This window comes from Coffea arabica, chromosome 2c, assembly GCF_036785885.1.
Source record: "Coffea arabica cultivar ET-39 chromosome 2c, Coffea Arabica ET-39 HiFi, whole genome shotgun sequence".
NCBI classification, from domain to species: domain Eukaryota; kingdom Viridiplantae; phylum Streptophyta; class Magnoliopsida; order Gentianales; family Rubiaceae; genus Coffea; species Coffea arabica.
In genome coordinates this window covers 10812969-10884368 of record NC_092312.1, presented here as the reverse complement: position 1 = coordinate 10884368, position 71400 = coordinate 10812969, and the positions used below count along the sequence as shown (strand labels likewise).

The 71400-nt window shown below is 36.0% G+C and overlaps 5 protein-coding genes across 9 annotated transcripts; all 5 read left to right on the top strand.

The window, feature by feature from the left end:
- The first annotated feature begins 9389 nt into the window (after positions 1–9389).
- On the top strand, positions 9390–11129 carry LOC140004504 (F-box protein At1g61340-like). Of its 2 annotated transcripts, XM_072074315.1 has the most exons (4): positions 9390–9529; positions 9727–10003; positions 10324–10398; positions 10511–11129. In XM_072074315.1, exons 2-4 carry the CDS (start codon positions 9773–9775, stop codon positions 10760–10762), a joined length of 558 nt encoding a protein of 185 aa, XP_071930416.1. In that variant the 5' UTR covers positions 9390–9529; positions 9727–9772; the 3' UTR covers positions 10763–11129. The 2 variants fall into 2 exon arrangements, with proteins under 2 accessions (XP_071930416.1, XP_071930415.1); XM_072074314.1 differs by lacking the exon at positions 9390–9529 and having other exon boundaries at positions 9536–10003.
- A 5450-nt stretch (positions 11130–16579) lies between these two features.
- Positions 16580–21947, top strand: LOC140035027 (uncharacterized). Its single transcript, XM_072074313.1, has 9 exons — positions 16580–16845; positions 18084–18847; positions 18965–19153; positions 19283–19391; positions 19498–19556; positions 19640–19736; positions 19999–20361; positions 20494–20829; positions 21355–21947. Exons 1-9 carry the CDS (start codon positions 16680–16682, stop codon positions 21450–21452), a joined length of 2181 nt encoding a protein of 726 aa, XP_071930414.1. The 5' UTR covers positions 16580–16679; the 3' UTR covers positions 21453–21947.
- Positions 21948–33675: 11728 nt separating this feature from the next.
- On the top strand, positions 33676–39303 carry LOC140035026 (external alternative NAD(P)H-ubiquinone oxidoreductase B2, mitochondrial-like). The gene is made up of 10 exons (XM_072074312.1): positions 33676–33764; positions 34682–34964; positions 35265–35471; positions 35771–36021; positions 36874–37093; positions 37234–37338; positions 37839–38111; positions 38195–38316; positions 38665–38784; positions 38914–39303. The coding sequence occupies exons 1-10, from the start codon at positions 33676–33678 to the stop codon at positions 38999–39001; spliced, it is 1758 nt and encodes a 585-aa protein (XP_071930413.1). The 3' UTR covers positions 39002–39303.
- An 11626-nt stretch (positions 39304–50929) lies between these two features.
- On the top strand, positions 50930–57576 carry LOC140035025 (protein TRANSPORT INHIBITOR RESPONSE 1-like). Of its 4 annotated transcripts, none has more exons than XM_072074309.1 (5): positions 50930–51329; positions 52020–52555; positions 54165–54657; positions 55342–56103; positions 56936–57576. In XM_072074309.1, exons 2-4 carry the CDS (start codon positions 52035–52037, stop codon positions 56092–56094), a joined length of 1767 nt encoding a protein of 588 aa, XP_071930410.1. In that variant the 5' UTR covers positions 50930–51329; positions 52020–52034; the 3' UTR covers positions 56095–56103; positions 56936–57576. The 4 variants fall into 4 exon arrangements, with proteins under 4 accessions (XP_071930410.1, XP_071930409.1, XP_071930411.1 ...); XM_072074308.1 differs by lacking the exon at positions 50930–51329 and adding an exon at positions 51360–51551; XM_072074310.1 differs by lacking the exon at positions 50930–51329 and adding an exon at positions 51683–51852.
- Positions 57577–63507: 5931 nt separating this feature from the next.
- Positions 63508–65969, top strand: LOC140035024 (uncharacterized). Its single transcript, XM_072074307.1, has one exon. The coding sequence runs from the start codon at positions 63872–63874 to the stop codon at positions 65630–65632; it is 1761 nt and encodes a 586-aa protein (XP_071930408.1). The 5' UTR covers positions 63508–63871; the 3' UTR covers positions 65633–65969.
- Positions 65970–71400: the final 5431 nt, after the last annotated feature.

Here is a 71400-nt window from a genome sequence, read left to right as displayed (position 1 = left end):
AAAGGAAGGTGACGACCAATTGGTTGAGATAGAGACATGGATGAAGAGGATTAAGGAGAATGGAATTAGAGCAAAGCATAGATGGATAAGGCAAAGAATTATAGAGTTGGGAAGATGCAAAATGTAGAAGAAAAGGACAAAGAAAAGAGAATGTGAAATAAGATGATTGTTCCCGAACAAGCAGGTAGTCTATGCACCCAAATTAAAATGAGTGGCTAGGAGCTACGGACCTTGATGCTCCCATTTTCCGGAGACTTTTTGGATTTCGTTTTTCTTCTTGTACAATGTCTACTTGAAAGCAGCAGAGAAAGAGATTCCACATAGGATTGATGGCTGAGTGTTCACCAAGATGGGAATATAATTGTGCAACTGGATTGGTCCTACTGTAGTCTTATGTTACTTTATTAATATTGGACGGTAATTAGAGAAAAAAAATCATGAATGATTGCTGTTTTAATGGTGATATGGAAGATATGAATAAAAATAGTAGTGATTTAATTTACAAAATTCAGAATTGGTAGTTGATGCGGGAATTCTTGTGGAAACCAAATGGATAGATTTGAAGCAGAGAAAGTCTTTATTTCTGATAACCAGCCTGAAAGTTTAAGGGAATTATCACGGTCAGAAATTCAAGATGTGTTTGATGGGAAAGGCAAGGATAGAAATCCACAAGAAGTTCAAGGAATGGAATATGGCTGCTGTACAGAAGTCTTCAGTTAAAGAAGCAGGAGAAGCCAATGAAAGAAGCCAACTTCATTAATGCTACGAAAGAATCTGTTGGAAGTGGCATGGAGGCTAGAAACATGAAAACACTATGATGAAGGGTGCCAATTCTGCAGTATACCCCAAAAAGTCGTCAATTTCTTCTACTGTAACTTTCTCAGATGCAACTGCCACCATTAGTACCCTGAGCTAGATCATGCACTAGGGAGCTTGCTAGTTGCCTTGTGCTTCAACCAATGGTTGAAACACAGAAGCTACTGGTATTATGACAATGGATATGCCTAATCAGGAGTTTGACAAAGACAGGGTGGAAGAATCATTTGTTGAAAACCAGGTTTGGGCTGCATATGACAATGAGGATGGTATGCCTTGCTTTTATGCTATTATTCATGAAGTGTTGTCCAGAAAGCCCTTTAAAGTTAGGATTAGCTGGTTGAACTCCAAAAGCAGCAGCGAATGGAACTTGGTCCATTAAATTGGGTGGCTTATGGTTTTACATACCAATTGCCATAATGGTTGGTTGTGATTATACAAAATTGAGAATTTTGATACCAACTGTGATATAGGGAACTTTTAAAAAAAAAAAGAAGATAAAGTCGATGATAGAAATTGAATTATCCAATTAAGTATGGAATTTTTAAGGAAGCTAAAATATTAAAGATAAAGTCAGCTATAGAAATTGAACAAATATTTGGAAGATGGTATACAAATTTTAATACAGTTGATATTGTTAGCGAATCACGCACTACGCACGACTCTTCATGATCACAAAAACTACGCAAATTTTTTTTTCTTGAAAACTGAAAGTCCTTAATTCAATGGATACATATATCCGCAAATTGCAGAATTTATACAGGTTTTAATGCTAATTATACAATGGATGGCTTCGACTTAATTTCAAATAACGACATAGCAAAGCTTTGTCAAATTCTAATTCCGTTTGGAGTCTAGACCAGATGAATTTCCAACTAAAAACTGAGATAGAGAGATTTTAGTTATCCAAGGAAACCGACTTGAAAACTCGCAAGTCATAGTTGGGTCAATTGCCAACGAGTGTGAAATGTTCAGAAATAGTGAGAGTTAAAAGAAACTGATTGTTTGAGCTGGTGTTCAGTTTTGATGAATTTGGAAGGAATGCATGAGCTATCACCTCAACTGCGTAGGTAGTTTTCTCAAACTCAATACTCCTCTATTTGATTTTTCTCCTCTCAATTATACATCAATTCTTACTTTGATTTTTAAATTATGAATTGGGACACTTTAGTTCTTATACTTTAGCAAATATCTCACTTAAGGATAATTGTTAATGAATCCCCAAAATTAACAGAATACTAGTCAAGTGAGTAACAAAAAAAATTAAACAATAACCAAAAAAAAATCCCAAATTAGAGAGAAAAAAGGGAGTTTAGGAAACAATTTGAGAATCATAGTATAGTTTAGCAACTAAAATGACTCAATTTAAAGCTTAGAGATCAAAGTGGGAATCACTGTATAGTTTAGGGACTAACATATCCCAATTTAGAGTTTAGGAATCAAAGTGTAAGTCGAAATACAATTGAAGGGTGTAAAATAGAATTAACCCACCAAAGATAATACTACTTTGCTCCCCACCCCCTAACCCTACATATTTATCTAAAGTTATTTATTGTCACTTTTAAAGTTTCTTGCAATAAACAAATTTCTAGTTTAGTTTCTTTCTTGGGTCTGTCAAATGAATACCCACTAGGCATTTTTTAGATAAATATTTAATGGGCACTTGTTAAGGTGTTGATATTTTCAAATTTTAAAAAATATAAATGTGAAATAGGACAATAATTGTTAATATACATTCACCTCATAATTTAAGTTAAATTTGATGTCATTTAGGTATTTTAACAAATGTCCATTGGCAGTTTGGCACATGTTCAAAAACCTTTCTTTTATACGCTTCTTAAAACAAACCACCGTCTAGTCAATCTCTTATAGTCACTTTCTTTTTTGACAAATTTTATGAAACAAACCAACTTCTTATCTCCATAAAATTAGTATAACATAGCAAAATAAGGAAATTATACACAAGGAAACAACAGATAAACTAAAGGAAATCTAACTTCTAGTACATTTTGTTTGTATTAAATTGACTTCAATTAACACGCATATATTAGGCAAAAACAATTACCAAAGTCATGACTTCTTCCAACATCCGTACTTTTAACAATTAACCCTCCCCAAAATCTTGTGTCTTCAAGCATCCATTTTCCCGCAAACTCCATTATTGTAAGGAAAGTTTTTTATTTTTTTATTTTTTTTGTTCCACCGAACTCCATTGTTGCAAGGCAAGTTTATTACTCCAATTTTCTTTAAAAAATTTTCCGTTATGACAATCATCAAGAGTCGATAGGCAATCAGATATGTGATTATTTTCGTGCAGAGTCATTGATGACATACTTCGAGAAAGAACTAATTTTATTCAATTATTGATGCATTTAATCAAATGAATGAGTATCGATCACAATTTCGCATGCCTAGCATTAATAAGGACTAGAATGTTATTTTGTATTTTACTTTAGATTTGGCTTTGACTATTTTAAACATTTGATTACTACTTATGGCTTTATTAATCTTCTTTATTAATTTATTAAGCTTTGTTTGTTGTTTCAATTTTTCACCATTATATGTTTGATGTTCACCCCCCCCCCCCCCTCCCCGGTTAAGCCAGAATTCCGTCTATGTTGGCAGCTGAGTTGCTATAGCTGACCATCTGTATCATTATCAAAAAAAATAATAATAATAATTGTCAAAACATTTTCGTACAGATTTTGCACGAGATGTTTGATTTATCCTACACTGCAAACACTTTATTCATAGATGTGCGCCTTGAATTCATGCGATGTAGTAGTTATGAAAGCAATGTAAGATGATAAACCAATTATTATTATCGAGGGAATGCATTGGGATCCTACCATACACCTCAAGGATGATGACGACAAGTTGGCAATTCAGATGCCAACAAAAGATGAAGAGTCATAGCCTTTGAAGGAAGGTGGCAGTCAGGGACAGGGAGAAAAAATGATTCATATCCTGAGAATGTGAAATCGGGAGAAGGAAGCATCAGCTGATCGGTTGATCACAGTTGCAGGGACTCTTGAATCTAGTGATATCCTTGGAACTAATCCTGGGAAGGAAGTTGAGACCATTAAGCATCCAGCAGCTGATAAAATTCCTTCTGCTAGAAAAGAATAATATGGTTCGTCACCAATTATCATTCCAATTGTCCTAAAGATGGTTGAGTTTGATCATATGGCCTTACCGGAGGAGTGAATATACATGCAATCTTATATATGCAATCCCACCAAAATGATTGAAATATATATATAGGCAGTAGCTTACGAAGGTAATTGTCAATTACCCACTGAGCAAGATTTAATATTTTACTGTATATACTGGCTATGTAGACCAATGTGCAAATCAAGTGCAATTAACATTCAAAATTTAATATTTGAGTATTAATTGGGTGAAAGTGAAAAAAAGAGAAAAGATCCCTGCGGTGGAACAGGGTACTCGTCTAAATTAAAATATACAGTATAACAATTTTTTGAAGGAAAAATAGTATGGACTGCATACTTCCTACTTTGACCCTGGACCCAGTCCAGCGGTATCGTTCTTGGGAATTTTGCAGGCCCACTTCCTGTGTTAAAAATCAATCCCTTGCGAAGACTTTTGGGGCCAGTGGCTAATTCATCTGTTACTGTTAACGCGGGGCAGACTTGGTCGGAGTGGGAGGGCCCAAGTAGTTAACGGATCGGGAGTTTTGAACATTTTTTATCTCTAGTTGTTTTTGGATGCTCCAATTTTTGAGTCATTGCATATAATAGAAATATATGTACCTTCAACCGCCCAAGGTTTTAACCTTTCCAATGAGCTCACAATTTGTACTGCAATATCTGTGGCAATCATCCCAGTTTCTTTCTTGATTTATATAGTAAGGGATAATTTCAAAAAAAGGTAATAATAAAGTCAAATGGCTATCAAACAATTTAAAAATTGCTACTAAGTCTTACACGGTGGTTTTTGCCCTATCATTAATACCATTACAAGGGAGGTTTGTGAAATTATCCCTTGATTTTAACATTATTGTTGATATTTGATTAAAAAAAATCTAGTGTTCTTGTTTAAACTTCTTTTTATTCAGGGCAATCTCTCATTTTTCTGATATTAAAATTCAGCTGTCTTTGGAAGTGCGTAGAATTCATCTTGTTCCACTGTCAATCTACTACTTCTTTTAACCATCGAGACATTTTTTCTTGGTCACAAATTAATCCTACTCTTTTTATACTAGCACCATTTTTATTTTTATTTTTTTTACTAATGCCACGTCAAGCGCACGAGCTATAAAATGGATATGTGCAAATGGGTAATTCTTGGGTTTTGATTTCGGTAAAAGACATTTTATCTGTTTTTCCCATCATTGAATGATGGAAGAAGTATCCCCAAATCCATATTTTATACATCATCTTCGGGGACTAATCTGCCAACCAAAAAAGGATAGTCAAAATTATTAAAGGAAAACTTTATGTGCTTATTTTTTAGTGTTTGAACCACTGGAAGCTAGCGGATTCTTTCAAGCCCGATCAGTGACCAAGACAATCTCTTTAGTTGTTTTGACATACTTCTTTACCAAAACTTGATCCGATCAAAAAGCTTAGAAGGCTCCTTTTCAAGAGTACTTGGCACAACTTGAAGTACCTTTTCTTTTCTTTGCTTTTTGTTTCCTTAAAAAGTTGGTGTCCTTGATGTTGTTAATTTGTTAGCCAAACTGTTATCGTTCGTACTCCCATGCAGTCGTGCTTAAATCATTGGTATAATTTTCACTACCCTTAAATCATAGTTGCGTTCCATCCCACTTTAGTTAAACTCTTTAATGTGGTCCATGATTGATGCCTATATATTTACTTCTGGTATGCACTTGTTGATTAATCATCTCCTTTAGACGTGATTGCTTCTTGCAAACTGCAAATATGCTGCTTGCCTCCCCGCTTCCATCCCTCTGGTTTTTCTTTCTTTGTTCTTACTCAATCGTCTTTTTTGTCTATCTTTTAAAGCTGTTAAAAGAACATATATTTAAAACTCGAATATTAACGAGTGAACACGAGTCTTGTTTGAATATGTTAATGAATAAAGTTTAAATGTGTGATATTTGGCTCGACTTGACTTGTTTACATCTTTATTATCTTCTCATGTCTAATGCCAAGCTCTTGCCCATTACTGTAAAGCTAGTTAGGTTTGTTCCTTGATTGAAAAGTTATTATTCCTCGTAAAACATCCCAAGATAGGTCATCTTGGAATGAACTACGCTTAATACGTTATGTTTACCATGCATGAGGCAGCACTGGTCATCAAGCAACATAGTAGGAGAAACCTAACAAGGATAGGATGATTATTGGTCAAAAGATTATCATTATACCATATCCAGGGCCTCTAAGCATATGACGCAATAGTAATTAAAGTAATACTTCCTCCAACTTCGTGCGCAACTAAGAACATTTTTCGCTGTTAAAAACTTAAAAATATGATAGGTTAAAAAGACATTTGCCAAGGAGACCTGTCTTTATATGTAGACTAGTGCAAAAACACATTCCCACAGGTATGCTTAAATTTACGAAAGTAAAGTGGGTAGTCATTGTTTATGTTTATCATATATTTAAGATTAAAAAAAAAAGAGTTTTAATTTGGACGTTGAATTGTATGAGGTGCAATAATTCAAAACATAAAACCCTTCATTATTGAATGATGTGACAATTTGGATATAAATTGATAGAATGGTTTTCCCAAGACATTGACTAACGTTATCTAAGAAGCATTATTCGGGACTTCCATTAATTAAAGTGATATTACACATAAAAGGTACCTTTGTACTTTATATCTAGCACGATTAATAGGAATAACAAATTTTGTTTACGAGCCTGCACACTAATTACATGAAACAATGTGAGAAAATCTGTATGCATACCCAGGGTCTGTTTGATAACATAAAAAAGTGTTGAATCTGAATTTTTTTAGACATTCAGATGTTTTGAATATTTGATAAATGAAAATCCATTTGCTAAACTTGTTAAGTAGTGCTGAACTTGTGTGTATTTTTTTCAGCAGAAGAATCCTAACTGAATGCTTAATTCTGATAAGAATCAATAGAATTACTTCAATTACCTTATCTTATCTACCAAATCTACCCTTGTGTGTTAATTATGTTCAAAATTCTTATCTAATTAAACAATCTAATATTCTCTATCTAATGATTTTATATTTCTTTTTTCTCCCTTTTGAATGATTTTCACATCTTCTCCATACTCCTCATATAATATATTTCATCTTTTATATTAATTTGATTTAAAAATAAATATTGTCATTTTCATACCTAACATTTTTAGCTAATTAAATCATAGGTCATATTTCTTTTTTGGATGAAAAAATATAAGGGCAAATTTGTCAAATTAAACTTATTAAGCATTCAATTATAAATGTTTATCAAACAGTTTAAATATGTTTAACATTAAAATTCAGACATTCATATATTTCTTTTCAGTGCTTAAAATTCAGCAAATTAATTGTTTCGGTATTCAGATTTCAGAATTCAGACTTCAGAATTCAGATTCAGTTTCATCAAACGGAACCCTAGTCTGGCAAGACTATTTCTTTACTCCAATTTGTAAAGAACAGAGTATAAACACTTAAAATCATAGTTTCTTGCAGACAACGCCTAGATACGAATTCTTTTCACAGTCTGTGGAAAATTGATCTTAGCGAAAAAATCAACTTTTAACCTTCTACTGAAATTCGTTTGCAAAGCCTTATGAAAAGTAGAAGTTTTGTCTCACGTAGTATAAAGTATAAACACTTAATTTCAAGTGATTTTTTTCTATTTTAAAGTGAAATTAACTCTCTTCTCCACACTTTTCTTCTATAGTAGTAATTTCCCATTATTCAGAAAGTTTACATAGCTAGTTTAAAGGTAGATTAGTCGTGTGCTTTGCATGTGATATTTTATTAGTACAAATGTGTTGAACAAGTAATTTTTCCTTTTCTTCCTTTCTTCTTACTCATCTTCATTCTGCCCTCCCATCTTCCAACCTAAGCTCCTCACCCGTTGCTATAATCTTGGCTAGATTAGTTTCTTGATTAAAAAGTCATTTCCTAAAATAAAGATCGGTTATATTTGAATGAAAAACGCTCAATGCATTAGGGTTACCTTACATAACGCAAAATTGGACATCAAGCAACACATAAGCTAGAAGAAAGCAATCTCGGACAGGGCAATTGCTAGTCAAGAGTTTATCATTAATTTTACCACATCAAGAGCCTCTAAGAGGTCCCAAAATCAGTGGTAGCAACAGCAGTTACACTTCATACAACATAGTACTAATTTTTAGCTCTTTTTTTTTGTTTTTTTGGGAAAATAACCGTTAGCATTATGAGTGTCCTTCTTCCTCAAAATTCCGCCAGTGAATCTCATGGTTTTCTGTTAGGCCTAATAATTGGATTAATAATATGAGAGGAATTGACCATTAAGAATATTAAGCAGTTAACAAATATATTTGCTTCTATCATAAACACATTTTTAGATTATTTTCTTATCTCATCTATATCATATCAACAAATATTTTTAATCACTTTTTTATCTCACATATATCACATCATAAAAAATATTATAATAATTATTTCAAATAATATTTCAATTAATCTATCCAAATAGATCCATTGTAATATTTTTTTAAAGTTATCCTAAACAATCTCCTATCCTAACTCCATGTTACAAGAGAGGGAAAAAAAAAACACAAACAAACAAAGACACTACCATAATTTGCCCACTTGCCCGCCAAAGTCCAGAGGGCCACCCATCGGACAGAACCACGATTAAAGTAGGGCGTGTTGACCTGCTTTTGACCCAAACAGCCCCGTGTAAACACTGCTACAGCAGCCACTCACTCTTCACTCTTCTTCAGCCGCCGAATTGGAAGACACCTACTTCCCACTACAAACTAGCACTATAGAACTGGCCACCGATCTTCTACTCACGTCCCTCTCACGTGTGATCCTCCAACAAATCCTGACCATCGATCCTTCGCTCAACCACCCATGACTTCCTCATCCGTCAAAGTACAGTTAGATTACACGTGTATGGTCATAATATCAACCAGCCAAATGACCCAGTCCATGAACCCATAAACGTGTCAGATAAGCTACCGACCCCGACCAGCCGACTTGGACCGACCATTCCAGCCACGTCACTGGACCACCCAAGTTACTTCCTCCAACCTCTCCTGCTCCGCCACGTGTCTCTTTCCATAACGGCTAGTTCTTATTTTTTCCCTCTCGACTCTCTACTCTCTATGCATTGCATTCCTTCTTTTTTTTTTAACCCGCCAATCCCAGGGTGCTCCACGATCTCCAGTAGTTTCTAGTGAAAAATCAAATCTTTTACCACATCCATTTTCTCTCCTGGATATTTATCTAAAAGCACCCGACCCAGCCCACAGATATTTTTATCCGAGATTTCCAGTAGTTTCTAGTGAAAAATCAAATAAAATCAAAATCTTTTACCATATCCATTTTCCCTCCTACGTATTAATCTATAAGCAATTTAAAAATTGTACCGATGTGTCAGCACACAAGATTAGAAAAATCCTCAGTTTCGTACAACTATAAATATCTTGACTTACAGGGTTATAACTGGTTTTATTTGTTTCCTTCTCAGCAAACGGCAGTTACAGCCAACCTCAATTTACTCTCTCGCTAAAATTTAGGTATTTAGGTCAAGTTTCGCCTCAAGGTATCTATCTATCTACCGCCTGTCTCTGCCTCTTATGTTTCTAGTTTTCTGTTTCATAGATTTTATCATAACGATTTTAGATTCTGGGTCTGTGTGTTATTTATAGGTAATTTGTTCGAGTCGGAAAATTGGGTTTTCTTTTCTTTTCTTGGTGTTTTGGGTGCTGATTGATTTTGTATGCTTGGTGGAAAAATCAGATCTTGGATTCACGGAACTTTGTTGAAGAGACAGAACAGGACAAAGATGGCATTGGGGAAGAAATGTGGTTGCAATTCCCAGAGGGGAAATGGAGGGTTTGGGATGGGGTTGGTCAGGAGCACCTCATTTGGGCGGAAAAGGGTTGCTTTACCATCCAATGATGTGATGGAAATTGATTGCTTTGATAGAACTCCCACCAAAAAACGCTGCAGCTATGAGGCCTCATTTTTCACTTCAGACAAGTCTACTCTTGAAGCATTGCCTCAAGATGTCCTGGTGAGTTGAGATTTTAACTGGGGGTTGTTCTTAAGCTTTCTGTGTTAATGATACTTGGATATGCAGTTTGTACTTTAATTATGCTGAAATGTAGTTATTGGCTTGGTTTTATGGAGTAATTTTTTATAATTGCTTAAGAGTTGAAGTGAATGTTCTGCCCTTTTCTTAGGGGCATTTGCATTTACGGCCACTAATTAAGTTTTGCTTTACTGGTGAAAGATGAGGGCTTTTTTGGATGGTCATATTTGGAAATTAATCTTAAGGTTACCTTTTGGGCTGAATGCTAATACTCAAGGATGGGATTTGTTTTTGTCCTGCAGATTAGGATATTATGTGGTGTTGAACATGATGATTTGAAGAGGCTGTTTTTTGTTTCCAAATCGCTAAGAGAAGCGGTAAGCTTTTATATATCTCTATGAATTGAATTAATTTAAAATTTGAGTGCTTTCTTCAACTTGTCTTGAGCATTAGTTGATTTTGATTTGGATTTCTTAAACAAAAATGCAGACTTTGATTGCAAAGCAATGGCATTTTGCATATAGTACCCCCAGGAAGACCCTTGGATTTCCAAATGCTATTGATTTGGAAAATCTGGATGAGTTCAATGAAATCGAACAAGCTCCAAGGCAAGTGAGAATTCCGAGGGCTCGATTGAGCAGCAAGAAGTTGGCTGACATTTCGGTGGCCTTATTTACTTCTGCTGGCGAAGAGAATTGGCCACGAAGAGAGCTATTTGTGGCAATGGATGCAGAAATATGAGTTGAATAATCTATGAAGATCCAGAACGGTCTTCTTCTTGTTGTACAATTGGTAACTTGGTTAAGCTAAATAGATAGAAGACAGAGACAGAGAGAAAAATCTGACGTGCGGGTCAGATTTTTTGATAGTTTGTACATGACAAAACAAATCCATGCAGGCCCATTTTCTTCAATTCTTTCATTGAAGATAGGATTGGCTTGTTTATACTTTGTTTGTACATGTAGAAGAAATGGTTTAGGGATTTCATTTAAGGAGCTGTAGTGGCCCTTTTTATTCTCAAAAGCGTGTATATATGAGCCTCCTAGCTCTTTGGTAAACTTATTCGAATTGGTTGAATGAATACATCTCTTCCAAGCTGATTTTGCAATTTGATTGTTCTTCTGTTCTCCCTACACAATGTTGTTCTTCCTCCTCCATGTAATCACTACGGTGCAGTAGAACTATGTAAGAGATTATTCTTGGCCAATTTGAGACGTCAGCTGAGATTCTTGTTTCATTTAGGATATGTACTGTATATTTTTTTGCCCTTTTATGTTCTGCATTAATGCATCTGTGTCTGAACTCTGCTGATTCTATTTGGTCAATACCTTTTCAACAATCAGGTGATGGGGGGCTACCTGTTGATTTCTTGTTGAAATTATCAGTATTAAATCCTTTTGTTTTCGGGGACGGTTATCGCCAAGATTGTCAGGCAGAGATTAGTACATTATGAAAAGGAAAATGAAGGATCTACCATTGTGTTTATTTCCATTCCCTACTTGTTTTGGTGAGCGGCGTCTTCAGAGAACATGGACCTTGCGCTTTCTGCATTAATAATAAGATGTTAATTTCCTATTCTGATACCGAGGATTTCATTGAGGATCTGGCTGTATCGGAGTTAATGGTTTGAGGGAACCTAGCTGGAATCCTTGAACCTTAATTACAGGATCAAAATTTGCGCCGCAATGATCTATCCACGCAGTCAGGGTTTTAGTTTTCGGTGCTAAGCTGTCCCATTCTAGAAAAGCATGCTGATAAGCTGCCAGCCAGATATCACCAGAGAAACACGCGGCTTCGGAAACTCCTACTTCGTCTTCCTTTTACCAACAAAGAATCTACTTTTAAGTCCCAATTATCCAACCATTCATAGATTGTTACCATTTGACTCGTAGGGAAGGTGGCCCTTACATGATGAAGGTCTATTTGCGGTTACTTTCTAGCACCTTGCAAATTCCATTTGTACTAATCCACAATCCTTTAGTTAGCCTTACCTTTCAGAAGATTTTCTTGTAGCTGGCTATGATCATGCATGGGAAGTAAAACCAGAACAAAGAGAAGGAAAAAGAAAGACCAATGTTGCATGCTTGAATACGGTAGGCACAACACAACCGATGTACATACCTTGACACTTAGAATTTAGATACAGGATTATGCCTACTTTTGTTGGTCAAGAATATCTTGTTTGATTAGCAAGTACTGGCACTCGTTTATAGTGTAGTACCTTATAGTCAGCATATAAAATAAGATTAATCTTATATACATTATCAGTGTATACACTATCACTATTAGATATATCACATGTGCAAAATTTGAATTTAATGTGTCACCCATCCAAACATAGTAATGTATACATTTGACGGTGTATATAAAATTTACTCAATATATGACGTACTTGTTTTATTGGTTTGTATGGAAGTGATTTTATATTAACAATAATAACCATACTATTCTCAATCTGGAGTTCGAAATTTGCATAAAAAGAAAACAAAAAATATAAATGAAGATAGATAAATATTACTTCAGGTGGAAAGAAGAAGAAACATGAACTTAGCATCATGATAAAATAATAATTTTTATTTCATTTTCCTTGAACTTTTTATAAACAACGTACTAAAGGTTAGAGCAAATGACACACATTGTCACTAAACTGTTTAGACTTCTCTATTTTGATCACTAAACTCTTTATTTAACTAAAATGATGCGTTTTGTGACTACAAAGTGTACACTCTCATTAGATTAGTGACAAGAAATGTAAATATTTACTACGTGGCTGACAAAAAATTATACCTGTTTTTTATTAGTTCAATGATTATTTTGGCTACATAAAATGTTGAATTACTAAAACAAAGAATGCCTACTAGTTTAGTTACTAGTTTTGCCATTTGCTTCAAAGGCTATTATGATGTTTTACATTTGTTTGGATTGTGAATTATTAGAGATATTTTTACTGTAGCACTTTTTGTGATGTGATGTATGTGAGATAAAAAGGTAATTGGAAAGATAAAAAGGTGTGTTGGAAATTGTAATAATGATATAAGCAAATATATTTTGACAAATAAACCGGCAATCCAAACAAACATTTTCTTACATAGTCTATTTGTTTTTCACATTGGTATTTCGGGCTCAAACACTAATGTCATTTTGTCCTCAAAGCATCATAAAAGTAGAGGCAACTACCAACCTGGATATTGCAAATATAACTGCCAGTGTTACTGGAGTTTGTGACCAAGGAATAAACAAACCTAGTATTTCTTGATTGGTGATTAATTTGCTTGCAATGGGTTTTGTCGTTCTGGTTACGAGGTTTTGTTTCAATGGTGCTTGAAATGATAATATTCTGAAGTTGTTTGGGGTTTCATTTCAGCTATTATATTGCTGGTTCCGACTATATGCTAGTTTAATGAACCCCTTGGAAAAGCAATTACCGTTTTTACAAATCTCATGCACACGCACACATAAAATAATGTTCAGTTTTTCATATGGTAGATTGCTGAGTTGAACGTATCCGCATTCTGTCAAGTTGAACATATTCATGTTCTATCAAATGGACTATCCATCTTTTCGCCACTTCTTAAGAATTTGTGTTTTTAAATTTTTTAAATTCTTTTACTGCTTTTTTTTTTGTAATAATTAATTCTCTTCCTTTTTTACTGCCTTATTTATAGTAATTTTTAATTAATTTATTAATTTCCACCTTATATATATATATATATATATATATATATATATATATATATATATATATATATATATATATTCATATCACTTATGTCTTACTAAGGCCTTATTTGATAACTCAATTTAGTACTTAAATTTAATGGATTCAGATCTTAACATATTCAGACTGTTTGATAACAAAAAATTGAACATCTGAATTAATTAAGTGGCACTGAATTTCCTGGGCAAACCTTGCTCTCAAAATTAAGTGATAACCTATTCACTTGTCACTGAATATAATATATACTCAAATGTATTAGATTTAATACTTGAAAATTCAATGACCTAATATCAAAGGCAACCTAAATCTTTTTATCAATCAACTTATAGTTTTTCTTTTTTAAAATCCTTCAACAAATTATGGGCAGTTACGCTTAAGTAATGGGTTAGGAACTAGTTAAACGAATATTTCTGGGCTATGCTCCCAATTGCTTTTGGGGCAATTTCTATGCCTTGATTATTTTGGGGCAATTCCTGTACCTAAAACTGAAAAGTTAGTATTAGTCGCATGGACAAATCTTTTAGGGCTAAAGGCACTAAGCCGTGGTTCTCTTCTGCAAATGAAGGCGGAATTGGCAAATTGCTTCCTCTGTTAAATACTAAAATGTCAAATGTTTCAATTTCGTCCTTATCTCCATTTTCTTTTATTCTTTTTTCCCCTGCCCAAGCTTCTCATGTCATCCATTTTTAACAATGCAATTTTTTATTTTTTTGGCAAATCAAAAAGTAAGTTCCCAAAACATTCCACTTCTATTAACAAAAAATTATACCATATTAAGTAAATTCGAAAACTTTGCTATAGTTAACCTTATTCATTCTCAGATTATGGATATCATATCAATAGATGGAGGTAAGTTACAAATATGGTAAGATGTCTCTTATACACATATCGTGTAAATTTAAATATTTAAACAGAAAATTTTGTTTTTGAAGTTATATGGTATTCTTTCTTTTGCAATCATTTTATGATTTTTTTGGCACTTGAAGTGATTTTATTTTAAATTCTAAAATAGATTTCAAGGGCACGTGATTTTTTTAAGTGGTTGGATTCCATTTTTAAGAACATTCGCTTGAAACAAAAAGCCAAATCTTCTTTCCGAGTATTATTTCTACTAATTATTGTTTTGAGATCATTAATTTTTTTTGCTAAACTATTAATATTGATTGTTAGTTGAGGGAAGAAAGTGCAATAAAAGTAATGTTACGGGAAAGATGCAAATGGCACCAAACCACTAGCGGAGGAGAAGGAAGGGGTTAGTGCTTTTAACCCAATCTTTCATATGTAAGTCAGATACTGATGGCCTCGCTACTTCTCGAGAAAACTAAAACAAGTATGAAATAAAAAAGATTTTTGTAATAAAACAAGTACGAAAATTTTCATCCTCAAGAAAACTTAAGAGTTAGTAGTGCTAGGGATAAATCTTTTATCTGTAACTTAACATACTAATGTCTTCATTATCAAAAAAAAAAAAAAAAAAAAAGCATACTAATGTCTTTAATTAGACATCATTTTCTAGGCAGGAAAAAAAAAAGATTTTTGTAACAAAAAGAAGGGACAATTTCAAAAACCTCCATTGAAGCTTTTAATAATTTCACTTAGCACCCTGAACTTTGAAAAACATCACTTCTCTACTTTTGACTTGTTGTAACTTGTAACAATGACAATCCATTTCAAAATATATTATTACAAAACCCAATTCTGAATTGAGAAATATTTTCATTCTAAAAGTGCCCTTTGTTGTCCTTTTTTTAAAAAAAAATAAAATAAAAGTACATTAAAAAAGGCTTGAAGTTAATAGACAAATTACGTGCATGTGCAAATTTAGTGGGATGTAATATAACAACAGGCACTTTAACGTATAAATAATTTAAAACTCATTTTAGAATTGAGAAGATGTTTTCATTCTAAAAGTGCCCTATGTTGTCCTTTTTCTTCAAAATTTAAAGTATATCAAGAAAAGCATGAAGTTAGTAGACAAATTGTGTAAATGTGCAATTTTAGTGGGATACAAATATAACAATAAGCACTTTAAGGTATAAATAATTTATTTTTAGGAGTATATTTAAGGTGTTTCCAAACTAAAAAATATTATTAGTTATTACAATGTGTTTAAATTTCTGAAAATTAGAAAAAAAAAGTGTTTAAAATTATGTTTATAAACTCATTTGAGGTGTCTTCAAAGACCAACAAAATTATTCTTTGACTAAAAAGTGTTTGTGAATTTCTAAATTTTATATTTACTGTGCCAACTGATTTCTCCATTTCTTATTAATTGCATGATCCCTTACTATTGTATCCTTTGCAAGTCATGAATTTGGGAAAATTATGAGGGGGAAAATTGTCTAATCCTTTTATTTATATAGTTTGGACTCTAGTTAAAGAAATTGGCGAGGAAAATTGGAAAAAAAAAAATTAGGGTTGAGGGCTTGTGACACTTTTCTATTTAGCTTTATATATAAATTTTTTTTTTTTTTTAACTTTTTACTAATGCACATACCATGCACGTCATCAATTCCATTAGTATTCTTAAATTTTCGATCCAAATCATCTCTCCATTAACCATACCTTAAAGGGATGAGAGATTAAACATAATGGATCAAGACGACCACAAAAGATGATTGACTAAAATAACTTTTTAAATGATGCACCTAGAGTGCACCTGATTAGTTTCTTTTAAGGTTATTAGCTTCATTATTGAGGCTCCCCAGTGGCGCCATCAACTGCAATCCCAGATTACAAGTGTGACGCAACCAATAAAAGTTAAAAACACATGTCACGTGCCATTGCACAGGCAAGGCGGTGCTCAGGTTCTCTATAAATACCCAACTCAACGTAACGGATATGCCAGCAGAATACTGGCTATGTATAGTGAAGTGAAGTGAAGTCGAAGCGAGCATCAGCTTACCTGAGAGAATTTGCGAGAGACATTATTGTTGAGCGATGGCGTCATCTGCAAAGCGTCCTCAGCCGATCGAAGAGGGTTACGGGGCGCCGTGGAGGGATGCCAAGAAAGGGAAAATTGAAGCAGCAGAACAAGCCTCTGCTGATTTTCATCCGGCGCTGCCCGTTCGTCGCGTCCTCCTCAATCCGGCCGATTGTGATATCGGTATGAATTCCATTTCTTGATCGCCGATTCCTTCAATTTCGCAAGATAGAGGGTTGAATTTCGATATCCTATAAAAGGATTCTTTGCATGTTTTTTTTTTTTTTTGAATTTGTTGGGATTATTTTGTTTTGTGGCTTGTCTTTGTGTGCATTGGGAAATGATTACATGCATTGGTTAATCCGTCAATTTTAGGTTTCTGTTCTGTTGCTTTAGTTTTTTAATTATGACAAAAATGTGTGTGTGTGTGTGTGTGTGTGTTTTTTTTTTTTAAAATTTAGGTAAGAAGTCATTCGATTAGGCTAGTAACTTGGGTTCAATTTGCCTTCTCTTATCGTTGTTTAAGAAAATGGTAGAAGAATGGGAGGATGTAAAAATCAAGAGCCCCTTTTCCCCGAGAGTCAAAGGAGGAAAACCAGGGTTTAGGTATATGACAAATAATGCTTCTGAGTGGTTTCGGTGAACTTTTTTAAAATTTTTCCCTCTTCATAAGAGACTGTCATCTTCCTTATTGCAAAGGACTGAAAGAAAATTTTGTTAGATAATGGTGGGTTGTTGGAAATTCTTGCCATTTGTGTATACCTTCTTTTACTGATAAAATGCCTCTTGAATTATGTTCTTGGTGAGGCGGAGGGACTTGAACAGATCCATTCTGTATAAAAAATTGGCACATATGACAATTAAATCTTTGTGTAGTTTCCCTCGTATGATGATTGATTAACTTAATAATAGGTGCATCAATGAAATTGTTTCTCAACCTATGTATATGTGTACACAAGTACACAAAAATTGTGATCAAACAGTAACTCCATTTGGAAAGTTACCTTGTACCTTGTATCATTTAGCATTTACATCAGACATGTCAGGACCCTGAATGTTTAAATTGAGGTAGAGGTCAAGTATATAGAACATTTTTCAGTTAAACTAATCAGAGCTGGGATTTTTTTCAACTAAAACAGTCAGGGCTTGGATGCATTCTACCCTATGAAAAGAAACCGTCAGCCATATTCTTTTTATTATTATTATTATTTTGATATTGGGGGTGATACACTGCTAGTTTTCCAGTTCGTATGTGAGATTTTCTTCAATTGTTTGCAATCAAGAAGTGTTTCTTTGTGATAATCTAGGGTACAACTCAATCACAATGAACAGCTATCTTTGATCTAATTTTAGGAGTAAATACTTTTCCATTATTGGTTTCACCTTTCTATAGCTTGATGTCGGACATCACTCTTTGACAGATTTCAATATTGAAGAAGATGGTCTGCGTGGTTCAGCACTTTATGAGGAGGGATTTGCTTATTGCTGGTCTGGTGCCCGGGCCAACGTGGGAATCATTGGGGGAAAGTATTGCTTTGGGTGCAAAATTATTGCACATCAGCCAGTTGATATGGATGACACTCCACTGGACCAGCAGCATATATGTAGGGTTGGCATCTCAAGGGGAGATGATGCTGTTGGAAATCTTGGGGAGACCCTACACAGTTTTGGTTTTGGGGGCACAGGAATGTTTTCTAATGCAGGAAAATATTCAGGTTATGGAGAGCAGTTTGATGATGGTGACACTATAATTTGCTGTGTCAACCTTGAAAGTAAACCCATGGCTTCAATTGGTTTCTCAAAGAATGGGAAGTGGCTGGGAACTGCAATTCAGTTTCATGCAGGTTTTGGTGGCCTCGAAGTGGTTAATTGTCCAATCAAAAGCTTGCAATGGGAATCAGCACTATTTCCTCATGTTTTGCTAAAAAATGTTGAAGTTCAGATGCAATTCAGGACTGAAGATGGATTAGTTCCACAAGAAGGCTACAAACCCTGGGCCTCTGCAATTGAGGATCGGAAGGTGATATTGGGACCTACGTTTCAGAATGTAAGTGATTGTGAACTAATAATGATGGTTGGATTACCTGCTGCTGGCAAGTCTACGTGGGCTGAGAATTTGGTCAGGGCTCATCCAGAAAAGCGATATATTCTGCTTGGAACCAATTTAGTCCTGGATCAGATGAAGGTTATACACCTTTCATATTCACGTCTTAGTATCCTTGTTTTAGTTTTAGAGCTTTTTCATTTTTAAGTAGCATTTTTCTCTTCTCAATTTTCTGATAAAAGCTTGAATTTCATAAAGGTGCCTGGTCTGCTTCGTAGACATAACTATGGTGAACGATTTGATCGTCTGATGCAACGAGCAACTGCGATTTTCAATACTCTTCTGTCCAGAGCTTCCAAGGTGCCTCGCAATTTCATAATCGACCAAACAAATGTCTACAAGAATGCACGTAAACGCAAGCTGAAGCCATTTTTGAACTACCATAAGGTAACTTTTTCTTTCTCTTCAAAGTATGATTCTTTCTTTTCCTGGAGATTTATGTTAAAAAGTTGAAATTATGCTTCCCCATGCTTGCGTGAATATTGTGATATTAAAGGCTGTGTTTTCTTGAGGCAGATTGCCGTTATTGTTTTTCCGAGACCGGAAGAGCTCAATAATCGTTCAGATAAAAGGAACAAAGAAATGGGAAAAGAAATTCCTGCTCAAGCTGTAAATGAGATGTTAGGTTTGTCTAGATCAGTAGTTCCTTCTATCTAAATTGCCATGCTTTGGCCTTTCCTTCTTCATCATCTGTTTCCTTTTTGTGTTAACCTGTAATCGGTGCGTGGCAGCCAATTATACTTTGCCAATGAGCAAGGACATGCCCAATACAGATGAGTATTTTGATGAGGTAAATTGCATTCTTATTCTTCCTTCCTCTATTCATGTTTGGGTTTTAGGCTGCATTGTAACCTGTACTTTTTGTGCTGTAAGGTTTTTTTCCCAGAGCTCAGCCGAGCAGAGTCGCAGAGATATTTAGATCAGATGAAAGCAAATCTCAATGCGAGTGTGGTGGTTTCCTCTCATTCTGGTAAAGGCATTGTCCATTCTCATGATAGTCCTTCATTGTCCTATATAGATCTTCTAATCCTTCATGTGGAGCCCCTGTGCAAAATTATCAATGAAATTCTCATGAAACATCTATTCCTTCCTATGGAATAGAAAACATATATTCCAATGGAACCCCTGTGCAAAATCAATGCAGTTTACCCAGTTTGTCTCTCTTTTGTGGTGTCCAAAATTGCCACATGCAAATGATATGTTTTCGTCTTATAAATAATTTTCGTTTTCAGATGGCATGGGCTTTGCTGGACCTTGGTCTAATAATGCATACTCGCCTTATCCTCCTGTTGGAACACCTGCTGGAAGTAACTCATATTTGTGTCATGGAGGGTATTCTCATTCTGGTGGAAGTGATTGTGGAAATAGATTTGCTGCTTCTCTGGATGTGAATGAGCCTTACAGGAGCTATGGAGCAGGATATACGTCCATTGCTATTGATAATAACAGAATGCACATGACTGAACCCTATGCAAGTTTGGCTACAGTTCCATTCAACTCTCAAGATGTGTATGCTAGTCAGCCACGAGGAAGTTCTCATGAAATGTCTATTCCTTCATTTGGAGCCCCCCTGCGAAATAAAGGAAGTTTACCTGGTTTGCCTCTTTTATGGTTTCTAAAACAGCTACATGTTAATGCATTCTTTTCTCGTCTTTCTTAGTTAAATTTTTTCCTTTTGGATGGCTTTGCTGGACCTTGGTCTAATTCATGCTCACCTTATCCTCCAGTTGGAACCTCTGCTGGAAGTAACTCTTATTCGTATCCAATTAATAGACTTGAAAGCTATGGCAGTCATGGAGGGTATTCTCACTCTGGTGGAAGTGATGGTGAAAATAGATTTGCTGCTCCTGTGAATGGGAATGAGCTTTATATGAGCTATGGAGCAGGATATACGTGCAGTGTAGCTGATAATAACAGAATGCACATGACTGAAACCTATGCAAGTTTGACTACAGTTCCGTTTAACTCTCAAATTGTATATGCTAGTCAGCCACAATGTTCATCACAGGAGCTCTTGGGTACGGGACCACCTACATTTGGGTCTACTACAGCAGGACCATACGGTTAGTAGCTTCCTTCATCACACTATATTTCTTTTAAGCAGAATTTATGAATTCTTTGTTGTTCTGTTATTGTGACATCCTTGGTGATTTCCAGTAAAACTTATATTTGGAAAAATCTTGTTTTCATTAATTTCCAAATATTTGTAATAGGAATTAGGAAAATATTCAAGTATGATATCGAGTTACATTTTCTTCTAATATCTATGTGGTAAAACTTAATCAACTTTCAAATTGGTAAAAGTGGGTCATGAGTGCCATACACCAATATGCAACTTTAATTTTATTGCATCTTGGACAAACTGTGATGAGTTTCCTTCCTCGCTGGGTGGGATGTTTTTCTTTCTGTATTTTTGAGCTAGAGATGGTGACAACCTGTTGAAGAATATCAACTTAGTCGTTACTTTGTTTCTCATGCTTGGTATAAACATTTCTTTTTTTTTTTTCTCCATTGTGATTCGAATGTGTTATTTGATTTCTTCAACGTACAGTAATGTCCAAAGAGTTTTCTTCTTATTATGATCCCAGGTTCTCCATATGGAGCTCCTGTTCCAAGGCCTTCATATGGAAACTTCCCCCCCGGTAAAGAGCATCATGGAGGTTATGGCCCCCCAGGCCCATGGTAGCATTGATTTCTTGGGGATGCCTTTCCAACTTCTTGAAATCCAAAGCGTTCTTGGATGGGTTGAGTTGGTGGCGCAGTTTTAAGTGAGAAATTGACCCAAGGTATCAGAAGATCTTGGAAGCAATGAAGAAAAAGGAACTGAAGATGTATGGAAGAAATACTCATAGAGCCCATGGAAGGGCATCGATAGAATGACGTGTTAGGTTTTCAAGGAAATGCTTCTAACCACCTCCTAGTATGTCCATACATTCCAAGGTGGATAGGATTTTGCTATGTGCTTATTGTAGGTTACTTTCTTTTATGAGTATTTATTATATACAACGTTAAAAGTTTGTGGGAGTTTAGAGTATTGCACATTGTCGCCTGACTGTTGTCCTGTGAAAAATGACAGTAGTGCTGTCTGTAAACTAAAGCTGCGGTTATTTACATACAACGTTAGGCCGTTCTATATCTCCCGTTGGTTTGAGAAATGAAACAGAGAATCCTTGGGGCCAAATTTTGACTGGCTGTTTGGGATGCTTTTACTCTTGCCTAGCTGCGTTCTGATGGGCATCTGTCGCTTCCTCATGCAGGAACAACAGTATTCAAGGAGTCGTAGTTTGGTTTTCTCCATGATGGTCCAAGCTAATGTGTAGGATGGTAATGGTGTCTGAATGACCAAATGACCCTATCAGAGAAATCTTCTGTGCAATGTATTTGTATGTCAACTATAAAGTTTATGCTCTTTATGTATGTGGATAAAGAAGAAAAGAACCGAGATGAAGAGCTTCAAACAAGAAAATGTTTAATTCTTTGCTCCACTACCAATTCCGTTCTTGCCATTCTATTCAGAACCTTCTTGTCTATCATTTATCTGAAAATTTTCAACCCAAACGACAGGGGAGTGTTGGGGGGTGGGGAAGTCAATGAAGAGCTCATGAAAGTGCTCTCATTTTAGCTAGTGGAAATGTGCCTAAACCATAAAAGCTAAAGTTTCAGATATTCATCAACATGTGGCTTGGGAGAGAAATAGAAGGGCCCTAGCCATGTGCTGACTGCTGAACCCCCCGGAAAGTTTCTTGATTTGCCAGATGTTAAACATTAACTTTGAGGAACTTCTTCTCCCAGTTTCAATATCTTCAATTCGTCATCCGACATGAACTTCTACTCTGGTACAAATCATACACCTTTTAACGTGCACTATGTATCAATCGAACTGGCGGCCAGGATTTGCTGTCTGCCACTCTAAGTGTCTAACTATTAGCCAAAAACCAGTCAGTCATCCATGATCCTGCAGCCCCATATCCTCATACAGCTCAAGAGGGAGTTGCATCAAGCAAAGCAATCCCGACTGTCATTGCATGGCCCCCTCCCCTTTCCTCTCTGCTTTTTCTGGCCTGGCCAATGGCCATGGATGATTTGTTCCTGAAGCAATGATGAGATAACAGGACGCTTATCATTAGAATATTATCCGATCACTTTACGGAAAGTTTGTTCAGCAAATCTGCCTGCCTACTCGATCTATCCAAAATCATGTAGCATTAAAGATTCCGTTTTCTGTGCAGGAATTAAATATTTACGCAATTATTGGTAGTTATACGATACCGTACATTGGGAAAGGAAGAAGTGGAACCTATTCCAGGGATCTGCATGACAAAATGATCGAAGTATATAAGAGCTATTACCAAATGAGTTGCATAATCAAGCCATTATTACTTTATGTTGAAAGGTTTCGATATCATTATTGTCTCAGAAGTTGTCAATTTACTACTAATTTCACTGTAGTGTTTATCCTACCTTATGTAGGTCAGGGTTCATACCATGCATTCATTTAAATCCTTAAATTTCTGTACAATGTTTATCCTACCTTATATAGGCTAGTATTCATATCATGCATTAGTTTTGTATCCTTAAACAAAAAAAAAAAAAATTAACCAGTCATTACCGACTTCATCAACTATTGAATTGGAAAACCCTTGAAGCATAAGGCCATGTTCAATAATTCTTGAATAATGTCTTTGCCTTTTCGAAACCTTTCTATGCACATGCTTAGATTCCATATTGTCCAAGAAACTCGACTATGTGACAATTTCGCAATTTTAACTCTTAAATATTTGCTCTTTTTTTTTTCCGTTCACTATATTTATAGAATCTTCTAATTGATGATTTGCAATTTAGAATATACATTCTAAACGTGTTTTAATATATCAAATTGTTTAATACTTGCAATAACTCTCAGTCAAACCGCCATCTGACAACCAATAACTTCAATACAAGGATATGTCATTTGTATCATCAATACTAGGAGGAGAATGCCCGCGCATCGCGCGGGTATTTGGTGCCTGTGGTTAAAGAAGATTTTATGGCAGTTCAATTAAATATCGAAAAACTCACGCACATTGAGTAACAATATGAAGTAACAAAGTATCTAATGTATACTGGAAGATGGAGAAGGAAATTATGCATGCTATCTTTCTTAATTCATATATTTTAAAATAAACACTTGTATATGAGTTTTTCATTAACAAGACTAAATGAACTTTAAACAGATACCCAAATGATTAATGGCAATAAACAAAGTGCTTATCCACTTAAAGATGCATCTACACAACATTCTTGTTGATGAAAGTAGCCAACTTTTTTAGCAACAACAAAGTCTAGTCTCAAAAGGTTTGGTTTCATCCAAGGATTCAGCAATGGATCATCAACCCCGTAGATTTTGGGTGAACATAATGCCAAATGCTTTTAACATAGGCCTTTACCTGTAATTTCATTATACTAATTAGATCTTTCCCCAAAAAATAAGGACAATTGAGAAAATCACATCAAGATCGAAACCGTCTAGTATCTCCAACCAAACCCTTGATGCCATGTTATGTGCTAAATTGTCACCAGCACTATCCCCACCAAAAAACACCCTATCAAAGCTAGCATAATCCCTAAGCCATACCTCAGGACCCTCACTATTTGAATAAGGGGCAGCTCATTTGACTGCAATCTAAGAATCGTCATAAGCAATAGGCAAAAGATGCTTGGGGGCGAGCCGATAGTTAATTGAAACTGCTACAACACCAACTTCTGCAACTACTACATTAAGGTACACGTGATATGTAGGAGAGAATGCATATTTGATCAAAAAGCCTCCACCATGTAAATAGACCAAAAGAGAAAGTTTTGTATCTCCAAACCTATTCCAACAAAACATATCATTTAAATTGTATATAACAACTAACTTTGTGGGGAAACAATAATATCAACATTAAATTGCGCTAACAGAGTATCCAATTTTGGAATAAAAGCATTTAGCTAATAATAGAAATTACGATTTTACAAAGCAAACCATACCATTAAAAAAAATGAAATCTCACCTCAAGTTGAACCACCAAAAATAACTTCACCAAAGAACCATATTGAAATCCAAAGTATAATGGCAATATAAATAAGTATTTATCGGAAGACGAAAGGAACATAACGGAAGAATGTGAAGGGGCAGACATTTGAAGGATTGAAGTTGAAACTAATGCTCAATCATAAATTCCTTAATAAACCACATTGTCCTTGTTTTAATTGAGATGAAAATGACGTTTGAAATTCTTCAAGTTATAATAGCAAAGTAACAGTAATAATTGACACAAATCAAAATGAATGTCTCTGCAAGGACATTTAAATAATTACACCAATAAAGAAGTTATTATGGGTTGTACCCATTGTAAAAAAGATGACCAAATAATCTCACATTCCCAAACTACCCAAACCTTTGAGCAAATCATCACTGCATCTTTTAGAATACAAGGACATTTTAGTAAATACAATAATACACATGTTATCTAAAGTAGTACCCAATACTATAACTACACTCAAAACAACCTCACAATCCCAAAATACCCCTACTCTTACGGTTGAAATTCAAAGCCATTCTTTGACCGAAACTCATTCTTATATAGTATAAGGATACAGTTAAATCAAGTCGAGATCAACTTATATTAAAAAAAAATTCTTGAGCTGAACTCAGCACCACAAGTAGATCTTTTGTATCTTCATGAGATGTTTTGTATCTATCGCTAATTTCTTGAACATTAATTACAATTTTTCCAAACGGAAGACGCATAGTAAAAGAAAAGAAAAAGTATGGACCCAAAAGATTTTCGACCTTCGAAGTTGGAGAACCAAAAAGCAAATGTGTACTCCGTCATGTCTTTTCAAGCTAGCTTAATGGTAACCTTTTCGAGCAATTACTAGTTCTTTGCTTTTTCTTGGGGACCCCTTTGCTTCTAGAGGCAAAGCAGTACTTGATCAAAATTAAGCAATTTTTTGAAGGGATGTTTATAACTTTAAAAGAATTATCACCTTTTATGAAACAAAAGCTTGTAGTTCGTGTGTTGTGATGATATAAAAAGGAGCACCGATATACAGTCAGTCAGTTAGTTAAACATCTAGTACAATTAGAGGCTTAAGAGTTAAGACTTAAAGCCTGAACTGCATTTAATGAGTAAAAATTTCCATTGGGAATCTAGGTTACCATCTTTTCTGTTTTGTTGGTGCATTTTGGATGGAATCATATATAGAAAATCATTGTTGTTTTTGAGATATTCTTTCGACTTTTCATTGACTGTAAATGAAAGTGGCAGACAAGAAAAACTTTAATGGTAGATTTTCCATTTGGAAAGAACACGATGCTGTTCCAAGTTACCAATCATTTCTTAGTTTACGATGGGTGAATTTCAGGACTGAATTTGCATTATACGATTCTTCGTTGTTTTATCTTCGGCAGAAGCCTGTATTGTTGTATGTTATGGCAAATTGTAATTTTGATCTACGAGTTTAGAATTAGAAACTGTGATGGCTGTTGATTTTGTTATTCTGGTAATTAATTTGGTGAGGTGATGATAGTTTAACCGTATGTGTATGTGTTTAACAGCGTCTATAAGTGTAATAGTAGGATTTTTCCGGTTAATTAATTGGAGATGCATGGTAAGTTGTTCTCCATTAATGAACTAAAAACACTGGCATCCAAGTTACATATTCATTAGGCAATGTTGTACTAATTGGGCTTTGCATTTATGAGTTGTTTGTCTTAGCTAGGGCGCAGTTGGATCGGTTTCAACAGTATCATAAATTTGTTAAATTGTTTGGATATCACATTATTTGTAAAAAAAATTATTTGCTTATATCACAAATACATTTTTCAATCAAAATTTTTATCTTCTTAATCACTTTTCTATTTCACAAACATCACATCATAAAAAATATGACAGATAATAGTACAAATAATATATTAAATAATCTCCTATTCAAACACGCTCCGTAATACTTGAGCTAAATGTACGGTAGTATGATAGTTCGATACTTTGTACTAAATGTACAAGAAATCAAGGATTCATATATATATATATATATATATGTAACACTAGCTATTGGCTTCACTTGCTCCCCCATCCCATGTCTTAAAAAACAAGCAACAAGTGTGACTGGTTGACAAGAATGCCTTAAAAAGTATTGCCACCAGTCCCATGCCTATGTCCCCATACCCATAGGCATAGCATACATGTCGCTACACTTCTTTTCTTTCTTGAATGCTTTTAAACTATGTAAATGCTGCTACAAGTTTAATCAACCCATCAAGAACTTGGCAGTGATAAGATAGCAGGAGATGGGCGCACTATCAAATGCTGATCTCTTTCGTTAAAATGGTATTCATGGCATTAGATGAATATCAGAGCCAACAATGGCTTAGGGCCAAAAAGCAGCCTAACTGGTTTATTTCCAGAAGATAATTGAACTACAACAGATTAACCCAAAGGATATTCATGACAACACAACAATTGCTCCGTTCAAGAATATATGAAATAGTATTCAATGACAACTACCAGGTGCAATGTTCGCAAACAAAGATGGCAGAAATTTACCAAGGGAGATGCATCATCATAATATCTCACCACGTACGGGGCTTCTACAGGGCTAGATTTCTCATCTTGTATTATTGTCTTGGGTGAGGGTAATATTCAGCAATAGTTATAAAGTCTTTGGTTTTTTTTTTTTTTTTTTTTTTTGGTTTGATAGGTATCCTGCATGTATATACATGCATATACAGTTATACGTTTATCAAATTAAAACTGTGTTAGAATCTGGGGAAATTCTACAATGTGGTATATCACATTATGGTAAATCATATTGTAAAAATAAGAATGTAAAAAAAAAAAAAAAAAAAAAAAAACTCATGAGGTACCACAAATGTGATATACCACATAGTAAAAGAGCCACGAGCTGAGAAGTATTGATGAAGTTGCAGAAGCCAAAGATTATCTCAAGAGCAAATCTTATATACACTGACAGTGTATGTTAGTGTATATATCATCACATTTAATTTTGTATGGGAATGAATACATTAGTGGACAAACCAATGACCCACCAAGAACTCCATTCCCCCTTGTTTCTTTATTTTTCTTGAGTCAAGAACTCCATTTCCCATTAGTCTCCTAATATTCTTTTTAGTATTATTGCATTTAGTTTCTTCTTTTGGCCTCTTGATTTTTCCCCAGTTTCAATTAAATTCAATGACAAGGTAAGATTTGAACCTCAACATATTATCCAGGAAGGAAGGCTTATTAAACCTGTCATTATAGTCTTTGACAAATCCAAAACTCGGCCCAAGGCCTCTCAGCTGTCGGCACATCCGCATCTAGTGTCGAGCTTGGCGCTTCCGGCAGAATGGGCTTCCATTTGAGATTGGACTACCAAATTAGTTTTTAATCCTTTAAAAAATTGAGTTCCAAAAATTTACTCCATTTCGATTCTATACACTTATCGTGTAGAGGGGCGTTAATAAGGTTGAGGTCCTATGTAGCTATGCTCAACAATTTCCTTGCATTGGCAGGATAATGATTTTTTTACACTAACAGTTATAGATATATATTACGTTTGCATGATTTGAAAAATCAACTTAAAGCTTAATAAAAAAAAATGCTAATAATTCTTTGTTTTTTTGGGTTGTGGTTGGAAGCATTTTGTTAGTAATATTCAATGCCTTACTTGTAGAACAAGCACTCAGTGTAGTTGTGTTTTGTGCAGTTTCATCCGATTGCTTGCTGTACGTATTCAAATTTTGGACGTATGAATATTGAATATATGTCAAATATTTTATTTATATACATCACTTTTACTACAAACAAATACAGTAATGTAATGTAATCTTAGGCCAAGTAATTTAAATGACACGAAAGACATAACAATCAGATCGAATCGCGCATGGAACCCAAGCCCTTTCCATTATTTGTATGATCATTCTTAACCCATCATACATTGCCACCCCCATACCAAAACCCATAAAAAGCATTTTCTTGCCACACTCCCATCCACCCTCGCTCACAAGATACCAATGCATGGAGTGGATTTAAGTCTCGTCAATCACGTAATCTAATTCTCTTCCTCTCTCGACCGAATCCCATTACTTCCAAGTCCCCAAGTCTGATCTCTTTAGTGCTAGCATCCATCAAATTCTTGCTATAGACAAAGGCAATTCAAATGATCAGATCCTTTCCCCGTCAAAATTTCCCCCTGAAAACAACACAATATGTCATTCCTAGGAAAAACAATTTCCTCTCTCGTCAACGACCCATTATTCTCCACCATCATCACTCTCTGCATTCTAATCTTCCTCTACTTCCCGACTCTTTTCCTCTCCATCATCTTCTCCCCGGTCCTAATTTCCACCTCAATTCTCTTACTTTCCCTTCTTCGACTGGGCGCAATCCAGAGAACCATGACCTCCCAAGAGGAAACTTTAAAGGAAAATGATCCCGTTTCTGCGGAATTCAGTGTCACCCATGATGATGACCATCATGTTGATCGCGAAAATGGATTGGGTTCAGACTTTTGCAACATGCCGACGTCGTTTCGTACCGATTCCTTCGTTGAGTGGGACGTCGGGGCGCCACTGGAGGTGATATATGAGGAGTATGAAGGTCAAGAAGACGATGAGGACGACGTTTTGGAGGGAAAAAGAGATGCCCAGATGGCCGTCATTGAGAGGTACGCATCCCTGTCGAAGTTTTACCCGGAAACCGACGATTCGGATAGCTCATCGGATGAGGATTTTCCGGCGATCAGAGATTGGGACCCGCAGGAGAATATGTGTTTCCGGTGGGAAGGGGAGGATAGAGATGGGTTGATAGAGATCAAACTGGAAGGGAAGGGGTACAGTGATGGTGAAGAAGAGAATCTAATTGAGATCGATCTTTCTCCAGCGATGTGATGGGCTTCCCGGCGGAAAATCAAAAGGTTTTCCGATGAGGTTTAGATACAATTAACCTTGATCAACGCAAAATAGATACGACGTACGAGTAGTATAAGTAGGATTTAGAGGGTTTTGGGTAAATACTGAGTTCACTGTTGTATAAGATCATTGTTAAGAGTGCTTTACTGTTAACGAGGGGGCTATGAATGACTAATATGCCCTTAGCTTTTTGAGAAATCCTTCTTTCTCTGTTTTCCCTCCCCATCTTGGACCGCTAGATTAAAAATTTTTTTAAAAAAAAAGCAATGGGAGAGCAAAAGCCAAAAGGTTGTTTTGTAAAGTACTTTGCAAGTGAATGTGTGGAGGCATGTGATATCCTAACAATAAGGCGTTGGCAATTGAATTGACATCCAAAAAGTTGCTGAAACTGGCACTCAACACACCATCTGGATTTCTTTCTTTGCTTTTATCTTTTCGAGTCTTCTTCGTTGCTTCCTGATAATGTGATTGCTACCAACGCTGGAAAGTCAGGCAATGAGCCCCCCATATATCCCCACTTTCCTCTGCTTGGCTAAGAAAGCGTGGTATATTTCTACTCATGGCTTTCATTCTTTAGCAGATTGGAATATTTCGCAGCTTTTTAAACCAAGAAATACAGAAAAGCAAACCGACTTTGATTGGTCCTGCAATAATGACATTCTTGAAAGTTTTACGGTAGTTCTTCGCTTTAGAACATGATCTGCTGCACACTTGCGGGTATTCGGGTTAAAACTGTGTGGGTCTTTGATTGATTTTAGATTATGGCGGAAACTCTTATCCATTTCTTGATGGCTTTGCCTCTTGATCTTTGTTGTACTTTAGCGATTGATTTGCATTAACATATCTTGATTGATCTTTTTTTTTTTTTTTTTGGGATTACCTCCAGCTGTGCGCATATTCTTGCAAAGGTGAGCATTATTGCTTTCTACAGTGTATTTTTTTTTTTTTTTGGAGAAAGGCGTCCATCATTGCCAGTCCCACTATCTTTCAGTTCTCTAGTCAGATGCCTTGACCATAGCCACGAATTAGAGCTCCATCAAAATTATGCCATTTTAATCACTACTTCCTGTTCTTGGGTATAGACGGGAGTTCAAATTCTACTCTACTGCAGTGAAAAAAAAAATTTAAGGACGGTGTCAAAGCACCTTTTTGATCTAATAAGATTTGTATACCTGTTAATCCCTAAGACAAGTTTTTTTAGGTTCTTTTCTGTAGTTTAGAATAAAATAGGTTATATAATAATTATCATTTTCTGAAAAAAAAAATAATAATCAGGACTTCCTATCTTATACCGGCTCTTTCTTTATATTCTTTCAACTACATTTACTGTTAAATAAAGGAGAAAAGACGGTAGCGAAGTGTGCTCCCAACAAGCACAAAAAAAAAAAAAAAGAAAAAAAAAAAAAAAGAAAAGATTGACTAGGGAATTTGCTAAAGCCTTTGTCCCCATCCTATCCCATCAGCCATGAAATATCCAAACGTAGCCCACTTAAATTGTCGAACAAAACATCGCCAAGAAGAAGAAACCTTTATTCATGATGTTGAAGCTTTGATGGATTTATCATAGGGATTTCGACCTCAGTTGGCTCCATTAAATGACATAGATGTCTCTTATTGTATCGTCTTCTTTCTCATTAGGTCTCTATTTTAGCTACAAGGAAATAGTAAGTGTAAAACCCGGATATTATTCTTCATTTTGCTAGTGGAAAATCTCTCGTTTTGTCTACTATCTGATCTCTTACCTTTGACTAGCTAACAAGAAAATATCAATAATGGGTTGTAGCATCAAAATGGTGTAATTTTACCATCAAATTGAGGATAGACTTATTGGGCCTGGTCCAGTGGATGAGCCATGAGCAGTGTTATAATCCGGACACTTGGGCTATATTTATTCGCATTGCGGCCGGAAATCATACTTGTGAAGGTGAAGTACTCGTCCTCACCCTTCAACGTTCCAAACCCCCAAAAAAAAAAAAATGAAAGTAGTTTAATTTTTTCTTACTTTTCGTGTTAAAAAGGAACTTTAAATGAGGAAAATTCTTGAATAAAAATTTGAATTAACTTGCTCTACTGGATACTTAGTCCAAAAATGTGGGAGACGACAAACTAGCCTTCAACAGATTAATGAGTTTTCCATCCTTTCCTCCTCTTTAGCTGTCTGCCGCCATTGAACTTTTCCACAAAGAAAGCAACAGACAGGAGCAGACGAAACTTTCTTGAAATTTACAGGGGTCTGCAATCACTTAACGTTAAGGCCAAAAAAAAATTAATTAATTAAAAAAATATAATATAAATATAAGGAAGGATAATAATTATTGATGTATGCACTCACATGATAAATTAGTATAATCTAAGTGTATTAATGGGTATTCAATAAAAAAACTCAAAATTTATTATTATATGTACACATCTTAGCCGTCAGATCTCCGTTGACCAGTCGCCAATTCAAAGGGCGGCCTGGCTCTAGCCTCTGCCACGAGATCTATTCTTTTTCTAACCCCCAGAGACCAAAAAAAATGCTGAAAATTTGTTCTTTTGCTGGCTATAAGGTACAACAATGGAGGCACAATGTACCACTACGTGTCGGCGGAAACAAATTGCATTATTCAACGCTTTGGGTGGGGCCCGTTAGGTCAAGTAAACGTAAAGGGAGGGCAATAATCTGCAGCGCCTGAACGTGGTTGCCAAATGTGCAAAGACAAACGGACGATCACAAAGCACATGTGGCACATGACACTCGCACCCCCGTTCCGCTGCCGATTTACACGTGTCTGGTTCTTGGGCTCCAAGTCAGGCAATCAAAAATAATATAATATTTCAGAACTGTCGTACACGTAAAGCTCCGTTTGGCTGGATTTGTATCAGTTTGAGTCCTTTTTTGGGTGCGAGCAACTTAAGAAATTGGCAATATAAAATGATGATGTGTTTGGTTTTTACTTGTACAACTCTTCACGCGAAATCCACAGTAACACGACAAGGTGCGTGAGAAATATTCTCACAAGTTTTATGAATTGGTTGGTGATTTAGGCCATACTAATCAATATTGTTTGAAGGTAATGAGACATATTTTGACGGTCTAAAGATTTTATTACCGTCAATTTTATTTTACCATTTTTATAAAAGCAATTTGGTCACGTTCATAATAAGAAAACATCTAATTGATGGGGAGAGGAGACTCAAGATAAAAATATAGTTTAAAATAAAAACTTGCTTAAAAAAAAGAAAAAATATATAATTGGTAATAATTTTAATATAAATCAATATCTTGATCTAATCTTGATATTGTCTTTCAAATTTAGATGTAATAAAATCTCTATCATGCATCACATCGTGCAGGTTTTAAATTTAGTCCTACTTTGTTATTTCAAATATCCATCATCTTTACACCTTATAATTCATCATATTAAAATGATGAAAAGTCATAAAATTTATGTAGTAAATTCTAGGCTTGGGTAGTATCATTTATAAAAACTTTTATTATTTCTTGCACACACTCAATTATCTTTTTCATTTCACATAAGTTATATTATAAGAGAAAGAATACAAAAGAAAGGAATCAGAAAAAAAAAAAAAAAAGAAGGAAATGAAATGCCAAACGGATCCTTCACAGAAACATAAGGAAAAAAATAGGAGGGGAAAAACTGTAACTCGAATAGCAATGAAAAAATTTTGAAAAAAAGGGGAAAAAAAAAGAGCCATGAATACAGCGGAGCACCGTAGGACTTTCTTCTTCTTCTTCTTCAGCTGTCTTTTCCCATTTCCCAGCTCTTTGGAGTGTTAGGCCTCTTTGGCTTTTCATTTTGGTTTCGTCGTCTTCACATGCTTTCCTCATTTCATTGGCTCTGTTAACTAAAACTCTTCTCAAACTCAACTAATTTCATTCACGTCACAGAACCTTCCGTCAAAATCCTTTCAAGTAGGTAGCGCTTGCTTTCAAGTAGAGGAAAGAGAGATCGGCGAGAAGATTATCAAAATGCAAGGAATGGCGTTTTTGGAGAGATTTTCGAGAACCTTCCGTCAAAATCGTTCCACTTCTAAGTTGCTGCTGGTCGTCGCCCTCAGGTGTTTCATTCCTCTTTTCTTTTCTTTTTTTTTTTCATTTTCCTTTCTGAATATTTTTGGTTTATAATTCATGTAGTTTTGTTGTCTCTCTCTCTCAAATTTTTTTTTTTTTAAGTTTTTACTTGTTATTCTTCGTTTTGGCTGTTGAGTTTGAGTTTCGCTCCTTTTTTTTGGGTTAAGATTTGTTTTAAGATTTCTGAATTTCTCCATGTTCATTTGAGCGTATAAGCAGCTAATGAAGTGAAAATGATGACGATAGGTGAATCATTTGATTCCTTGTGTTGTTTGACATTAATTTCTCTGTTTTAGCTGTTCTCTTTTCTAGGAGTAAGTGAATTAGGATTTGGAATTTCAGATGCACTCTGCTAGCGTGGAAAATTTGCTATGGTCCTTAAGGAGCTAATAATGATTGTTAATTAGGTTCTTAAGTTGTGATTCTAGGCTACGAGAAAGTGGTTTTGCATTAATATTCGCTGTGATTGAGTCAAAATTTGGTGGTTGTCTATGTGGACATCACAATAAGCAAAAGATTCACCCTTCTATGTACTTTATTGAACTAGTTGTTGATATGTAGGCTCGATCTTGGAAAATGAATAGTTGTTTAACATCTACTGATGATGGTATAAAGCTGCCTTAGTTGTGTTGTTGTAGGCTCACGTTGAAACTAATGGTTCTTGCTTACATATTACGTGTTTACCAAAAAGTGAAAAAACGAAAATTTCATTATTCTAAAAGTTGCTCCTAACTCATAAATCCACTATCCACCAATGTTAACGACACGTGAAAATCTATTCAGTTTTCTGATCCTTTTCCCATAACTTTCATGTTCCTCTTTCCTATAGCTCCTTTCATGGGGGAACTACTCTACCGTGATTCACTGGATACTGTCTTAAACTCTATATCTCTTTAATTGTCAGTGGTGGAACCAGTGGCCTTGTTGCGTATTCTGATGCAACACCACAGAATAGTTCTAATATTGTTGATTCAGCTGAACCCGAGATTAAGAAAAAGAAGGTGGTGGTACTTGGAACTGGTTGGGCTGGAACAAGCTTTTTGAAAAATCTGAAGGATCCTTCATATGACGTCCAGGTGATATCACCACGTAATTACTTTGCATTCACTCCTTTGCTGCCAAGTGTTACAAGTGGTACCGTGGAACCTCGCAGCATTGTTGAACCAATTCGCAACATTATTAGGAAGGTAACTGTAGGGATTGATTAGACATTTGTTGGGTGGTTGAGTTACTGCTGACTATTTGTTATGAGGATCTTCAAAGTTACTCTTATCAAGTGCTATTGGCTTCTGTTTAGGTTATTAAGTATTTCTTGTCCGTTTCTGGTGGTAGTGCATTTTTCCAAAATATATCATGCAAAATTTTGTTGCAATGGCCAGAAAAGGAGTTCTTCAGTTCCAGAGTTTAATCATCCATTTTGTTCAGTCGTTAAAATCTTTTATGAAGTTATAGATGCACAGATAAAATGCTTCTGTCTTCTATTGCAGAAAAAAGTAGATATACAGTATTCAGAAGCTGAATGTGTTAAGATTGATGCTGCAAATAAGAAAGTTTACTGCCAATCTAATGCAAATGCAAATCTGAATGGGAAAGAAGAATTTGTTGTCGACTTTGACTACCTTGTGATTGGCGTGGGAGCTCGTTCAAATACATTCAACATTCCTGGAGTGGTTGAAAATACTCTTTTCTTGAAGGTAACTTCCAAAAAGTCTACTTATATGTCCTTGGCAACTTGTTCTTGCTTGGAACTCAATCATCTTAATTAATGAGTTAAAATGGACCTAGTTGCACTGAACTCTTGTTTTCCAAATCAATTCAACTATCTCAGTTTACTTTCTGGTGATCCATGAAATGCAAATGCATTAGTTCTTCTTCATGTGGATAATAGTTTTTTCTTTTTTCCCTGTTTGAGGGTATGATATGATACTGAATGGGTCTTCTATATGTGTAGAAGTACTCTGCTGACTGTTCCTTGTAAATGCTCGCCTTGCAGGAGGTGGAAGATGCTCAGAAGATTCGTAAGAGCATCATTGACTGTTTTGAAAGAGCTGATCTGCCAAGTCTCAGTGATGAAGAGAGAAAGAAAATTCTTCATTTTGTCGTTGTTGGTGGTGGCCCAACAGGGGTGGAGTTTGCAGCACAACTCCATGATTTTTTGACTGAAGATTTAGCCAAATTGTACCCTGACATCAAGAATTTGGTCCGGATAACACTTCTTGAGGCGACAGATCATATTTTGAATATGTAATTTCTTCTCTGCACTTCCTTCTCTTTAGGATGTTTGATTCATACTGAAGAAAATAGTGTAGCAAGATTAGTGTAGAGGTTAACATGATAAAACTCAAAAGGCAGCCGTGCGATATATTGGTTGACAATTTTAAGCTGAAACGCAAAGTTATGATAATGAAACTCTGCTTGACCGAATGTCCTTGAGTATCCTGTGAATATGGTTCCCTTGTCATATCTTCATTGGGACCTGTGAATATTGTTTCTATTCATTGGGACCTGTCATATCTTCATATGCTGCCCTTGTTAATTCTGGCTGTAGCTATGTGTAATTCTTTCTTTCCATGCCTTAATTGCATCTGTGTATGCTACCTTCTTTTTGTCTCCTTAATTCATGCTCTATTATCTCTTTAAGAGTTTTTATTTGTGGATTATGCATTTTACTCTGTTGTTTGGAATACTGACTTTTACCTTTTGGTAATCATAATTTTCTTTGCTTTTTAGAAAATCATATTCCTAGAATCAATAGTATTCTCATATTAAATTCGCAACTGTTGAATGTGCACTAATGCAAGATGAACAACTGTTGACCTTACGGCCAGAAACACCCCAAGTAACGCTTGTATTACATAGAGCAACTGTACCACGTTGCTTTTGTAAGATTTATTAACATAAATCGTATTGTCAACATCATTCCACGACATGCTGCAAGCTGTTTATGTTCCTCTACAGAGTTGTTCGTGTTTTGCCTAGATGATAATTGCTTTCATAGTAAGCCGTCTCTGCTTGGAAGAATAGTACAGATCTGACTTCTAGGCATGTCTTGTTGTATCTTTTGGTGTTAATATAATAGAACTTTCTGATTTGCAGGTTTGACAAAAGAATCACAGCTTTTGCAGAAGAAAAATTTAAGAGAGAGGGGATTGATTTAAAGACCGGGTCAATGGTTATCAATATATCTGACAAGGAAATTTCCACCAAGGAAATCAAAACTGGGGAGATATCATCAATGCCTTATGGAATGATCGTTTGGTCAACTGGGATTGGGACACGCCCTGTCATAATGGATTTTATGAAGCAAATTGGTCAGGTATATTCTTTATACACCAGTGTCCATATGATTGAGCTTTATTTTGCCAACTTTGTGCAGATCTATGCAGAATATTGGTGCCTAGACATAATTGGTTTATTATTACATCTGTGGATTAAGATCCATTTCATTGTTTACAGAGTAATAGACGTGTTTTAGCAACTGATGAGTGGCTGCGAGTCGAACGATGTGACAACATATATGCAGTAGGAGATTGTGCCACTATCAATCAACGCAAAGTCATGGTAAATCTTACATTCATCTAAACTTCAGAAAAAAAAAAAAAAATCCCTTTTGTCCTAGTCTCTGGCACTGTTTTGGTGTCAACTTTAGTGGTTGACAAAAAACCTAGAGTTTCTATTCTATAACCATCCATTTACATTCTCTTGCTGTTTAAAGTCATGTAGTCCCATTCTTATGTGAAGAGTTGACAAAGGAAGAAAATTAAGATGCACACACTGAACCATGCACAACAAGAGAGCAGAGGAAAAATATTAATGTGCATCCACCCTTAGCAGCTGATTTCTGGTCTTGGCAGTAGTACCTGTTTCAGTTTTTGTAAAGCTTGAAACTCATTGTGCAGATATCTGTTGTGTATTTATATGTCTTACCATGATTCTCCATAAATCATGACTGCAAAAGTAGTGTCTACATGCAGAACTGCCCACGTCTCACCTATTTTTAAAAGATAGATGAGAACTCTCTTAGTCTATTTGCTATCACTGTCTTTTGGCCAATTCATCAGGAGGATATTGCAGCCATATTTCAAAAGGCAGACAAGGACAACTCTGGTACTCTTACAGTCAAAGAATTTCAAGAGGTCCTTGATGACATATGTGAGAGATATCCTCAGCTGGAACTATATTTCAAAAATAAGCAGATGCATAGTCTAGTTGATCTTTTGAAAGATTCAAAAGGGGATGATGTAAAAGAATCTGTTGAGGTGAACATTGAAGAATTTAAATCGGCTCTCTCCCAAGTTGATTCTCAGATGAAGAATCTTCCTGCAACTGCCCAGGTTTGTTAACTATGATGTCCAAATTTGGTCAATCGTATCATGCGAGTTACAGGAAGCAATATTTTTTTAGGATATTTTTACAGGTTGCATCTCAGCAAGGTGTCTATCTTGCAAATTGTTTTAATCGGATGAAGGAGGTTGAGACAAATCCAGAAGGTCCTCTTAGGTTCAGGGGAGAAGGACGCCATCGTTTTCGCCCTTTCAGGTATCAGGGGAACCTTTAGTTAGATATCTTCTGTATCCCCACTCATTAACAATTCCACTCTCCTGACACCTACTAATGCAATTTGGAGAATAAGATGAAGTTGGAGATTAAAAAATCTTCTTTTCAGATGCAATTTGAGAATGTTAGCTTGTTTGGAGGCAGTTTATTCTACCAGATGATAAGAGATTCTTAAGAAACACCATATGAGAATGAATACTTGGATCAGAAGAAAAAACTTTGTCTGTGTAGAGTTGGCAAAGATAGAAATCTATTGAAAAGTTGCAGGGTTATTGCATGAGCAGCTTGTAGTTTTCTTACTTGTGCTATGTACTTTGATGCTTGTTTCAGGTACCGGCATCTTGGACAATTTGCTCCTTTAGGAGGTGAACAAACAGCTGCCCAGCTTCCAGGAGATTGGGTTTCAATTGGGCAAAGCACCCAGTGGCTCTGGTACTCAGTTTATGCAAGGTTTGCTACTCAATTCCTCTTCATTTCATCTACTATAAGGTCCTTTGAACTTGCAAGATCTTGCAATTGATACATGTCCATATACTGTTATACTTATGATTCATTTGGCTACTATCTTTGAATTGTCAGCAAGCAAGTCAGTTGGCGTACAAGGGCATTGGTTGTATCAGATTGGATGAGGCGTTTCATTTTTGGCAGGGACTCCAGCAGCCTTTGAGGGAGCAAGGCTTCATTTTCTGCTTTCATTTATTCTACGGGCTTTGACGGAAATTTTGCTATTAATCCATCTCAAATTTTTCTCCCAATTGTCTTAAGCAACTTGGTGTCAATTGTTTTGGAACAAAGGCATTAGAGATCACAATTTTGCAGCTAGTTTGGTGTTAAATCTACATGTTGGTTTATAGGGATACATAATCTCCTTGGTTTGTTACAAAAAGCAGGGGAGGAACTAAAAGGCAACAAAGCGGGTGTTTTTACCAAGAGATATATTGACTAAGCGGCGTTCTTGTTTCTATTTAATTGGTTTCATGCTTTTGCTTGCTTATTATACTCGATGCGTGCATGATGCGTTGCTTTTCCAAGTCCAGGTCGTCTCTCTTTTCTTTTCTTTTTTTTTTTTTTGGCTATTTGACTTTTAAGAGACTTGTAGATACATGTTGAGATTACCTGCAGGAGAATTCAAATGACCATAAACAATAAAGATAAGAGAAGGCTGCGATTATAGAATGGGGCAAAAATGAACGAGTCATTTCTCGTAAGTTAGCCTCAGTTTCGTGAAGGTGAAGGTTGTTAAAAGTCGAGATATCCGTTGTCCATAAATTTGTTGAAATTGCAACAATTGGATGGGAATGTCGTTCTACTCCAGAAACATTTCTCCCCCAGGGTATTAGTATCTATTGTTAAAGAATGGGATAATGCGGCTATTAAGCATTAAGTTCACCAACAGAAAACAAAAAGTTTTTGTTCAATTCAATTCGGTTAATTATATTGGCCTCTTGGGTTACACGCAATAGCACTAAATAAATATACAATCTATCCCGTATGTCAAGGATGGGGCTTCTATCTTGCCCCTACCACCCCTTCCTACTTCCCCACTAAAAGAAAAAACAATAATAATAATACTTCATAAATAAATAATTAAAAAAAAGAGCAAAATTTTGTGTACCTATTTTAGAACTTGTTGGCGGTTTAGATCACGAAAGAAATAGAGCTTTAATATATAATCATTGAACAAGGTGTAGCTTTTACAACCAAACGGTGGACTAATTATCCATGTACATTTGGAATATCACAATAAAAAACGGAATATAAAGGACAGATAGGACTGCTTCTTTACCAAGATAGAGTAACAAGTGAAGATGGTGTGGTGTACAAGGAATATGAGGTGAGTTACAATCTCCTGATGCATCAAAACATTTCACATAGAATTGGGGATGAGAAAATAATATAGTAACTAGTGCATGTTTGGCATTAAAACAAAAGCTTTGTTTCAGAAGCTTGTAGAGGTTCATCCCGGAGAATTGGGTTGGCTACCATTAGCAAATGTCAAGTTGCCGAGTTGCTACAGTTTTTATTATCAAAAGATATTTGTAATTTTTTTTCCCAAAAGAACAAAGAAATCTGCTTGCCAAGTATGGAAGCAACAAACCAGGAGACAAGTGAGGTAACAAACTCTATCAGATATGAGCTGAAAAATGGTGAGAATGAGGGGGAGAGAGTGAATCCAACAATACCAATAGGAACTGATGTTAGTGAAAGTAGTAGCAATGCTATTGTTACAGCTACTGCAATTTCTACAATTCCCCTTGCGAAAGAAGGTTATGCTAATGGTGCATCCTCTTCATCCTCACGGGTGAGATTGCCACCTCCCTTCTTGCTCAAGGTTTATGACATAGTAAAGAACCCTGAGACAGATTCCATCATATCATGGAGTTCCAGTGGCACCAGCTTCATTGTGTGGGATCCTCATAGGTTTGCTGCTGAGGTTCTTGGAAAATACTTCAGGCACAACAACTTTGCGAGCTTCATTTGCCAGCTCAACACATACGTGAGTATCCTTCAATATCATACCGCTTGCATTGTCTCCTGTTTTCTCATCTTCATGTAGACTTCTTTAATTATTTAATAATGTTTTGCCTAGTGTATGTGACTTTTGCGAATTGTTTCTTTTTGAAGTGGCACTTTTTACTGTTATATTAAGAGTTCTCTAAGTTGCAAATCAAAGCAAGAAAACTTGAATACCAAATGAACTTGCCTACCAGTATTAATATAGATGTATGTGAGGTATCATACTCTGCATATCTTATAAAATCTTCTCTTTGCTATTACCGTGTGATCTGATATCGTGGTTCTTTCTTTGTCTATCTGTTTTTCCTTGAGTGACATGGGATGAATACCTTTTGAAATTAGAAAAGATTGAGACATAACTGATTGGTGCTATTATAACATTTTAGGGGTTCAGAAAGATCAATTGGGATAGATTGGAATTCCAGAATGCATGGTTTCAAAAAGGGAAGAAGAGTTGGCTAAAGAAAATTAAGAGAAGAATTCAAGGAACTCAAAGTGCACATCTATGTAAGCCATTAGAAACTGAAGGACAATTGAGTTTGTCTGTAGAGCAAAAGAAATTTGAAAGTCTAATGCAAGAACATGATGCGTTGAAGGTGGAAATGATGAAGCTGAAAGACATGGAAGAAAATTTAGTGAAAGAAATAGAAATCCTTGAGAAACAAGCCCAGTGTATTACATCCAATCGACAAAATATGCTAAAGTATACGATCCATGAAGTTCTGATAAGAAAAAGAAAGCTGCAGAGCAATGATGCTGCAAATGAACTAGGATCAGGTGGAAGACAAAGCATTGAGAGCTCAGTAGAGCTCCTGGATGAAGGGGGAACATCTCATGGAAGCCGGAAAAACTCTCCTAGGGCACAATCAGGTACGGGAAAGACATTTTCAAATGTTGACTTGAGCACTACTGTTCAGGAGGAGGAGGATTGTACTGTTTCCATGGGAAAATTTTCTGATTTCTATAATGCAGTATACTCATCGCTAGAGAAGCAGCTAATGGATGATATAAACTGTAAGAATGTGCCTGAAGAAGAAAAAGCAAATCTTCAGCAAAATGTTGTCATCCCTTTGGAGGATTTGATTGAAGGACCGGCAGATTGGAATGAGTTTGCTAAAGGGATAGGTAACAAAGCCAGGAGTTAGGAGATCAAAAGTTGATTTTATTGGTATTACCTGGACTTTTAATTACTTTTTCACAATTGAGATATCAATTTCTCTTAATCACATTTATTTGCTATTCTATGTCAGGTACCTCATCATGGTGTTTCACTGGATTGCCATAGCTCTTGCAAAACCAGTTCAGGAGCAATTCCCTCTATGGATATCAGATGATATCCAACTTTTATTCTATCTTTCTTTTTTTTTTCTTTTGTCCATCAGCCTATTTCAACTCATGCACTACTGACTTTGTCAGATTTCTTGAGACCTGTATTACTTCAGTATGTTTTAAAGGTAAAAGATATCTTGATCAATTGAACTACATTTCTTTTTAGTTTTTTTGGATGCCTTGCTACTGCAAAGGTTTGAACACAACGACAACCTCTAAACATGGTTTCAAAGTGCCTTTTATTTGGAACAAATTTTCTTCCATTAGTCTGTTTACAATCTGGTCTAGGTTTTATTTTTCACCACAATAACACCAGTAAATGAAACCAAAACTTTACTTCAAGTGTTAAAGCTACTAAGCTTGCACTTGTATCATATGCGAAAAGAGAGATTGCACTATAGATGCATCACATATTCTCTTTGGCGGAACTAAGTTGTTTTTAATTGAGAAATCCTCATGTTTCTATCTGCTGCTTTACTGCTGTTGTAAAAGCTCCCATTTGGCAAACAAGGAAATGTTCCAAATGCAAGGTTTGTTCCCCACTATAGTAAACATTCTGAAACAAGAATTTCTGGGAAATGGGCCAAATTCTTAAGTTAACTGTGATTATCTCTCATTATCAATTAGGAATGGAGGTAATAATTGTAAATGGATAAATGATTTTATCTCTTTTCCTATACAGAAATGGTTGTTAATCTTCCGCAGTTTTTTCTATCACACTAACAGAAATTGTACTCATTTGCCAAAACAAACAACAGGAGTTTCACTTATCATCCTTCCTTCTTGTCTTAATTGTACATCGATGTGCCTTGGATTATGAAAAAGACAACCAATTCATACTTAAAACTAAATAATGACTAGGTGGATCAAAATTCATACCATTTGTCTCATTTCTTTTCTTCAATTTCTTTCCCCTCAGATTCCAAAATGCTTTAATCTTGTAACAGCATCAAAGTTAATTTACATGACACGTTAAGGAACAAGGCCGGTTATAGCACAAATCGTAGCTACATCCTAGTCGCTTGTTTTCGAATGATACTTGGAAATGAAAGAAAAGTAGACGAGATAGATTGCTGATCTATATAAGCCTAGAGTACACTAATGCAACTTCTATTAACAACTCATTTTGAAGTACAAGGACACCAGAAACATGCTTTAAAAATGATGTTGTCCTCTCCCCACTTTGATTCTTAGGTGAACAATCAAGGCCACTCAAATATAGAGATAAAAATCAGATTGTGCTTTGTTTACAAAATAAGTTGCAAGAGGAATATATTCTTGGTGAATAAGGTAGTAATAGAACAGTATTAGACTTGTTCTTGCTAAGGTTGGTAATTGAAAAATAGTGAATTGAGAGTCATGATTTCACCAGAGGGGGACTAATCTTTTTTATGGAATTTTACTTAAGAACAGCCACTACATGCAAGGGCAGTTTGTTTAGCCCATCTGAACATCTTTAAATTTAAAACAGTCTTGACTACTACCTCATGGAATGCAAAACAACTCGTCAAGATACAATGAAAGTACGTGGCGGAGGAATAGCCGAAAATGGTGGGATTGTTAGGCCATCTTCGCTACTCTCCAAGCAGGCCTCAGAGAAGATGGAATTCATGAAGGGAGTGCGTGGTTTCACTCCGCCCCCCTTCTTGACGAAGACCTTTCAAATGGTGGCAGATACAGAGACAAACAACATGATTTCCTGAAATTCTGAAGGTACCAGCCTAATAGTCCTGGACCATCTCAAATTTGCTGCAGAGGTACTACCAAAATATTTCAAGCACAGCAATTTCTCAAGCTTCATCTATCAACTCAACAACTATGTAAGTTTATGCATTTCAGATTATTGCATACCTTTTAGAGTAAATCCTTTTTCATAACATGGATATCGTATTCTTTAGATAATTTTTTTATCATCATTAGAAGGTCTCTGTAAGAATTTGTTATGTCTATCACAACTCGTGAACCTAGGTAAATGCCTTTTTCTTGTACTTACGCTTGCTACTTTTGCTAATGCTTTGTGTTTGCAATTTGAATGTCAAATAAATTCCTCGTTGAGACTCGAATTCAACAGCAATTGGGATCCTCCCCCACTAATTTCTGATTGTTTGCTTTCTAAACTTAATAGGGATTCAGGAAAATTGGATTGAGGCAATATGAATACGAGAATAACTGGTTTCAGAGAGGGCAGGAACATTTGCTAATGCACATTAGAAGGCGAAATGATGAAGATCCAACAATCATGAAAAAACGAGGACCGAGGAAACAACACGTAACGGCTGCGAGGCCTTCAATGGAGGCAGAGCTGAAAATTTTCGAGGATCACATAAATGCATTAAAGGAAGACATCACAAGATCAAAATATCATATGGGGAAACTTGAGAGTAGTATAGCCACCTTCAAGAAAAATGTGAAAATAATGGAGGCTAAGTCAAAAGTATTAATCAAGGTCTTAGCTAGAATATTCAACCCTGCCTTAGTTGAAAAGATAATTCAGCATGTGGAGGAAGAACCAGAACTTGAAATCCTTCAGACTATGAAGAGAAGAAGAGTGATTCTACCACAAAGCTCTAATACCACAACAAAGTCCACTGATAATGGAGCTTGTGGCAAGGACCAAGATGATCAGGAGGCAAATACTTCAATAGTAGAATCAAAAAAAAGTGCTGATCACAAACTATGGAAGAAGTTCATGGGAGATGATTCACTTAGCGAGAATGAATCGGAGCAACAACTATTGAAGCAACACTTGAGGATTGATATGGGATTCGATGATTTGATGGTATCCAAGATTGTGAATGCCAACGAGCCTAATTTGGACGTGGATGATGAAGTTGCTGTTGATCTCTGGACGTGATTATTTGTTTCGCAATCGTGTGATCTTCTTGCCTTGCTTTCCATTTTTCGTCTCACAATTGACTTACTTTTCAAGTTGTTGAATCGTTAAACAAAGCTTCATCAATGTTCTGCAGGGTTTCACTTGGTGCAGCATCAAGAAGAGGAGAGAAAGCAGCTGCTAGAAGAGTTGATGCAGTAGAATTCTCTGCTTCTTTTGGTTACTTTTATTTGCAAGGTGTGCATTTGATATTTGTAGATTGGGGTATCCCTGTTTCGACCTGTGTTTGTAGCTTTTATTTGGAGACATTTATTGGTTTGTAAAACTAACTAGTTACGTTGGAAAACATCTGTGGTGATGTTATGCTAGCTACTATTATTTATTAGTGTAATCAGCAGGTATTGATGCTTGCTACTGCTAAATTTGAGAAATTTTGAGTCTCAAATTCTTTCAATCAGCAGAGATGGCTATCTAGTACTTATTATTACTGGATGATGTCGATGCTTGATGCTGCTAATCTTGTGCAGTTGTGAATCTAATTTTTTTTTTGAGGTTCCTTCCAATTATCATTTCAAGCAAAAGGCTGGTTTTGGGCCTTTTTGGCTGATAAGGATTATGTTGCATCAAAATTTTTGTATGTTTAAAAAATGTACAATACACAAAATCGTAATCCCAATAGAGTAATAGATAGTATTTGGGTATTACGTATAAGGCCCCTACCCCCTAGACTTCGAGTAAGTGGGAAAGTGGGATTGCTAAGAAGTCATCCTCTTCTGGCATGAAAAGATTAGTTAGGCACATACACTAGACAGATACATAGAAATCGAAGAAAAAGTTAGGCTGTTGGTTGGTAGGCTGGTGGTAACATGGGGTTCTTAAAGCTTTGGAGACAAAAGATAAGAGGGGTCTCTATTCTAATCAAATGATGCATGAGAACAGCCATCTACTTCAGGTTCTTGAGAAACAACAGGTTTATATTCATTGTTCATTAGTGATGTCAATTCCCCCTTTTTTTGGTCAAGTACTAGGCTTCATAGACTAGTTGATCTTATCCTCCATATTCAATATGGGATAAGAAGTGGCATACTATATCTTTACCTCATGCCCCCACACACACTCACACAGAGACTTGCTAAATTTTTGAGGAAGGGCTGCATAGGTCCAAAATTTGTTGACTTTGGACGAGAAAACTGAAAGTGTTAATTTATCTGTTTTAGAATTTGTCAGTAGCACCAAATCAAGGTTCTTTCTTTTTCAAGAAAATCAATTTGCATAAAGCAAAACCTCAATGACTAGCTTTTGGTGGAGATCATAGGAGGTATATTGAGGGGTTCTAAAGTAGAATTTCTCCGTACAAAAACAATTTCCATTTTGTCAAAAGTGAGATTAATTTCTCCTTAATCATTTGGTTTTCCTTGTAGTTTTTTGAGGAAAAATGACAGCTCAGCTCACATATAATTTGTAAATTAATGTTAACCTTTGCTGTAAATTAGCAAGCATTCATGTTATCATTACTTTATATGTGATTCTGTTGAAGATTTCGTCTTATAAATCGTAGGTGCACTTTGACCCCACTAACAACTAGGTCATCTTTGTCTTCCTTACCCTGAAATTTGATCTCGTAATTAATTCCACATAATACAAAATTAGTTTATGATTACATTCTTGAATTGATGAAACAATTGTTGCTTTGAAAGAATAAGTATCATCATCTTACTTTACATCAATTATCCATCAAAAAAACTTGGAAACTAGAGGGAAGATTGGTCTAATTTACCCTTCTAATTAAGATTGATAATTTGAGATGCAATTCTTGGCCAAATGATTTATGCTAGTATATTTTAGAGAAAATTCCCTGCATCACTAACAACAGATTGTCACTCCACCTTTCACTTTTCTCACTTTTCACTTTTCTAAAGTAAAAAGAAGAATCATATACATAAAATCAATCCAACTAATTCACTTAAAATTAAACTCGAGTAGTGGATGTAAACAAACAAATCTAGGTTGGCAATTGGCATACCTTAAACCAAAATTCTATCGACCCTTCGTTTTAAATTAGGGCCTTCTTTTTTTTTTAAAAAAAAAAAGACTCTTTTCACAATAATTGTAGGATGATTCTTCGTTTCTTGAATTTTTCTTTTTATTTGTTTTTTGTTAGAACAAAAAACAGGGTACCATGACCATCTATGAAGATTCGAGACAAATATTAAAGTTGACGAAAGTTACACACCACTGACCTCATGGGGTTGAGGGAATCATGTGATCCCCTCACGTGATTGATAATTTTTATTGATGCATGAATGTACTCAAAACAGCACGTGAGTGCCACCTTGTGCATGATTCTATCTCTTTTCCATGATTTTCCTCTTTTTCTTTTCTCATTTTCACCACTTTTGGCTAAAAGGTTTTCTCTTCCAAGGATTTTGGGAAATTGAAATGCATTCCTGTTTATGTAGTTTTCAAGTTTCTGTGGAGGACAAGCATAACACGACTAGGGTTGCAAACGGTAAGCGGCTCGAGTTCGAACTCGACTCGATTTCGAGCAATATCGAGTTCAAGACGAGGTCAAACTGATTCAGTCGAACTCGAGTTCGAATTCGAGTTTAAAGATATTCAATTCATTAGCTTGCGAGTCGACTCGATTATATATATATATATATTATTTTAATAGTAAAATTACATTTATATTTTTAATATTTTATTATTTGTTAAGAAAAATTATTATTTTATTTATTTTTTAAAAATAAAATAATTATTTTTCATTTTTTTTAAGTTCGAGCTCAAGTTTTACATTTTGATCTCGTCAAGATCGAACATCGAACTCGAGTTCTAATTTCATAAAAATAAGTTGAAACTCGACTTAGTAAAGCCAAAACTCGACTCGATTCAACTCATTTACACCCTTACATGACCATAGGATTTAATTATTTATAAACGTTACAATCTTGGTATATTTGGATAGGAGATTATTTAAAATGTTATTTGAAATAATTACTACAACACCTTTTTTATGATTTGATGTATATAAAATAAAAATGTCATTGACGAAACAAAAAAAAACTGAAAAACGTGTTTCTGATACAAATAAATAATGCCAATCCAAATATAAAGTTATGAAAGGATAATGTACAGTTTTAGATATGTTTAAAGTTTTAGGATAATGGCAATACAAATATAAAGTTTTTCCTATGATGTTTTAATGAGTTTATTATTTCTTCTTTTGTTGCGCCTTTCACCTCATTGTGTTGTTTTCTCTTTAAGCAACAATAGAAATAATCGTAAAAAAAAAAATTGTCCATTACATGCTTGGATAAATTAATGAGAGAAATTAAAATCTGTTGGTGTAAACTAATATGATGAATTTTGAGTGGCGTGGTTAGCATGAGAATACAATAATCCGCCTTTAAACTTAAAGTCAAAAGGCGGAGTAATGGACTCCAACTTAGAGTATAGCCTTTTAGTCTTTAGGCAAAACGGCTCCAACCCATCTCCTAAAGGCGCACTAGGAAAAATCACGCCTTCTGTGCCACCCAAAAAGGCTTAAATTACAAGAAAAAAAAGAAGCTCATACGTCCCAGGGCATTTTGATTATAGAATTTGTGAAGTTTTAGAATATATTTGGATTGCATTTTTTTGAAAGAAAGACTTCTGTAACACTTATTATGAAATATAATATATGCGAGATAAAATGGCGATTTTCAATATACACAATAAACAGAGAGTAATTGATGGCATATTTTTTTTTTTTTACCAAAGCACAACGACTTTTTGGCATAGAATACTAACCCAAATCCCGTGAGAACCCCAAAAGCCGGTATCCTTTGGGGTCTCACAGGGAACTAATATACTACACCCCAAACCCCCCGAACCCCGACGTGGGACGAAGCCTCCACAATCGGAGGAAGTCCTTTAGCGGCCCAACTGGTAACCCGACCCCCTCCCAGAGGCTTTTTGTCTTTTTTACCAAAGCACAACGACTTTTTGGCATAGAATACTAACCCAAATCCCATGAGAACCCCAAAAGCCGGTATCCTTTGGGGTCTCACAGGGAACTAATATACTACACCCCAAACCCCCCGAACCCCGATGTGGGACGAAGCCTCCACAATCGGAGGAATTGATGGCATATTAAAATGGGAAAAATTTTTCTGCAAAAAATGCAATCCAAATAAGTCCCTAGAGTTGTAGTAACGCTTTATTAAATTCTTGTTCATAAATCCAAGTTAACGCCTTCATTTCAGATTTGGAGTCTTCAAAAATCGAACTGAGTTGACCGATCCTGACGGGCCACTAATAATCCAACTGGGATGCCAGCTGCTTATTAGTCGCCCCGTCATAATTAACTGATACACATGAGAGCAACTGAGCAGCAAGATTGAAAGTCAATCCCTCACTTCTGCACTTTCTGGGATTAATTTACAGGATGAATATTAATGGAGGAGATTCCAGCCCCTGGCTAGTAGTTAGAAGCGTCTTAAATGGTTTGTGAAAGCATTTGATGATACTTTTGCAGTGAAATTTTTGGAATATTTTCCAAAATAAAGGGTTGTAAATTGTAATTTGTACCTATACATGTTTGTCAATCATTTATTTTGTCTATTGATATTCAATTTGGAAGAGTTATGGATTTTTTTCTTTTTAAATATTACTAATCATGAGTTGTTGGGAGAATCTAATATTCTTACTTTGTCAAACATATTGATTGATTAGTGATTGATTTCATAACTGCAACAACATACACACAATCGCTAGATTTTCTTGTATTCTAGATCATCATCGATTATGACAGGGGCAAATTAAACGTTTGAGGAACCCTACATTTGCAAGGCCCTTGAAGCCATCCATCTTATCCAACATTTTGGTGTTGAGGAATGCTCTTGCTTTTTTCCTACATGAACTCAATTACGAACATCGGATCGTAATGCGAAAATTTCAGAGTTTTTCATCGTGAGTTTAAGACCTTTCACTTAAAAAAAAAAAAAAAAAACTCAGAACTTATCGCCTTTTATACGATTACTTCCTTTCTGTTCATGAATTTTAGTGCGAGCCTCAAGAGTTGATAATCTGAGAGCCTCAAGGGCCGAAAGTTCTTCCCCCTCTTGACCAAACGAAAATGTGACAGTTTCTTGGATGCTGGCATAATAAATGTACTTGTTAGTTGCTATCGCTTATTTTCTTTTGATAATTCCTTCTTTATTTTTTCGATATACAATTTAATTTCAAGGAATTGAGGAAGTTTCTACTGAACTGAACCTATAGAGAATCAAAGATACCTCATCCACGCAATTACATCGCAAAATAGAAAGAGTTGAGTCGGGTTTGAATCAAGTTTGAACAAACTTGGCACTGTCGAGCCAAACTATTATATTTTGGCTCATTGGCTTTTCAAGCTGACTCAATTCTATATATTTTAACTAAATTTTTTATTAGGTTCAATTGAATTTAAATTCAAGCTTGAGTCTTGTACTCGAGACCTTGATTGATTTAAAACTCAAATTTGAGTTGAATTCGAATTAATTCTAGCCAAAGCTTGACTTGGTTCCATTCTTTTGCAGCACTTAGATTACAAGAATTCTTTTCTCTCGTTTTAAGCAAAAAGAAAGAAAGAAAACTCGTTTATTCAACCACAGTGAAAATTGAAACCCTCTGAAAGTTGCAGTTTGGCTTTGTTGGTAAATAAGCCTAATATTTGCATTTAGTTGTTGAACCATGAGTTTCTAAGCTGCATCTTCTAATCTCACATTTATTTCTTTTCTTTTAATGTATTGTATTACCATCAGAGACTAGAGTCAGGTAAACACTTTCTTTTTTTTTTTGGGGGGGGTTTCTTTTTCTTTCTGTGATCTTTGGAAATTTTCTTGATTGACCCATTGTTAACTCGTGAAAAAATGCACGTGGCAGCAAATAAGAGAGAAGGGTGGACAAATCACACACCAAAGTGTACGTTGGGTTCCGCTGCCATGTCAGACTTGTCAGTTTGCCACTGCCAGCTTAAGCTAAGTACTTAAGATGGGATTCTTTAATCAATTGTTTAGAGCTTTCTTTCCTAAATTATTGTGCATAATTACTGCTCCCCTTTAATAAATTATGCTTCATCTCAGTTCTGCCACACTTCAATGCCTTTAAGAAAAGCAGAAAAAAAAATTTCAAGTATACCTCGTTCTTTTTTACTTTTTGCTTGTCTATATCCATAATATGCAACAAGGAGTGGTTAAGTTGTGCTACGCCTTAAGTACGGTCTTGTAGCCTTATTTATCAAATGTGGGGTGGTCCAATAAATTTCTAGCATTCAGCAATCAAGAACGCAAAAGAGGTAAGAAAGTGAAAGCTCAAAGCTCCACCCTTTTGTTCATGGCCTCATGCATCCCCCACTCAATCATCCACTTCTTACTTGTATAAAAAATTATACTTGCATTGATTTCATAGCTGTCAACTTATAGCATAATATGTGTGTGTAGTTTTTTGGGGCCTTTTTCTTTTTGTTCTACTGTTTCTCTCCTTCTGATTTCTGAGGTAGTCTTGAGTAGTTGTAATGGTAAGTAATTATGTTTCTTTGTTTTTGTGGTGGATCTTGAGTTTCAGTTATTGGGTTGTGCTTCTTGTTTTCTAATTCTCTTTGTGTTGGGGTTGGTTTTGTTTGCTTTGGGGGAGAGGGAGGGGGGGAGGAGGTGGAAAGGGCCATATCAATGCTTGAGATACTCATGAAATTTTGCTGAGTTGCTGCATTAAGTACTTGTCATTCATGAATATCTGTCAGAAAGGTTGCAACTTTGGGATGAAAATCCCAGCATGAGGTGTAAGCGTCTCGGTAATTCATTTCAAGATTTGGCTGTCATGTTAGTATCATTTCTTTGAGTGTGGAGTATTCCCAATTACTTAGTACTCTTTGATGGTTCCATTTTTCCTTTTGCATTTATTAACTAATTTTAGTGAATTTCCTGGAAAGCAAATATATAGTCTCAGTGATGCTGTCTAAACTTTGGCATTTATGTTAATGAATCAGAACCAGCTGTGGAAAATGGATCCGAATATAAAGAAAACCAAGAACTCAGCAGATTCGGCGAACTACCCTGAGGCAATTCAGTCACCATCCCAATTTCCAGATGAGGTCTTAGAGAAAGTCCTCTCTATGCTGCACTCCCACAAGGATAGAAGCTCAGTTTCCCTCGTCTGCAAAGATTGGTACAATGCTGAGCGTTGGAGTCGGACCAAAATATTTATAGGCAACTGCTATTCTGTCTCTCCTGAGATTGTTGCCAGAAGATTTCCAAGAATTAAGAGTGTGACTCTCAAGGGAAAGCCTAGATTTTCGGATTTCAATTTGGTTCCACAGAATTGGGGTGCTAATATTCATGATTGGCTTGTTATGTTTGCGAAAGTTTATCCCCTTTTGGAGGAGCTGAGACTAAAAAGAATGACTGTGAGTGATGAGAGCTTGGAGTTCTTGGCTATGTCATTCCCTGGGTTTAAAGCACTCTCATTGCTTAGTTGTGATGGTTTTAGTAGTGACGGGCTCAAATCAATCGCTACTCATTGCAAGTAAGAGTTCTTTTACCTGTTTTTTCCATTTATTTTTCTGAGTTTCATGTTTGTTGGACTAGGATCAGGTATTTATTTCGTGACTTATCTGGGCTCTGTTCGCAGTGTGTTTATGCAAACTGTGTTATGATTGATTTAAAGAATTCGTGATCTGTTATTTGAGTGTCTTTCACGTGCTTGTTCTACGTGTATTCAGATTTGATTTATGCTTTGTTGTTCATGAATCATCTACAGCTCCCTCATTGATTTTTTTCCCTTGAGAATGGACTTAGGAGAATCTGATCACTGGAGGGGGAAAAAGTAATTACTCTTTAGGGTTGAGTTTCTCTCTCTCTCTCTCTCTCTCTCTCTGAGTGTTCATGGATCAGAAAAGTTGAGAAAACTGTTTATGGTTTGATATGTATAAATTATCTGGGAAAGTTATGGAGGAGATAGATAGGAGGGGTTTTTGTTTTCTTGCTTTCCCTGTACAAAACAGAGTAGTAGTAGTGGAAGTTGAGTGCTTCTACTTTATGGGTTCTTTTTCTCTTCCTTTTGCTGTTGATTTCTGGATGTGACGTTTGACCTGTTGAGGAGCATTCAATGGATAGATTGTCCTTGATACCATAGTTTATACAGATACGGTCATTCTCACTGTACAAGGCAGGCCGCATTTGCCTTGAAATCCGACAAGCTATTTATTCTTTGCTGGAAAAGTTGTCTGTTTTGCTGAGTTCAGATAATTCCATTTCAATACAAATGTTGGAAGTAGAAATGTTGATATGCAAAGATCTTTTCTCAGTTATTTGGCCCAATCTATATATGCCAAGGCAAGTCTGCTTACTGCCCTGAACAAATGGAGTATCATAAGTCAAAATGCTGTCAACCTGGAAGATGAAAATTCTATCAGGATACTTTGGATGTCTTGTAATTCATATTAGCAAACCTGGAATTTTTACATTACAATTGATTATTCGATATTCTTTATTTTCATTGATATTTCGTTGCATCTTGTTGTAGGGTTTGGTATCATTCTCTCTGAGGAAAGACCTTCTCTTTGTACTTATATTCTTTTTTCCTTAGGAGTGTCTTTTGCTGCTGAAAAATCAGACGGATTAAAGCAACTGGAAGTTATTTCGCTTTTGATTATCATTAGAGGTTTTACCAAATTAGTTTGTTACCACTACGTGGTTTCCACTGACATTCATTTTCATGGCTAAGAGAGAGAACCACACAGGAAATTCAGTCTTGTGAAGCATATGTAGTTTAGTAAAACTTGGATCTACTCATAATTGGCAATTTGGCATCTTGTCATTTTCTTAGAAAATGCTCCACGTCTTCTTCAGAACATGAGTCAGCATTAAAAATTATCAGCCTCGCCTCAGATATTCCATATTACAAATTCTGACTCGTCAATTACTTCTCCATCACTCTTTGGTGAATTTCATCAATGAAACTGAACATTCTTGTACATCATATACTGCTCTTCAACTTTGGTGTTTCAACAGTTTATCATCTTTTATGTCCAGATCTATCTTTTTCCCTTGATGATCCTAAAGCCTTCTTTTTTTGTTCTTTTCATTTTTTTTTCCCTCCCTAATGAGAATATAACTTGTAATTTGGCTTGCAGGAAACTAACTGAGATGGACATACAGGAGAATGGGATCGATGACATAAGTGGAAGTTGGCTAAGTGCCTTTCCTGATAACTTTACATCACTGGAAATACTGAACTTTGCCAGCCTGAACAGCGAGGTCAGTTTTGATGCCCTTGAGAGACTTGTCAGTAGGTGCAAATCTTTAAAGGTCTTGAAGGTCAATAAAGGCATTGGCTTAGACCAGTTACAGCGCCTACTTGTGCGGGCACCTCAGCTTATGGAGCTTGGTACCGGTTCTTTCCAGCAAGAACTCATGTCTCACCATTGTGTGGAGCTTGAGAATGCATTCAGAAACTGTAAAAACCTGCAAATCCTCGCTGGATTATGGGATGCCTCTTACATCTATCTCCATGTTCTATATCCAGCTTGTTCCAGTCTGACTTTCTTGAATTTGAGCTATGCAACCCTTCGTAGTGATGAATTCACAAAGTTAATTGCTCACTGCCCTAACCTGCGGTGCCTCTGGGTAAGAAACTTTGCGTTTGAAGTTGCTTAGATTCTGCACAATCAATTCCTTTCATTGGAATCTGTTAAAACTGCAACACCGAATGAATGATCAAGACTGGAGGATTATCGAACATAGTAATTGCTGACATCATGAAAACCATGAACAATTTGGTGTTCAGACATTGGCCAAGTGAACAATCTTCTCTACTAGTCACCAATCTGAACTATCAGCACAAAATATAAAACTTTTTAAGTCATTTGTATAAAACTGAGCTTTTCTATTACACAATCCCTCATGTTTTCAATGTGTTCGTCTTGCTGATGTCTGATACAGTAGTGCACAATTTGTCTACTTCTTGATGATTTGTTTGAAAGGTTTCTTTTTACTAGTATCCTTATTTTTTTTCATACTTGTTGCTTGGGAGATGGGAATGCATTGCCCCTGAAGCTCAGATATGCATATGTACTCTCTGTTCATGACATTTCATCTATACACCTCTGACAAAGCTTAAATTCACTTATACAAGAAATGAGTTGTTTAACTTAGAAAACCTCAGTGCTTACTCTGAGTTGAATATAAGACTGTTAAAACCACCAAATTTTCTACACGTGAAAAAGATATATTGAGATTTGTTGCTTGATGTACACTGAATATGCTATGCTCATGGAATTTGCATTCTCATATGTGAATGCTCTGATACAGGTTCTTGATACTGTTGAAGACAAGGGACTAGAAGCTGTAGGATCCTGCTGTCCCTTGCTTGAAGAAATCAGGGTCTTCCCTGCACATCCTTTTGATCAAGATATGAACCATGGCGTGACTGAGTCAGGTTTTCTGGCTGTTTCTCATGGGTGCCGCAAACTCCACTATGTTCTCTACTTTTGTCAGCAGATGACTAATGCTGCAGTTGCAACTATAGTGCAGAACTGCCCTGATTTTACCCATTTTCGTCTCTGCATAATGAATCCAGGCCAGCCAGATTACCTGACAGATGAACCCATGGATGAGGCTTTTGGTGCTGTGGTAAAGACTTGCACTAAGCTTCAGCGGCTTGCAGTTTCAGGCCTCTTAACTGACCTGACATTTGAATACATTGGGAAGTACGCTAAGAATCTTGAGACTCTCTCGGTGGCTTTTGCTGGCCGCAGTGATTGGGGTATGCAGTGTGTGCTTGGTGGTTGTCCAAAGCTGAGGAAGCTTGAAATTAGAGATTGCCCATTTGGAAATGCTGCACTACTGTCTGGGTTGAAGAAATATGAATCAATGCGTTCGCTCTGGATGTCAGCATGCAATGTAACAATGAATGGTTGTCGTTTACTTGCAAAGGAGATGCCAAGATTGAATGTAGAGGTCATGAAAGACGAGGAAGATGATAGCCATGTGGACAAAGTTTATGTATATCGTTCTGTAGCTGGGCCAAGAAGGGACGCCCCACCATTTGTTCTTACCCTGTGAGATTCTAAGGTAATCAGTTCTTGGTCATCTTTTTCTTTGAAGGTATGTGCATGTGCATCTGGTTTGTGATTTTTTACAGCAGACTCGTACATATTCAAGAACACGTGTTAAGGTTGGTTCATTAGTTCATTGGCAGGGGCAATCCTTGTTCTGATATCTGCTGTGTTCATAATCATATTGGACATATCCTGGATATAGCACTTCTACACTAGCAGTGAAGCCTTGATAATTTATTGAACATGTTATAAAAAACTCTTGTTGTCAATGCATAGGAATAAAAAGATGTGCTTCTGGAGAGTTCTGCTAGTTACCTTGATAACTTTGATGTTATTGGATCTTTGAAACAATCTGGTTGCCTCATCTCCAAGTGAAAATTGTAAAAATTTGCTGGCATTGCATATGTGGTACCACATGCCCCATGAGTTTAACTATGTGATAGGATATCAATAAATGGGTTGAAGCAACACAGGAAAAAAATAATAATAAAAAGGCTGAGCCAACACTAAGGTGTTAGATAAATTGTATAAGCTGAGTCCTGAGTATAATATGCTCTTGAATTTGCTATATTAAAGACAAGCTGCCAAGCCTGGCTGACAGTATTGGAGCTTTTTCCTCTTGAATCACACACATCTGACTTGCTGTGAATTTGGATATAAAATATATTCATATTCAGCTGACAAGCTCAAAAGCCTGCATTGAATGTCCCTGGTATCTGTGCCCGGGGTAATCATCTTCTCTTGCACTTTGTGCTGTCAGTTTCCCCATAGGCTGTTCATGTTATTTTGTTAGTTTCCCCATAGTTTTTGAGGCACGAACAAAAAGTAACAAGTCGTGCATGCAGGGTTTATGCAGGTTTACGATGAATAACTTCCTAGCAGTCTTCCAGCTGGGATCTGATTATTGAATGAATGTTATAGTAGTGGTAAAGAAACTAAAAAAGTCCACTAGTTCTTGACTGATGGCTCTTTCAAGTATATTATCTGTTCGCTTTGCATGGAGGAGCGGGATAACAACAAAAGGCAAGGAAGGATTGTAAGGCCCTCCTGCTTCAATTGCCGTGGAGTTGGTTGTATTTGCATCCGATGACTGAAGAATCATCATACATGCAAGTACTCCAGCTATCAAGAAATGCAATCGACTGAGAAAAATGCCTTGCCTCTAGAGAGATAGATATGTAAGGTGAATTCCAAAACCAAAGTGCCAAAATGGGCTACATCTTTAGAGGTGGCATGATCAAGACACAGGAATAGCCATTTCCCTTGAGCTTCTTCCCAGTTTGTCATTCTAAAACTTCCAGTCCTTTTTGGCCCTCCTGTGTCGTGGTTTATTAATTTTCGGGGTGAGATCTTGTGCAGTAATTCCATTGTTGCTGCCCTTATCTGCACTGGAATTACTTCCCCATTATTGTCATACTGTCAACATAAAGAAGGAATAGTTTCTTTATTTACTTATGAAGATCCAATGCAACCTGTTCCAACTTCATTTTGTTGAAAACAACATACAAAATTACACAGAAGAATGCTGTCTATCCTTGTTTCATTTCCTAAAGACAGCCAGTAAGACGAGGACTAAATGCTGTTGACAGGAAGATACTAATTCATCCCCCCCCCCCCCCCCAAAAATATAAATATATACAAAAGACAAAAACCAGTTCAACTTGTTTTGTTGAAAACCACAAACAAAATTACACACAAGAATGCAATCTTTCCCTGTTTCATTTCCCAAAGACACTGCCAATAAGACAAGAACCTAAATGCTGTTGACTGGACAGCACTAATTCAACAATAAATAAATAAACACCGTAGCACTACTTTACTTGAGTGCCGCAGGGGTGTAAATTTTTCTCTCTCTCAAGCATATCATACGTGCAAAAATAAGATTTTTAATTTTAACAAAGATTATAGGACCTGTTTGTGTTTTAAAAAAAATTTTTTTTTTTTACACCACCTGTGCAAGGATATGTAATTCTGAGAGTGTTAATAATTGTAGATGAAAAATGATCGGAGAAGTCCAAGTAGATCATATAAATTATCCATGTCCTAGGTCTTGAGAAGAGTCTGCGTGCCATTAGTGGATAGCCACCCAATGTATATCCCAAACCCCAACCAAATTGTTAGACCCAATCAGGGAGGAAGGCTTGTTGGACAACGGCCCACCAATGCTCCATCACCTTTTTTTTTTTTTTTTTTTCTGGCAAGGGTGGTTACTGGGGATGGGGAGGTGGCGGTGGACGGCCGAGGACCCGGAGGGGGGGGGGTGGGGGCTGTGGGACTTCTATGAAGTACTTTTTCCAAAAAAAAAAAAAAAAGAACTTCTATGAAGTAGCAAGCTTCTTTTGCTTTCTCTCTCCACCACAAAAATGAATAAATAAATAAATAAAATTCTTTTGGCTTTTCAATATCAGTAGTTAAAGAAAAAGAAACCACTTGTAAGTGTAACCTGATTGGTTCTGCACAAACCCACTTTGGACAAACTTCAATATTTTTTTTTTGGTTTATAGAGAGACTTCAAACTTTACAAAAGGGGAAGGGAAAAAGGATTGCGATCAAGAATCAACTTAAGAACCTCAAGATCACCTCACCTGATCAATTTTCCTACCAATTCAGTTGGATTATAATTTGACCAACACAGTTATTAACCTATATATAATATGTTTGGTTCTTCAACATTACCCTAATACATTACTCATAAGTGATTAGGGAATGCTACCCGTTTAATTTGTGTGTATGTGTCTGTATGTGGTTCCACTGTTCAATTTCAAGAAAATTTTAAGCAATCTTTAGTATGGTAGGTTGCCTTGATTTGACCTTCTAGGCCAATAATAACCATTTATCTTAATTAGCCTATGAAACACTATGCAGATCTGGTGGATGACCCCTAAGCTATATCTAGCATAAACCACCGCAATGACTTGCGACCTAAGATGAAGACTGATCTAGCAGTTAAACACTATGCTAAGACCATATAATTGTTTTAGATATCAAGCAATTAAGAAGAAACAATCGTGTCAAATCACCTATCAAGACGTAGACCATAATAGAATCCGATCCTCCAATCTCAACGCTCCTATATTATCTATCTACGGTGTACGTCCGTCTGTTCAATTTCAATCATGTCTGTGTTCACAGTTAAAAAGGTATTGTCCAAAATGTTTCATGACTTGTAAATCAGGTAATTTGATATGATACCTATTGGTGCACCTGATTAAACAATGTTTAGTGTGAACTAGACTGGTCAGAGAGCATATGTGCAGGACATTCTACATGAACATGCTGCTGCACAAAGTTGAGCTTCTTTTTTAATTTCGTTCGAGAATAAGCAGTTCCTACCGACCATTATACAAATATTGATCTGCAGTATCATCCTAAATTCTAGAAACCCAATATATAGCCAACAGTTAGCAATCTGCAGTTGGCAAATGGCAATTGAAGTCATGAAATGCACCATGCAGCAACCAAAAAATTGCACAACGCCATGAGATTCATGGGTTTGGCTCATCTCGTCGCACAACTTCAAAGCTGACTAACTAGCAAATGCAAATGGCTGGTGGTTCCCTTGAGGCTTGAATGAAAAAGACTCGAGAGAGCGTAATAGAACACTACTATATTATATATCCTCTTGCAAGTGTCCGTACCAACAATTGCAACAAGCCAACAGCCCTTGATCGGTCACATCATGGCAGCTAATTAAAGCACATTTTAACTAATTCCGAAAGTTTTTATTGCTATACCATCTAGTATTTCCATTTTCTTTTGGCACTATTAATTGCTAGAGGAAACTCAGTTGATTTTTATTTCTATGACCAGTCCATCAGGCCCTCGTCATCTCTTGATCTTCCGGGGAATTGTTGCTTAACAACTTTCTTGAGGATTTACTTTGAAGAAGAAAAAAAAAAAAAATCTAACACTTGGACAAATCCAAGCTTTAACAACCCCCAAGCCCTTTCTGAGTATTAGCTGTTGAAACAAATTCAAGCCCTTTGTACGGCAAATGATGATTGCATTATTTGGATCTACTTTTTCGTTGATTTTTTGCAAGCACTCATTTATAATAAATTCTCCTTTCTCTCTTTGTGTTTTTTGGCCCTTCGTTTTTCTAGTGGTCTTTGCATGATGAAGCTGGAGAATGCATATGAGCCTATGAAATTGTAACATGTAGTAGTTTTTTACTTCGAAGCTAAGGTATTTGGTAGCAGAGGACGTTCAGCTATGAATTTCGCTTCCTCTCCACTCAAAGGTGTCTTGAATATGATCACTGGATTTTTGTTCCATCTCTCACATATCGCCCTTTCTACCTAACCTTTGGATCCGCATTCAAAGACCACCACAGCATATGGTTGATGCAGCAAGCCTGTGCTTCTCCCCTCATAATTTCTTCACCATTAGACAACAACAGTTTGGCCCTTTATTTGCCTCACGTCGCAATCTTCGAAAATGAAGGGTGTAAAGAGATGTTAAGGTAATTATACTCTGATGATTTGATTTTCGCATAATAACAATCATCTAGAAGAGAAAATCAAATTTCCTCCAAGTCGTGTGCAGTATAATAAGTATGTAGTAGTAATTGCTTCACAAGCAAATTCTTTCCGAATTTTACTTTATATGGTAAAGTAATGCACGTGGCAGCAAAATGTTACCATAGAATAATAAAGTAAGCAAATGGGAAAAGAAATTAAGTTCAAATTAATCTAATGATTGGGAATAAGACTCTTAGTTGGATTTCGACAAACATTTAATGGGTGAATTGGTCGGCCTGCACGCTTGCAAGTTAGAAAGCCCTTCAGGATAAGTTAACAAATAGAATTGATGCAGATGCTCCGCTACTTTAGTCCAATTTGGCATGGCAGTAAAGTTATTCTTCAAAACTTTGTTAGAAATGCAATGCCGTAGACAAGAAAGGCTGAAAAGCTCTTTCTATAAAAATAACAATCCGTGACCAACAAAGCAATCCATGCTAATTTTGTCACTTAGCGAACACTATGAATTAGTAGTAAATTAGGCATCCAACCATATCACAAATAGTACGTTTTCAATGTATGCTGTGTTTTGTGATGCCCGTTTTTCACCATTACTAAAGCCAATACTTGACTTGAATGTTTAGATATGCCAGATTACCAAAGCCAATTTGTTTGACCGGTTAGTTTCTAGGATCACACTTTGTAATTAAACTCATCAAGGAGGTAATAATAGTTCTGTTTATTTTTATCTTGTGAGGTGAGGATACAATACATAATCTTGATTTCCTAGTGAAAAGGTGAGGCACCGGAGCTTGGGGAATAGAACAAAGAGGGGTTCACATGGTGGGGTGAGGTGGTGTCATCTCTACACTGAGGGGCATTGAAAGCTGCCCCCCCCCCTTCCTTTCTTTGCCCTTTTCACCTAATCAAGAAGGGTGTCCTTATGAGGGTGGTCCATTATCCCTCACGTTTTTCCCAGTTGAATGTTAATTGTCTTTGCTTCGGCATCTTTCCTTTCCATACTTAGCCGTCACGCTTTTTGTGGCTTGGTATGTATGTGTATATAAATGATAAATCAAAGTGAACTTCAGCAGACCATTGCTGATATTTCCCAAATCAAGATTTTCTTTGACCTCTAATTTGCACTGGGAAAATGGCACGGGAAATTTGGACCAAATGCAAATTTGGCCTCACTATTTTGGGTATGGAATTTTTTTAACAGGTATTCTATTCTTCGCACCTCAGCAATACTTAAGAAGGAAGGTATAGATTTTACTGCATTTCCTGCTGCACTAGTGTAGTGCCAAACTGCAGAATCCCCCGGATTCTGAGTTACTAATCATTCTTGAAAACCTGAATATATCATTAGTTATAACGTGCACGAAATAAATATTTTCCATCCCACGAAACGTCTATACATTAATTAACCTTTGCAAGCCAACTTATGCCCGAAGAATCAGTAGGACCTATACCATAAATCAGGAAAAGGTTTTGACAAACGTAATCTACCAGATGAATGAATACAACCAAAAGAACGTATACAAAATATACATTAATACTTTCTTGCTGACCGTAACAAATTTCAGCTGTACCGCTCTACTTAGGTAGTTTTTTTTCGTAACGGCACATGTCTAGTCTACTTCTACTCCTAGAGGGGCGGGGGGATCTGCTATGTGGGGAGACTCAACTGAATCGGGGGAACCTGACGGAGACTGAACCACCATCAAACCACACGGGTGCACCAAACACTCCTATAGATTTAGGACAAAGCTCATATTAAGGCACATTGATGGAAAACAAAGTTTGAACCCTTGACCTCCCATTCCACAATTAATGTGGTGGCTAACTCATCTAGAGGGAGTTGGTTGCTCTACTTAGGTAGTTAGGTTACATTAAAAAATCTTAGGAATTTGTTTTGTGGTACCGAATTCCCTATATATCCGTAGGATGTCTAACAGGTTCCTGATTATTTTAATTGTACAAAGAATTTTGAGGCAAAACAACAATAATGTCGCTTTCTTTCTTGTATTCTCTCTTCAAGACAGCTCACTAGTTTGGATTTTTTCTTTTCTTTTCTTTTCTTTTTTTGGCCCCCCTCTGTCTTTTTGTTGAACTCAATGTCACCTTGTCATCAGTCCTAGACAACTTTCAACAATATGTTTAGGGTTAGGTATTAATCTGGCTTTAACTTGTACATGCTCATCTTAGATATCAGTTGTTATCGCTCATGTAGCACCTAGCTTCACTGTCTCATCTTCGCCCAACTCCCCCAACAAGAATCCAAAACCCACAAAGATTCAGAGCAAAATGGTTATACATTCCAGTTTTGGGATCAAAAAATTCGATGGGTAACGAAGATCCTTCATTATCACCATTCACCAGTACCCCCTCCTTGCGCCCTGCATCCCCACTAATCAAGAACCAATAGAAAATGAAATACTGGTTTTTTGTTGCGTGAACTAAGGTGATTTCAACCCCTTTTTTCCTCAACAATTGTGTGTAAGGAACTTAAATCTTGTTAATATCCTTGCTATATTAAACTGACGTAACCAGACGATCAGGGGAGGAAAATAGATCGAGGGTTCGTGAGAAAGAAGTGCGAGTGAGACGTCTCAAACTCGAGCCCACTTACAAGCATTTAGTATATTTTTGTATCTCCAATTATAACTTAATTTATCCTCAAAAGAATGCCACTAAAAGGTAAGAACAAATAGTGCCATCTTTTTACCACTTTAAACAACTTTTATAGAAGTTATTTTTCTGTTAAACAACTTTACGCAAAGTTCAAAATAAAGAGAATACTTTCATCTTTTAGGACCAAAACTTCTTTTTCTAAAAATAGGACCAAAATATTAGATCGTGACAAGAACAATTAGGTAAATTAACCCATAGATGTCCTTCCATGTTAGAAGGCAGAGAAACTTCCGATTCCTACCATTTGCATATTTCTCAAACAAGTTGTCCTATTATTTCTCATGCTCATCCCTTAACTGTTGCAAACCCCTCAACTCAACCGACCAAAGCAACCCTTTTAGGCTCACAAAATTTCATAATTTACCCTTCCAATTTCCCCTATTGATATTAGGCTCCCATACTAAGTATAAGGCCATAATAGTAGTTTCACCCTCCTGTCAGTTTCAGCTACATGCACTCGCTACGAGTACTGCAGATAAGATCCGGTATAGGAGACCTGGTCATTCTCTTCAGTTGATGAGATCCTTAACCCTTACTACACTCTCAACTGTCACCGGAATCTTGAATCCCCCGGCGACCGGAAAGAAATGAGCATCCCTTTTCAGCCAATGAGCAATTAGTACCAATATGGGTGAAGAGAGCAGAAGCTGCCTAGACACGAAACAAGCCGAAAATTCATCTGGATCATCATCATCATCAACCCTGGAACAGAGAAGTATTGAGCATGCAATTCAGGTCATATCTTCACTGATTTCTATCTCTCATTCCATAAAAGTTTTTGCTGGAAAATGGCAATCTATTCGCGACAGGCTTGAAGAACTTCTTTCCAGCCTCACGGTTATAGAAAACTGTGATTCTATTGACAACCCTTCACTTGTTAGCACTCTCAAGGCCATACTTCATGCTCTTAAGGATTGTGATGATCTTGCAAAGAGCTGTTTGAGGCTATCCTTTAGTGGGAAGCTGCTCATGCAGAGTGATCTGGATATAGTTTGTGCAAGATTGAGCGATTATACTAAAAGTCTATCTGATATTTACACTCTTGGATTGCTTACTCAGAATTATGCAATAGTTTTATCAAGGCCGAATCTTGGAGCTTCGAAAGATGACATGAAGCTGTATGTGAAGGACTTATTGTCAAGACTCAAGATTGGTTCTGCAGATATGAAGGTACAAGCGTTGATTTGCTTCAATGAAGTCATTCAAGAAGATGACAAATATGTCAAGATTGCGGTGGAAATCGAGAATTTTGTCGGTCTTCTAGTGAATTTTCTTGATTCACATGAGACTGAAATTCAAGAAGAGGCTGCAAAAGCAGTTTCTGTGATTGCAGGGTTTCAGGCTTACAGGGGAGTATTGGTTGGTGCGGGGATAATTGCTCCACTGATCAGAGTTTTGGAAAGTGCGAGTGAATCGAGTAAAGAATTTGCTGCAAGGTGTCTGCAGAAATTGACTGAGAATTCAGATAATGCGTGGTCAATTTCAGCTCATGGTGGGGTTACTGCCCTGATGAAAATATGCAATAATGGTGATAATTCTGGTGAATTAGTAGGATTGGCTTGTGGGGTGTTGAAAAATCTTGTTGGAGTAGAAGAAATCAAGAAATTCATGGTTGAAGAAGGAGCAATATCTGTCTTTATCAAGCTGATACGGTCTAGAGATGGTGCTGCAGTTTCACAAATAAGTTCAATTGATATTCTTCTAACAATGGCCTCAGGAGATGAATCAATTAGGCAAATAATTGTCAAAGAAGGTGGGGTTCGCGCACTAGTCCGTGTTTTGGATCCCAGATTATCATTCCCCTCAAAAGCAAGGGAGATGGCATTAAAGGGCATCATGAGCTTTTGCTTTTCCTCTGTCAATTGTTTTAACATATTGTTAAATTATGGTTTCTTGGATCACATCATGTATTTTCTTCACGATAGGGAGGTTTCACTCCAAGAATTAGCATTAAAGGCTGCATTTTGGCTGTGTGGAACGTCAGAGGAAGCAAAGAAAGCAATGGGGGATGCTGGATTTATGCCTGAATTGGTCCAATTTCTTGATTCTAAGTCATTGGAGGTGTGTGAAATGGCATCTGAAACACTCTATACAATGATTTTAGTACCCAAAAACAGAAAGAGATTTGTGCAGAATGAGCAGAACGTGGGACTTCTTCTACAAAAGCTTGACCGAGTGGAGATGAATTCAGGTAACAGAAAGTTACTGCTTTCCATTTTGATGTCACTGACCAGCTGCAACAGCGCAAGAAAGAAAATTGCAAATTCAGGGTACCTCAAAAAGATTGAAAAGCTTGCGGAGTCTGATAACTCAGATGCAAAAAGGATTGTCAGAAGGCTTTCCTCCAATAGATTCCGTAACATTTTTAATGGATTCTGGAATTCCTGAACGTTACTTTTACTTCTTATTTATTAAAGTTGTCCTGTACATCACCATTATATTAAGTGAGTTTCAGTTGTAATTTTAGGTAGATCTCCTTCTTACCCTTTTGTCTTCTGCAAAAAGAAAAATACGTGTACAACATCTATCTAGTTCATCGTAGCATTAATTATTTATAGGGTTCCATTGGAATGAGAATTTTGTATTAGGCCAATAATGCCTCTGAAGGGAAAAAGGGAATTTAAGTAGATCTTTTCTATGGTTTTGTGAAGGGCACATGGGAATGGCATGAAATGAAGATAATAGGCATGTGATCAGTAGCAATCAATGCTTTGTCTTCCTTCAATTTGTACGAAGAAGAGAGTGATGGATGATATGGGCATTTGGCTGGCTCAGTCCTTTAATTGCTCGCCTTTCCTTCCTCAGCCAGTGTCTCTTTCTTTCTTTCTTTCTCACTATGTGTTGTGCGTGTAAATAACGTGTGCGCTGCTCCTCTCTTCCCATGAAGAACTTTCGTCTTGAAGAGCCAATGCAAAATCCATCCAATCTTGTGCAAACTTGGCTTCTCGTCTCTGATTCAAACCATTTCAAGTGCTGGCCAGACATTGTTTCAGTATTAAAAGGCGAAAGAAAAAGGGAATGTTTATCAACATTTTCACCAATTTATGAACAGGATCTGTGTTGTGGACTTAATAGCGGTCAATAATAGAGTAGTTCATTGTGAAACAACCATGGTTCAAAGTCATGGTTGCAGTTGCGGCCATGGTCCGGACCATTCCATATTGGTTTCAGCACCTCGATCATGGTTTCGGCAAAACGCAAATTTTTAAAATATTTAATATTCTAAAAATTGTAAAAAATATATGATAAAAAATAATTAAAAAATTAGCAAAACTAATAAAAATTTAAGCTGACTCGGGATGAATCGAGACGACTCGACCGTTTCTATCCGTCTCGGAGACGTTTCGGCCGAGTTCTCGGCGATTCATTATCTCAGAGTCTCTCATTCCGGTATCGGATCGAGAAGCCCCGTTCCAGTGACGACTTGGCGGAGTCTTTGAACCATGGATACAACTGGTTTTAGTGCAAAATTCAGTGAATTATAGACACGATGATGAGGGAAACATTGGGGACCATCTTCTATGTCCACAAGCCATTGCAGTGAAGTTATTGGACCGGTTTGCTGGCCTTGTTCAAATGAAACTGCCCCCAATAGACCATATCTATAATCATGGGAGTGGCGCAACTTTTCAAGTGAACTGATATCCATGTGTCCATCGATGTTAATAACTGTTATGTTCACCTGCAGATTGAAACGACACAAAATCCTGCTCCTGCACAACAACACAAAAATATTTTCTAAACTTTCTTGAGTTTTTGTTGCAAGGATTCCTTGCAAAATTTGATTAAACGGCGCATCACGGGAGGCTGTTCCATGTCGCATCAGAATGTTGTAGTGGAGCAGCAAGTTTCGTGCACGTCATCATTAACATGAATTTCTTGATAATATTTTTTTTTCCGTAGACAGAAATAAGTAACACACACAATTAGGTTAGAAACACTCAGAAATCATCGCCAAATCGGACCCAAGGTCAGTCTAAGTGGAATCCACAAATCAACACCATCCAACCAATTGGTGATAAGAGAATTTCTTGATAATATGATGCACACGATTTAGGAGTTAGACAGGCCCGAGCACAGGCTAAGGCTAATCAGGAGGACAAGGGGCACAAACGGTTACAGGTGCAACCGTTTGTGTCGGTTTGTGCATTTTCCAACAGCGCGTAACATTTTTTGCACATCGTGTAACTTTTTTTACACATGGAGTAACTTTAGAACAATTTTTTGTGGGCCCCACACATGACGTGAAAATCGAGTTACATGCTGTAATCTGAGCCGCACAAATTTTTGAGGCTACACCGTGGCCGTGAACCTTCAGAAACGGTTGTTTCTGACAATCGTTCCTGCTCCATTTCCAATCAGGACAAGGGGCACAAACGGTTGCTGGTTTGTGCCGGTTTGTGCATTTCCGGCTAATCACGACTCCTTTTCAACAGTATGCGGTCACTTCTAGAGATTTGGCAAGTCAGAACCCAAGATTGTTCCTGAGAGTGTCCTATCACTTCTGTTGTGTTGTTTACAGGGTAAAAAAAAACACCCTTTGGTTGTTTGGGACGAGCTAGTGCTGTAATTCTTTTATTGGGTGAGATACGAAAAGAAAATTCCCAGTACCGAGAAGGGCGATAGTTCTTCTCGGTGTCAGATTCAGAAGGATTAAAAGAAAAAGAAAAAAAAGGAGCATTTACGAGATTCCATGCTTATATGTCCAAATAAGCCGACAGAAAAATTGCTTAGGTGGTCTACAATAGCCTATTTGGTCATTCATCCAACCATTAATAGAAATGAATGAATAATGTCTATTGCTTTGGTGCAGGGGCTCTTCGACTCGCAAAATATCCTAGTAAATGATAACCACTTTTGACTTCTTATGACTCCACTAATCCACCTAACCCGCTATTTCATTTTTTTTTATATATATAATTTAGAAATCAATCACATAAATATATTAGCTCGCAAATTATCAAATACATATGGTACCATTATTCTAATTTTCACCAGACTAGGGTAAGCACAGTATCGCCTAGAAGAGATAAAACATGATTAATTTTCCATAAGAATTTTGATACTAACAAGGGACGATCACTATTTGGGCTGTCTTCATGGGAAAAGTGCCCAAAGCAAACTGAAAGTGTGGGCCTAACCCATGGGTGCAATAGACTATTGGACATTACTTGGGAATGGGCTCACTGTGGCCAGATAGAATCAGCCCATTATTTTAGGACTCTCTGACCTTTTCCTAGCCTCATTAGGAGTCCATGATGTCAGTGAAGACAAAAACTAAACTGGATACGTGGGCTTGACAGCAAATTGTGCTGATATGCCAAATGGCCCAACAATCTCCAGACAAAACTTGCTTCCCATGAGTTTGCACATGCGTTATGATGATTTCTGCATTTGACTAAGAAGTTTCTTTGTTATTGTTTTCAATGTGTCTTTGGCATTCACGAATTGTTTTTAAGTGCTTTTTTTTCCTTTCTTTTTGGCCTATAAACTGTCTGCTTCCAAGTTTTTCAGATATGAAATTTTATCACCCATTAGAAGGGCTATGCTAATTTCTTCTCTTTTTTTTTTTTGTCCAAACCCGATTTACCATGCAAAATTAGAATCACCTAAGGCTTACATTCTACGAGAGAGTTGAATTGGATGATATGACAAACAGATATGTTTTGAATTTTCCTGCCCTGGTTTCATATTTTACTGCATCGGCTCATGAGTTATTTTCTTCCCGTTCTCAATTAATATACAACTGGTACAACCTTTCTCTGGACTCAGAATTTTATGACGTTGGACCGAAGCCGCACGTTATTAGTTGTTCCATTTTAGCTGTATCCTTGGCGACTGTAGACAGCAATTTGACTTTGAGATTAGAGTAATGATGTTTTCAATAATGTCTACTTATGGTGTATTACGCAGTAATGTGGAGGACTATTGCTGACTTGATCGTTGCTAAATTAACGTATGAACTTTGAGGTTTGAATCTAATTAGCCGTTAAGAAAGGTGAATAAACTAAACTTTGTTCTATAAGATGTTTGAATCGCAGTATCTGCTATATACTATTTGTTGAAGTTAACATTTGGGAAATCGTTCAAAACGTCCCTCATATTTTATAAGATGATTTTTTTCGTTCCTCACTTTTAAAAGTGTAATTTTACGTCCCTTACAAATTCAAATTGACCAAATTTGGTCCCTACCTAGGTTTCTGACTAATTTTTTATCGGAATCCACCATGTAACTTGCATGTGATCATTTTTTAAGGACAAAATTGTCAAATCAATTTTTATATAATCTGATTCATAGTCCCTCATATTTCACAAAATAAATTTTTTGATCCCTAACATTTTACAAAATGAATTGTTTTGTTCCTCACATTTCAAAAAATGAATTTTTTCATCCCTTACATTTTCCAAAATGAATTTTTTCATTCCTCATTGATCATGTGTATGAATAGCTTTTTTTCTATAAACCCACGTATATGTATATTTGATTTAATCTGAACACTACAAATAACAGGTAATTTATCTCTATTGAATTTCATCTAAACATGCTAATTGTAGTTGTACACATGCTATTCAATACATATATATAGGAGTTTAAAACTAATAATTTTGTTTGAAACCCATGTATATATTTATATGATTTCACCATTTAAACGTATTCAATATTTGTGACATTTCTATTTTAATAATAATTTATTTATTGAATTGTCTAATAAGTTAATTTAATTAATGAGTCCTAACTCGAATACTATAATTGTGCTAACAAATTTCAATTTAAATACAAAATTTCTACTTGACACTTTTAAGACCAACAGTTGAATTACTTGCCTCGTGATTGTCTTAAAATTTGAAAATGCCAATCACTAATTTCTTTTTGTCATACTTTTCTTTTGTTTATTTTTTCTGTCCAAATTTAATTCAATATAAACACTCGATAATATTTAGGATTAAATGTTTTCTTTATTTTCAAATTTTGAGTAAAAGAAAATTAAAATAAGTGAAAAACTAACAATTTTTTTAAACCCATGTATATATCTATTTGATTTCACATGCTATTCGTACTGTTCAAGTGAAATTAAATAGATATATACATGGATTTAAAAAAAAATTATTCACACTGATCAATAAAAGATGAAAAAATTCATTTTGAAAAATGTGAAGGATGAAAAAATTTATTTTGTGAAATGTAAGGGACGAAAAAATTTATTTTATGAAATGTGAGGAATTATGAATCGAATTATATAAAATTTGATTTGACAATTTTGCCCTTGAAATGTGATCACGTGTAAGGCACGTCGTGAATTCCGATAAAAACCTAATCGGAAACCTAGGTAGGAACCAAATTTGGTCAATTTAAATTTGTAAGGGACGTAAAATTATACTTTTAAAAGTGAGGAACGAAAAAAATCATCTTGTAAAATGTGAGGGGCATTTTGAATGATTTTCCCTTAACAATTTCTGCAAAAGATAATTTAAACTACACGTTGACCAAGATCCATTGGTTAAGAAGTCCTGCTTTTCCAGCATAATTTTTGTTTCCGATACTTTAAATTATACTTCACGTACCAAGTACTATGCATACTTTCTTTTTTTTTTCAGAAACTGAAATTATACGATGCATGCTTTCTGCTCTGTCGTCATCCGAATCCTAGAAAAATTCATTGCTGAAATTCCACTCTGTCATGATGTGAAGTATTACGCTTTCTTGCACGTAATGAGCTAATGTAGGACACGTTCACTTAAATAGAAATATGTTAGTATATATAATTTGTAAGTGCAAATTTATGCGTGTATTGTGTATTTAGAATAGAATAGCAATTTATTCCGAAAAATATTCACACATGTAATTCTTTTTTAATTTTTTTAGGGGAATTCATCTCATGTTGTATCCATTGTACTTGACACATATATATAAGACCACTAAAATGATTATAGAAAACTAGTCAGTTGAATGAATACTCTAATAGACATCTAAGAATTAATCTTTGCATGTATCCAATGCAATGTTAAATAGCGTGGTTATGATCGATCCCAATTTAATGTTTCTTCACCCCCAGCAAAACCAAAAGAAAACTGAAAAAAGGTGCTCACAAAACCACTTTTTAAACCAATACCAACAGTGTATGGATAAGCCAAGAATAGATCCCAAGAAAGGTTAT

What these genes read in the sequence shown, in the direction of transcription:
- LOC140035027 (XM_072074313.1), top strand. Translation starts at nt 16,680, where the DNA reads ATGGCGTCATCTGCAAAGCGTCCTCAGCCGATCGAAGAGGGTTACGGG. An exon ending in AGCTGTAAATGAGATGTTAG is followed by an intron (nt 19,392 to 19,497) that starts GTTTGTCTAGAT and finishes GGTGCGTGGCAG; the next exon opens with CCAATTATACTTTGCCAATG. An exon ending in TACTACAGCAGGACCATACG is followed by an intron (nt 20,830 to 21,354) that starts GTTAGTAGCTTC and finishes TTATGATCCCAG; the next exon opens with GTTCTCCATATGGAGCTCCT.
- LOC140035024 (XM_072074307.1), top strand. Translation starts at nt 63,872, where the DNA reads ATGGGTGAAGAGAGCAGAAGCTGCCTAGACACGAAACAAGCCGAAAAT.
- LOC140035025 (XM_072074308.1), top strand. An exon ending in TCAATCGCTACTCATTGCAA is followed by an intron (nt 52,556 to 54,164) that starts GTAAGAGTTCTT and finishes TTTGGCTTGCAG; the next exon opens with GAAACTAACTGAGATGGACA. An exon ending in CTAACCTGCGGTGCCTCTGG is followed by an intron (nt 54,658 to 55,341) that starts GTAAGAAACTTT and finishes GCTCTGATACAG; the next exon opens with GTTCTTGATACTGTTGAAGA.
- LOC140004504 (XM_072074314.1), top strand. Translation starts at nt 9,707, where the DNA reads ATGCTTGGTGGAAAAATCAGATCTTGGATTCACGGAACTTTGTTGAAG. An exon ending in CATTGCCTCAAGATGTCCTG is followed by an intron (nt 10,004 to 10,323) that starts GTGAGTTGAGAT and finishes TTTGTCCTGCAG; the next exon opens with ATTAGGATATTATGTGGTGT. An exon ending in CCAAATCGCTAAGAGAAGCG is followed by an intron (nt 10,399 to 10,510) that starts GTAAGCTTTTAT and finishes ACAAAAATGCAG; the next exon opens with ACTTTGATTGCAAAGCAATG.
- LOC140035026 (XM_072074312.1), top strand. Translation starts at nt 33,676, where the DNA reads ATGCAAGGAATGGCGTTTTTGGAGAGATTTTCGAGAACCTTCCGTCAA. An exon ending in TTATGAAGCAAATTGGTCAG is followed by an intron (nt 37,094 to 37,233) that starts GTATATTCTTTA and finishes CATTGTTTACAG; the next exon opens with AGTAATAGACGTGTTTTAGC. An exon ending in CATCGTTTTCGCCCTTTCAG is followed by an intron (nt 38,317 to 38,664) that starts GTATCAGGGGAA and finishes TGCTTGTTTCAG; the next exon opens with GTACCGGCATCTTGGACAAT.